Here is a 60,948-nt window from a genome sequence, read left to right as displayed (position 1 = left end):
AACGCTGCCATTTGCCATTGGAACCTATGGAAAAAGGGAAGGGGCAGGAGCTGGGCAGGGGCCTGGGGAGGCCCCTGAGCTCCTGGAGCTGCCGTGGGTTATGCTGTCTCCTGATACCTCCAGCCAGGCCCTCCTAACAGCACCCAAGCCCAGGTGCAGACACAGAGGCCCACCCCTGCCAGGTTGGGCGGCGCACTGGCCCCGGCACAGGGCCACCTTAACTGGGCAGCCCTCTGGGCGGGGCACGTCACGGATGCCATCTGCGCGACACCAGGTGGCACCCAGGCCTGAAGCAGGACCTGGTGTGCGCAGCACATAGCTCCCAGCCTGCTGCCCAGCTCCTCACGCGGGGTCTCCGCCCAGACCATGACCCAGGGCGTCTCGGAGGCTGACGGCCCCGGCTGGGGCTGGGACGGGGATGGGGATGAAGACTGGGATGGCGCTGTGCTGACCCTGCTGGCGCTGGCTGTGGTGGCCGCCACGGCGCTAGCTTTGCACTGGTTTGGCTCTGGGCAGGACCAGGAGGCAGCAGGTCCAGCATCCACAGCCCCTCGACCTTCACAGGTGGGAGGACCTGGGCCAGCCCTGCCCCCGAAATCCAAGGTCAGTGGTGGTGTCGCGGGACACAGCTCAGGGCAGGGGAAGCCATACCCTCCAGGACGTGGCCAGGGGAGTCCAGCTGCAGCAGGGGCCCAGGATCAGGAGCCCCCGCGAGGTGGAGGTCTGGCTGCTACAGCTACACCTCCACTCAAGACACCTGGTGAGGTGGCCAGCGGAGGGGCCTTGGGACAGCAGCGTGGTAATGCCACTCCAGAAGCCCCCCGAGGAAAAGGAAGGGAGGCTCGCAGGCCAGGTGCTGCCCTCCTGGGTCGGAGCAAAGCAGAGGGGACGTCTGTCCCCCTCCTGATACACTTCACCCCCCGGAGTCCTGGCGGAGAAGTGGAGGTGCAGGTAGAAGCAGGAGGCGTCCAAGCCAAGGCACCAGCTCACCAGGCCCTCGTCCACATGGTGGAACGGGACACCAGCCCCTGGCAGCAAGGTGTGGCGTCACCTGGCTCACTGGGGAGGGGCCCAGGCAGCCGCCGGTGGCAGGTGGACCGCAGCTCAGGAGAGAGAACCTGCCGCTCCCCAAGGCTGGACCCCCTGTCCCTGGGCAATGTGGTGAGTGTGTGGGATTCTGTGGGTGCAGCCAGCAGCCTCCCCGCGGGCTCCCAGGGGCTCCCTTTCCCCCAGGAGCTGCCCCCATCGTACACACTGAAGACTAGGCCCCCAATGGATGTCTCAGAGAGGGGGCGTGGGAAGAGCAGCCCCCAACCAGCCCCAGTCCTAGCTCTGGACTCAGGAGCCAAAGCTACTGAGAGCAGGGAGGCTGGGACCCTGGCCCCCAGGGAGTCTCAGAGGTCCCCAGCCTCCATGGAAGGTTGGCCCTGGGTGAGGAGGGAGGTCCTTGTCACCGGGAGCTTCAGCCAGGCCCCAGACTCCATGGGCCTATCACAAGAGGGGCCACAGGGGGGACACCCACACTTGTCCCAAGGGGAGGGGACCACAGAGGCTAGCACTGCGGGTGAGTCTGGGGCTAACGGCTCTGGAGACCACCCTGTCTTCAGTTCAGGGCCTGGAGGGACAAAGGAGCAAGGCGGCCACAGTGTTAGAGAAGGGAGAGGATCCCTGCAAGGCCGGGTGGCTGGTGGCTCTGGCAGAGGGAAGCGAGCTGCAGAGGTTCGCAGCTGCATGCCCTCCCTGAGCCCCTCCCTCACGTCCTCTCCACGCACCCCTAACCCCCTCCCACCCACAGCACGTCCCCATCCAGGTCTCTTACCTGTAGCCCCAACTCTTCTGACCTCCTCTCTGTCAGGCTCTTTGCCCCCCAGAGTTGGCCAGGGTCCTGCTGAGGATGAAAATCTCAAAGCAGTGCCATCCCCTGCCCCAGGCCCGTCCCCTGTCACAGCTGCAGCCCCTGGGCCTGCTAGTGGGTCAAGGCTTGCATCTCAGAAGCCCAGTGTGGTTCTCTGCAAGGGCAGTCAGGAGGGGCAGTTCTCAACTAGCTGGGGAAACCTTATTTCGATGGTTCTTAGGAGTCACCCCTTCCCCAGGCCAGAGAGGCCCCAAGGGAGAGTCCCAAGGGCAGCTCTGGAGAGCCCCAGAGATCCCAGCACTTCCACACCCTCTGAGAACAGAGAGTCTGGCTCTTCCCCTGAAGAGGCCGTCCCCAGCCGTGAGGACAGGCGTGGCTCGGCTGGACTGGTCACAGGGGGCCTGGCTGAGGCTGGAGCTCCGCCACAGCAGAGCAGCACCGAGACCAACGAGGCTCCCACCGCAGGCCCGCCCTCAGGCCCAAGAGGGGAGAGAATTGAGGAGAAACCTCCAGACTCGCTGCCACCTGGAGCTGCAGAACCCAGGGCCCCCTCATGGCCACCGGAGCAGACGCAGCCTGGCCCTGCACCCTCCCCAGTTACAAGGCGGGACTCACAGCCCGTCCCCCGGCCACGGAAACGCAGCTTGTGCGAAATATCCCAGAGCTCTGAGCGTGAGGCCAGCCCAGCGGCCCCAGGGCAGCGCCGAGGACAGGAGCCCGGGGAGGGGCCCAGCCCTGCAGGCAGCGGGCAGGTCCTCACTGAGAAGCAGCAGGAGGCCCGAAAACTCATGGTGTTTCTGCAGAGGCCGGGGGGCTGGGGGGTGGTGGAGGGGCCCCAGAAGCCCAGATCCTTGGCGGCAGCGGCTCTGCAGCGATGGCTGGACCTGGGTAGCTGCCTGGAGGCACTGGCCTTTGCGCAGCAGCACGGGGACCCCGGCCTGGCCCAGGAGACCTATGCCTGGATGAGTGACAATCTGCTACACGTGCTGGGAGACCCGAGCCTCTACCGGCAGCTGAGTGGGGCTGACCGGGAGCGCATCCTGAGCCTTCGGACCAGCCGGGGCCAGGCGGTGCTGGGGGTCCTCGTGCTGCCCAGCCTCTACCGGGTGAGCCGCTCGGGGCTCACAAGGGACCCTCGTGGGGTGGAGGCTCCCGCGGTGCGGCCCGCGCCCCCGCCTCCCCGCACATACCTGCACGTGTTCCACCCCCGGGAGAACGCGTGGCGGCCCCTGACCCAGGTGCCCCAGGAGGCCCCGCTCCGGGGCTGCGGTCTCTGCACCCTGCACAACTACCTGTTCCTGGCGGGGGGGATCCGTGGATCCGGTGCCGAGGCCGTCTGCTCCAACGAGGTCTTCTGCTACAACCCTCTGACCAACATCTGGAGCCAGGTGCGGCCCATGCAGCAGGCGCGTGCCCAGCTCAAACTGGTGGCGCTGGACGGGCTGCTGTACGCCATCGGGGGCGAGTGTCTGTACAGCATGGAGCGCTACGACCCGCGCACAGACGCCTGGACCTCCCGTGCGCCCCTCCCTGCAGGCACCTTCCCCGTGGCTCACGAAGCTGTGGCCTGCCGGGGGGACATTTATGTTACCGGCGGCCATCTCTTCTACCGCCTGCTCAGGTACAGCCCCGCGAAGGACGCGTGGGACGAGTGCCCCTACAGTGCCAGCCACCGGCGGTCCAGCGACATTGTGGCTCTGGGGGGCTTCCTGTACCGCTTCGACCTGCTGCGGGGCGTGGGCGCCGCGGTGATGCGCTACAACACCGTGACAAGCTCCTGGAGTCGGGCCGCCTCCCTGCCCCTGCCCGACCCCGCCCCGCTCCGCTGCGCCGTGCTGGGCAACACCATTTACTGCCTCAACCACCAGGTCACAGCCACCTTCACGGTCTCCGAGGGAACCGCCCAGTTCCAGGCCAAGGAGCTACAGCCTTTTCCCCCGGGGGCCAAAGGGGTCCTCTGCCCATTCATCCTGACGCTGCCCCCCGTGGACCCGCTGCAGACTGCTCTCTGAGTGGCTGCTGGAACACCAGGGACTTCAGCACTGCTCTCCGGGGAGACCCTGGGGCGGAGTCTGAGGGCAGGAGGGGCACAGGGAGGAGGCTGTGATCCAAAACTTTCTGCTGTTGTTCCCGGGACAACTTTCCTTTTCTGTTCTAATAAGCCTCCTGACTCCGCCTTCCACCCGCTCCCCTCCCCTAAGCCTCTCCCCTCAGAGCTCAGGCTCCCTGCACCTGGGAGCCGGTCGCTGGGTGTCCCTAGCCTGGTATCCTACCTCCCATCACACCCAAGCTGCTTCTTTCCTCTAGGACTTAATTCCCTCCTTGGTTACCCAGCGCCTCTGCTGGCTCACCCACCCTCCTCCAGACAGAGATCCTCTCTCACAGCACCACCCCACTGCCTGGGAATTACCTGCCCGTGGGACCCCTGGGCTCCGAGAGCCTGACGTGTCCCTGGGCACCAGGACTTGGCTCACTGAGGAGCCTGGCAACCCCTGAGCCGAGGAAGGAGATGGCTGAGAACACATTCTGCTTCCTAGGGTCTGTCCCTGGGGCTCCAGGCCAGGCAAGGAGCCCTCGAGGGGGTGGGAAGGGGGACCAGGGAGCAAACAAGTCCCCAGGAAAACATCCTTGCCTCTGGGACTTTCTACCTGTCCTGAGGCCTCTGGGAGCCTGGCTGGCTCTCCCCTGGAACAGCTCTGAAGCCCTCTTTTGTCTGACTGACCTCAAGGGCCTAGAACCCTTGTCTGTGAAAGCGCCCTGCTGGCTCTAGCCCCTGCCCAGACCCCAGCCCAGGCCGTGCAGGACCACTCAGCTCATACTCCTCTGCAGCCTGGTGGGGTCTCTCCTGCCGGCTCAGCCCCTCCAGAAGCCCGCCCCACTTCCCGCCAGCCCCCTTCCTAGGCGAGGCCTGGGTTTCGCCCTCGTTCTGCCCCTTATTAGCTGTGTGGATTGGAAGAGACATCTAACATTGCTTTTCTTGTCTGAAACGGGGCTGTGAGAACATAAGGACACACCCGAGAGTGCCCAGCCTGGTGCCCCAAATACACAACTGAATAACTAATGTTCCCCCTTACTCGCTTTGGAACTCACTGTAGGAAGGTAAATAAATCTGACGGAATACTGCTGCCTGTCCCACCCTCTGACCTGGTTTGTCCCCGTCTGGCTCCTTTTTTGTTTTTTTATTCTAAGTTCGGCACCACTGGCACTGAGTACGTCTACTACATCGAGAGCCTCTGCATCTCGCCCTTCTCATGTGCTGTCCACAAGGTCTGATGTGCAGCTGAGTGGGACAGAAAGGGTACTTAGGTTGTGTTTGGAAAGAAGTTTACTGAGAAACAAGCTCTGCGCACAGCCCTGCTCCGGGGTCGCTGCTACTCGGCCAAGCCCGCTCGGGGCCGCGCGGGGCGGGCGGGCCTACTGCGCTCGCTTGGTCTCGTCGAGCAGCTCCTGCCAATTCTTCTCCATCTCCTCCTTGCAGCTGAGGAAGGCGCCCTCCAGCCGCCGCATGGACTCCGCCAGCGTGGGGTTGGTGCGCATCACCACCATGTCGTAGGCCATCCACGTGGCCTGCACTGCAACAACCAGACAGGCCCTGGTCAGGCCACAGGCGGCGGCTGCAGCACTGGAGCCCCCCAGCGAGGGCTGGGCGCCTCCGCTCGTGCCCAGCATCCTGGGGACAGGACGTGCTGAGTCACCCGATTACTCGAAGGAGGGAAAGTGGGTCGGCCATGTGTTATAGGGCTCATAACAACCCTGTTAAAACTCCTCTCTACACAGAGCAGTAATGAACCTTCCCTAATCTCACACAAGTCTTAACTTCTGGATACACCAGCCCACAACACTAAAAGGTTGGAGGCCAATCTGACATGAAATGTTAGGAAAAATGAGAGTAAACACAGGTCCTTACCTATCTGCAGTTCACAGCTAGTGGTTGCCGGGTGACCCCCAAGAAGTCATAACCCCGCCCAAGCTCACATACTCAGGTAGGGCTGACCACTCCCACTCCTCCAAGGCTAGAGCCTCAGGCTCTCTCATGCTCATTGGCCTGGGATACCTGCCCACCCCCACCTTGGCACCTCTCTGCTTTTAATAAGGCCAGTCCGGGGGCTCCTCCTTCTGGGGAGGTTTGCCGAGTTCCATGTCAGGTGTCCTTTGGTGCTCACCACTGCACTGACCACCTTTCTTGCTCTTTCCCTTTGAGAGCGACTTGAGGGCCGCATCCCCTGGGCCTATAGGTGAACATGTGCTTCCTGTACAAATCCAATGGTGTGTGCAGACGCCCCACCTCCACCCCTTCCCTCTGCAGCACCCGCCCCCCACTGGTGTGATTCTCCCCTTTAGAGCTACGAAGAACAGGGTTGTCTCTCTGTGTAGTAAATACATCTCCTTAGAACTTCTCCTGCCTGGGTTAAAAAATGCTGGATACTTTGGGAAACTATGTCCTTCAGGAAATTAACCAAAGAAGAGACAGGCAGGGAATTCCCCGGCAGTCCAGTGGTTAGGACTCCGCACTTTCACTGCTGAGGGCGTGGGTTAAATTCCTGGTCAGGGAACTAAGATCCCGCAAGCAGAATGAAAAAAAAAAAAAAGAGAGATAGGCAGAATGATTAATAACAAATGCACATGTATGTCTACACACAACCGAGGTCAGCAGTGTGGCAGACTTGAAGTTTTATAGAAAGTGGCATCTGTTTGGTTAGGGAAAAATTGTTAGAAAAGATACATGCAGTACACCTCAACAGATAGAGGGCATATGATATATAGCTAGCACAGGGATTCTCGATCTTCTGGAAGTATGAGAGTCACTTGGGACACCTGTTAAAATGTAGACCACTGGCCCCTCTCAGAACTCAAAGAAGGTTCTTGTGTATCAGGTTGGGAGTGGTGCCCAGGAACCTGCATCTTGACAAGCATCCTGGGTCATTCTGGTGCAGGAAGCCTGCAGACCACCATGTGAGGCCACCTGGGCAGCAGGGGGAGCATGGACTTGAAGGCAGGGCAGAGTCTGCTTCCCAGCTCTCCACTCACTGGCTGCGTGACCTGGAGTAAGTGATTTAAACTTACTAACCTCATCTCCTCTTAAGTGAAGGACGGAAAACGTCCGGATCTCATGGCTTTGCTGTGAAGATTAAACCGATGATGTATGTGACCTGTCTCCAACATATTAGGTGCTCAAGAAAGGAGAAACTCTTACTATAAAATAAATAATTCAGATATTCAGGACAAAGAACTAGGGTGGGTAAACAAAACAAAACAAACAGCTCACAGAAATGAATCTCATATAGTCCTACATGGCAGCTGAAATTCTAGTCCTGAGTTTCCTGAGGTCAAAGCAGAGAAGGAAACATGCTCGGTTATAAGATTCAGTGACCATAAAATAAAAACAAACACATTGTTTAAGACACTTTTACCCTAAGAAAGAATTTCCTTATAGGTATATTTCATGAGAGGTGTGTAACATAGTGGAAAATGTCCTTGACAACATCCCTACTTTAAATACAAAGACATTCTTCTATGTCTACAGTTGTAGGCACCGGTAAAAGAAAGCTGGTGGCACAGTACCAAAGCACACTTCAGAAAAGGCAATTCAATGAGACACTAAAACACTATATCAAGTGCATAGCTCTCTTATGATTTGATCCAAGGGGGGAAAAAAAAAAGAAAATATAGAATATGAAGGACTCACATTCATCTGAAAATCCTTCGGAAATATATGTCGCCTGAGTTTTTCATTCATTCAATGTTTATTGTGCACCTGCTCTGTGTCGGCGTTTTGCTAAGGCAGCCCTGATGATACAGCTGTCTACTACAGGATAGACACATCCCTGCCCTCGTGAGCTTCTATACTAGTTGCAGTGGGAGGAGACAGATAATAAACATATAAGACAATTACACATTGTGAAAGGAGCTGCGAAGCAACGTGTATTGTGACAGAGAAATGGGATAGGAAGAGTCTTATTTTAGACCAGGTAGTGAGGGCAGGCCTTCTCAGAGGGCTTTTGGTAAGGCCTATGCAGTAGCAAAGCCAAGGTCCTAATCTCTGGAGGGGCCTGGACAGCAGATATTCTGAGAGGCTAGTTAGGACTCGCCCCACAAACCCTGATAACCTGCTGGGTAGGGCCAGGTCCTCACACAGAAATTTAAAAAATGGTCAAGATGTGCCCTAGATGCAGGGTTCAGTAAAGGATGAGGATGAAGTGTAGGAAAATCTGTGTAGGAGAGGGAGGACTAACGAGGGATGCAGTGAGTAGATTTGTTCTGACAGTAGAAGAGGTAGAAGCAGAGAACAGGAATGACAAGGCTAGTTGAGCCAGGTGATAAAGGGATGAAGATAAGCCTGGAGTTTACAGCCCACAGGCTAATTCACATCACTGGCAAAACAGAAGAATCAACATTTTAAAATGTAAATGGTGAAGGTCTACCTCCTCAAATCTGAGGTCCCAAATGGTTTTACAGATGAGTTCCACCGGACTTTGGAAGAACAGTTAATTCTTATCTAACATAAGTGATTCCAGAAATTAGAAAAAGAGGGAAGACTGATAAGCTGACTGTATGGACTGGTGTTAACTTTTTAAAATTTTTATTTTATTATTATTATTTTTATTTTTAAATTTTTTGGCTGCACCACGTGGCATGTGGGATCATAGTTTCCCGACCAGGGGTCGAACCCACGCCCCCTGCACTGGAAGCTCGGAGTCTTAACCACTGAACTGCTAAGGAAGTCCCCTGGTGTAACTTTTTAAGAAATCATTTTATAGAAGTATTCCATTTACACTGTAGAAAATTTGAGAATAGAGATAAGCAAAAATAAAAACATAATTTTCCCTAAGCTGGTTTATTTTAAAACCAGACAAAGATTATATAAAAAAAATTATAGGTCTGTCTCACATGAAAATAGATGTAAAATCCTAATATAATATGATCTAACCAAACCTAACAATGTGTTAAAATAATATGTTATGATCAAGTAGAGTTTGTAAAAGAAATTCAAGGACAGTTGAGTATCAGAAAATCAATCAGCATAATTAACCACATTAATAAAAGGGGGGAAATCATAGTAATATCTCAGTTAATGCAAAAAAAAGCAGTTAATAAAGTTTAATACTTATTTGTGATTTCAGAAAATCAAAACTAACAAATTAGGAATAGAAGGAGACATTTTAACCTAGTAAAGGTGATACACCAAAAACTTACAGCAAATATTATACTTAATGGAGAAACTGTGGATAAATTCCTTTGGGAATCAAACAAGGATGCCTCTAATAATGTTATGGGTATTGAAGATGTTGGTAAATGGAATTTAAACATTTAAAAGAAATAAGAGGTATAAGGTAAGAGATAAAACTATCAGTATTTGTAAATTATAAAAGTGTATATGAAAGAATAGAGGTCCAATAGTCAAGTCAATCTTAAAAAAATAACAGCTAAAAGGGGGGAATATACCCTATTAGATATCAAGACATCTTATAAAGCCCTGTTTTATTTATTTATTTATTTAGCCACACTGCGTGGCTTGGGGGATCTTAGTTCCCTGACCAGGGACTGAACCTGTGCCCTCAGCAGTGAAAGTGTGGAGTCCTAACCACTAGACCGCCAGGGAATTCTCTAAAGCCCTTTTTAAAAAAAATAGTGTAGTACAGACAAACAGACCAATGAAAGAAAATAGTAAGCTCAGAGATAGACCTAAGTGTATATGGAATTTAGTATATGATGAAAGTAACACTAAAAAATCCTTCAGAAATATATGTCTCCTGAAAAAAGGAGAAAAAAGGACAGTATACTCCAGATGGATTAAAGACATAAATATGAAAGATAAAATAGCATTTATAGATCAAAATTTAGCAGAATACCTGTGATCTAGGGACTTCTTAAAAACCATAAGGCAGGGCTTCCCTGGTGGCGCAGTGGTTGAGAGTCTGCCTGCCAATGCAGGGGACACGGGTTCGAGCCCTGGTCTGGGAAGATCCCACATGCTGCGGAGCAACTGGGCCCGTGAGCCACAACTACTGAGCCTGCGCGTCTGGAGCCTGTTCTCCGCAACAAGAGAGGCCGCGATAGTGAGAGGCCTGCGCACCGCGATGAAGAGTGGCCCCCGCTTGCCACAACTGGAGGAAGCCCTCGCACAGAAACGAAGACCCAACACAGCCAAAAATAAATAAATAAATAAAATAAAATAAATTAAAAAAAAAAAAAAAACCATAAGGCAAAATATTGGTGAATTTCTTTTTATCAAAAATTTTTTTTCAACTAAGGACAACATGGACAAAATTTTCATACAAATGATAGAAGAAATTTACAATCTTTAAACTGATAATGGGTTAATATCTAGAATATACAAGAAATTACTTCAAATCAATAAAAGAAATTCAGTAACAACAACAAGACCCTGGAAAATAACAAGTGTTGGTGCGGATGTGGAGAAATTGGAACGCTTGTACATTGCTGGTGGGGTTGTAAAATGATGCACCATTGTGTAAAACAGTTTGACATTCTTCAGAAAGCTAAATATAGAATTACCATATGACCTAGCAATTCTACTCCTAGATAGTGTCCCAAACAATAAAGAATGGGCACTCAAACAAATACTTGCATACAAATGTTCATAGTGGCACTATTCACAATAGTTAAATATCGGGACACAACCCAAATATCCATCAGTGGATGAATACATGGAATATTATTTAGCCATATAAAGGAATAAAGCACTCATAGTATGCTACAATATGGGTGAAACTTGAAAATACTATGTTCGGTGGAAGAAGCCAGAAACAAAATGTCACATATTATATGATTCTCTTATATGAAATATCCAGAATAGGTAAATCCATAGAGACTGGAAACAGATTGGCGGTTGCCAGGGGTTGGGAATAGAGGTATGGGAGTGACTGCTTAACGGGTACAAAGTGTCTTTTTTGGGTGATGAAAATGTTGCGGAACTTGACAGAGTTGATGGCTGCACAAAATTATGAATGTATTAAATGCCACTGAATGTATACTTTAAAATAGTTAATTTTATGTGAATTCACTTTGATAAAAATTTATTTAAATATAAGATGTAGATATTATAATTATCTTCATTTTTCAAAAGTGGAAATGGACAGAGAGGTTAAGCAGCTTGCCCAAGTCACACAGCTAACAAGCGGCACAGGCAGGATTCTACCCAAGTCATCAAGCACCTGTGTCCACGTTTTTAGCTGCTTATGGTACACTGCTTCTTACATTCCCTAAGAAGAAACCCAAAAGACTAACAAGCATTTGAAGAGAATCTGGAATTCATTAGAGAAGTAAAAATTAAAACAATCAGATGTCACTTTATACCTATTAGACTGGCAAAATTAGAAAGCTGGATAATATCAAGTGTCTGTGAGCTCGTGGGATCTAAGAACCCCCAGGCACTGCTGGTTGGAACAGAGTCTGACTCAGCCGTTCTGTGAGGTCATCTGGTAACCCCTAAAATGATTACACAGGTCCTTGAGCATAGATGTGTGAAGATGTTCATTGTAGCATTGTTTTTGGTGATGAAGAGTTGTAGGCAATCTAGGTGTCCATCACTGGGAAGAATGGAGAAGCAAAAAGTAGTGGCTCACCATGGAATAAATACTATATTGCAGTTAAAAGTAATAGATAACATGTACACATGGCTACTCAAATAGGTCTTCATAACAGTCTTGAGTTTAAAAAGTAAGATAAAAGCTGGAGATATAAAACAAAAAGTATGAATTTTACAGAAACACATAAAAAGGGATATACCAAAAAAAGGAATAAAAAAAAGAGCATAAACAAACAAATAAGTGAGGATTGTTATATGGGCCAGTAACGCTAACACGCTATGAACTGAGAAGTATGGTGTCAACCTTTCTGCCAGAGAACCATAAAGAGAAACAAACTAACAAATAAACCAGACTCATTAGGAAATAACAAATGGGGATCCACTATGGCAGACAGGCATGGAAGAGAACAAAGTCAATCACAGGTATAGAAAACATACTATATTCTCTTCACTGTGCCAGGCAAGTGGGTACCAAGGGAAACAAGCACATTCCAAATACGATTTCACTGTTAGCACTGAACTAGGCAAGGGAGATGCCAGGAGGCTTAAGACACAAGCTTTCTCAAAATGCATAAAAAGTCAGGGAGTTAAGACACATCATTCAATTGAAAAAATATCTATCAAGCACCTAGTATGGGTCAGCACCTGTTTAAGTTCTGGGGACAGAGCAGTGAGAAAAAATGTCAAAAAGTCTTGCTCTCATGACCATTATATACTAAATAACAAGAAACTTACATAGTACCTATAGTAAACTTATACAGTGTGTTAGAAGGTAACAGGTGCTAAGGAGAAAAATAAAGCAGTGAAGGAGGGTTGAGGATGCTAGGAAAAAAGGATCTGCAATTTCAAGAAGGGTGCTCGGGAAAGACTTCACTGAGGAAGTGACCTTTAAATTAACTTTTGATGAATAGAAGTTCTTAACATTAGTGTAGTTCAATTTCTCAATCTTTTATTCTGTATTTAGCACTTTTTGCCTTTTGTTTAGAAAATTCTACCCAACCTTCAAAGTCGCAAAGATATTCTCCCTTATTTTCTTCCCAAACTTTAAAATTTATTTTTGATACTTAAGTTCTCATCACTCTGAAGCTACTGTGTGTTTGTGTGTGTGCAGGGACCCGTTTTAAATTTTTATTCTTATTCATAACCAATTTTTCTAGCTTACTTGTTAAATAGTCCCTTCTTTCCTCCACTGATCTTCCATGTCACCTGTGCTATGTATAAAACTTTGTGTGTGTGTTATCTGTTTCTGGGCTCTCTGTTGTACTCTGTTGCTCAACTTGTCTATCCCTAAGCCAATATGACACTGTCAATTATATAGTTTTATCATAAACTTTGCTAATTGTAGGGTGAATCCCCCATCCTTGTCTTCCTCAGAAGTATCTTAGCTACTTTTGGCTCTTAAGTCTCCAATAAATGTTTTATTTATTTATTTTTAAATTAATTAATTAATTTATTTTTGGCTGCGTTGTGTCTTCGTTGCTGTGCGCGGGCTCTCTCCAGCTGCCGCAAGTGGGGGCTACTCTTCATTGCGGTGCGCAGGCTTCTCATTGCGGTGGCTTCTCTTGTCGTGGAGCACCGGCTCCAGGCGCGCAGGCCTCAGCAGTTGGGGCACATGGGCTCCAGAGCACAGGCTCAGTAGTTGTGGCACACAGGCTTAGTTGCGCCGTCACATGTGGGATCCCCCTGGACCGGGGCTTGAACCCGTGTCCCCTGCGTTGGCAGGCGGACTCCCAACCACTGCAATACCAGGGAAGCCCAAGTCTCCAATAAATGTTTTAGAATCAACCTGTCAAGTTCCATGAAAAACCCTATTAGGATTTTTATTAGAACTACTTTGAAGCCTTGGATGGAATTTGGGGAGAATGAACACATTTATTATATTTTCTTTCTACTCATGAAGGTAGCTATAGCTCCATTTATTTTGGTCTTTAATATCTGTTAGTCAAGTTTTGTAACTTTCTGCATATAAGCCTTGCATATTTCTTGTTAAACTTCTTCCAAGGTAATTCATAGATGTACGTGTTTGTGTTACTGTTATTGTTGCCATTATAAATGTTGCCTTAAAAAAATATGTTCTAATTCTTTGCTGCAGGTATATAAAAATGCAATTAACTTTTGTACATTGATTTTATATTCAGCCACCTTGCTAAGCTTTATTATTTCCAATAATATGTGTTTTATGTTCTACATAATAAATTCGGTAATTAGCTCCACGTTGGCCCCAGTAGTCCCCACCTTCTGGTAGTCACACCCTTCTGTAGTTCTCTCACATTGTACCAGAGTTGATCCATGTGACCAACAGATTATGGCAGAAGTGATGGCATGTCATTTCCAAGATTAGATGATAAAAGACTGTATCTTCTGTCTTGGGTTCTCTCTCTATTATATATATAAATATTTCTCAGATCACTTGCTCTGAGGGAAGTTATTACATGACCAGCCCTGTGGAGAGGCTACATAGAAAGCCTCCTGCCAACAGCTACGTGAGCTTGGAAGGAGACTCTCCAGCATCCAGTCAAGTATCCAGAGATTGAAGCCATGACCTAGAACTTGACTGCAAACTCATGAAAACCACATCCAGAACCACGCAACTAAGCCATTCTCAGATTCCTGACCCTAAGAAACTGTGATAATAAATGTTTCTTGTTTTAAGCTGCTAAGTTTGGGTTAATTTGTAATGCAGCAAATAGATAATACAAATTTTGGTACTGAGAGTATGGTGCTGCTGTAACAAAAACCTAAAATGTTAAGAGTAGCTTTGGAATGGGACAGTTGTTGGAAGCTAGAAAACCTGTAAAGATTTTGAGGAGAGCATTAATGAAAGTTTAAAGTGCCTCAAACTCACTGTTCATAGGATTTTGGATTTTAAGGAGGCTGCATCTGACATCATCTATAGTCCTTGGAGATGTAAATATGTTGACTCTTGTTTCTGTGGACTTTCACTAACAGTGGCTTATCATCTCATGTATTTATTGGTTAGGTCATTGCTGAGCTAGCTCCCAATGTCCTCTACACTGCTATAGAATCTTTCTAAAACACTCATCTCTTCATGTCATTCCACTGCCTTTCTTCAGTTATTCCCGTTGCCTGTAGGATGATTTCTTGGTGCGGCACACAAAATCTTTCATGATCTAACCCCAGATGATTCATTTAGATTTACTCTCTATCACTTCCACTTGTAGTGTATTCAACAGTAATTGAACCCTAAGTCCAACCAGCTTTCTTATACTTTTGTTCCTTGGCACAAACTGTTCTTTTTGTCTGAAAGCCTTCCCTACCTACCACCTGTCTATCTGGGGAACTCCTCACAATACTTCAGAGAAATGCTCCATACCTCCTCTTAAAAAATTCCACAATTTATTACACAGATTTCAGCCACTCATCCAAAATCTCATTGAAATTTTAATATCCTTTTATTATAGCAATTAGCATAGTATATTGCATTTATGTGTCTGTACATTTATTTCTCCATTAGATTATAAGCAACTTGAGCTCAGGGCTTGGCATAGGTGGTTATTTAGAAAGTGTTTGTTTGGACTTCCCTGGTGGTCCAGTGGGTAAGACTCCGTGCTCCCAGTGCAGGGGGCCAGGTTTGATCCCTGGTCGGGAAACTAGATCCCACATGCACGCCGCAACTAAGAGTCTGCATGCTGCAACTAAGACCTGGCGCAGCCTAAATAAATAAATTAATAAATATTTTTTAAAAATAGTGTTTGTTGAACGAATGAATGAATGAATGAACGGTGCTTTAACCCCTCAGTCTTTGAGCTCTGGGATTATATTTTTCCAGCTTTACTGAAGTATAATTGACAAATAAAAATTGTATATATTTAAGGTGTACAATGTGATGTTTTGATATTGTATGCATTGTGAAATGATTACCATCATCAAGCTAATTAACATTTCCATCACCTCACAGTTATGTGGGGTTTTTTTTTTGGTATGGAGAGAACACTTAAGATCTACATTTGTAGTAAATTTCAAGTATACAATATCATATTAGCTGTAGTCATGTTGCTGTACATTACATCTCCAGAATGCATCATTCTTGCATAATTTCCTGGATATATACCCAGAAGAGGAATTGCTGATCATGTGGTAGTTCTATTTTTAATGTTTTGAGAAACCTCCACACTCTTTTCCATAACGGCTACACCAGTTTATATTGGTACATTATACCGTTTGCATTGGCTCTGTGATTATATTTTTGACAGTGTGTAGAATATCTCCACCTCTATATAAAACTGGCCCTTCCAACTCAGCATATCCATAACTGAACTCACTCTTCCCCACATCCTTCTAAACCTGCTATTCTTTCTGTATTCAGAAACTCTCATCTCTTCACTTTTCTCCTTTCCTCTTTCATTCAGCTAACTTATGTTCATATTTTAGTCTTAGCTGAGAAGTAATTTACTCGAGGAGGTCTTCCTTGGCTCCTTATATCAAATTAGGTTCCACTTTTAGCTACCCATAGCACCATGTAGATTATTCAGTCTTAACACTCATAGAAATCCGTTGTAACTACTTGTTTAGTTATTTTTCCTCTTTACATGATCATCAGCTTCAGGAACAGGCACCCTACAATAGCACAGCTGGAGGACAGCACATTGTGGGAAGGGAAATAATCAGACCTTTTGGGGACTACTAGACGCTGGCTCTGAATGGACATTAATTCCTGGTGACCCAAAACATCGCTACCAGTGTAGTGATCTACCATTCAGAAGAGGGGCTTATGGAGGTCAGGTTATCAATGGCGTTCTAGCTGAGGTCTGTCTCTCAGTGGGCTTAGTGGGTTTCTGAACCCACTTTATGGTAACTTTCTCAGTTCCAGGATGCATAATTGAATATATATACTCAGCAACTGGGAGAATCCCCACATTTGTTCCCTAATCCACAGAGTGAGGGCTCTTTGGTAGGAAAGACCAAGTGGAAACCACTAGAACTGCCTCTACCTATGAAAGTAGTAAACTAAAAGCAACACTGTATTCCTGGAGGGATTGCCGAGATTATTACCACCATTAAGGACTTGAAAGATGCAGGGGGTAGCTCCCCCACAGTCCCATTCAACTTGCCTGTTTGGCCTGTACAGAAGACAAATCTTAGAGAATGACAGTGGATTACTGTAAACTCAGTCAGGTGGTGACTCCAATTGCAGCTGCTGCTCCAGATGTGGTTTTGTTGCTTGAACAAATTAACACATCCTCTGGTACCTAGTGTGCAGCTATTGATCTGAAAAATGCTGTTTTCTCTATACCTCTTAGTAAACACCACCAAAAGCAGTTTGGTTTCCACTGACAAGGCTAACAATCCATTTTCATTATCCTCATTCAGGTATATTGACTCTCCAGCTCCTTAGTTGCCTTTCCCTTCCACAGGACATCAAGCTGTTCCATTATACTGATATTATGCTGATTGGACCTGGTGAGCAAAGGAAGCCAGACACAAGTGTATACACTGTGATTCCATTATATGAAACTCTAGGCAAGTATATCAGTTGTTGCCTGGTGCTGGGGAAGGAAGAGTGGGAATTGACTGGGGGAGGGGCAAAAGGAAACGCTTTGGAGTGATAGAAATAATTTATACTTTGACAGTAGTGTTAGTTATACTGGTGTATACATTTTGCAAAACTCAGTGAACATTACACTTAAAATGTTTATTTTATTATTTATTTATACCTAAATAAAGGTGACTTAAAAACAATAAAAAAAAAAGAACACTATTTATCAGTACTTATGGGTGCAATGACATATCTAGAGATAAATGCACAGCTCCAAATGTTTTCATAACTTAAAAAGGAATAAAAATAAATGAATAAAGCATTCAACTCAAAGTTTTAATAAAACAATAATAAAATTTTAGGGAAGGCAGGATGAAAAAAGCCCAGAAATCCAATTAATTTAGAATGCAGAAAAACAAATGCATATTAAGATGCTTTCCCTGCCCATATGCCCTTCTCTGAGACTTTGTCTTCATCCACAGGTCCTACAGATGGGTTGAGCTTAAACTTCCATATTATCACCCATGTGGCCTAGCCTAGCCACTCATGAATGATGTACACTATTGCATACTTTGCAACATTTAAAAGCAATAGATTGGATGTATACATAGCATCTTGGAAAGAGCTGACACATATAATTCTGAATGAAAAAAAAATAGTATGAAAAATATATAATCATTTATAGAAATTTAACATAAATTTACCATTTATAGAAATTTCAAATAAATGTATAAAACAGCAATATACATTTCACAAGAACATACACACACAAAAAATACACATTAGAATTGTTGCCTACAGGTGGAGAGAGGAAAGGGAATGGAGCATGGGGACCGAAGGGGATAAATAAAAAAATTAAACTAGTAGTGCCCTGCATGGACCAATGATCATAATGTATCACAAACTGAGGAGTAGGATAAAATCACTTCTCTACATCTGAGGTTGAAAATAAAGAGACAAGAAAATTGTTATACAACAGCATAATCAGGGAATAGGGGGACAGTCTTGAGGCACCGACACAAAGTAAAATGGAAAATAACAAAGAAATAAAATGGATTACAGAGATGATGATGAAGATAAGACAAAAAGAGACAGACAATATGGATAACTGGAATTTCTGAAGAAATAAACCAAATAAATAGAACTAAAAGTATCCAAAGATACAATAAATGAAAAAGATCTTATAAAAATACTCAAATCGGGCTTCCCTACTGGCTCAGTGGTTAAGAATCCGCTTGCCAATGCAGGGGACACTGGTTCGAGCCCTGGTCCGGGAAGATCCCACATGCAGCGGAGCAACTAAGCCCGTGCGCCACAACTACTGAGCCCGCGAGCCTAGAGCCCGTGCTCCACAACAAGAGAAGCCACCGCAATGAGAAACCTGCGCACCACAACGAAGAGTAGCCCCGCTCACCGCAACTAGAGAAAGCCCGCGCGCAGCAACGAAGACCCAATGCAGCCAAAAATAAATAAATAAAATAAATAAATAAAAAATACTCAAATCTACAGCTCTAGAGATCTAACATGTCCTAGGAAATATGTTAGAGGGTATTAATACCAATCTTATGCTGGTGAAGTACAGAACTCCAAGAATAAAGAAAGAATCTTACAGGCAGAAAAGTCACTTTTAAGAGGCAGAGTGTTTCACATATCTTCACAGTGCCACTAAATGCTGAAAGCATATTTTTAAGTTATAAAGAAAATAATTATATACCTAACCAAGTTACCATCCAGTTATAAACATAGATATATTCTTAAGCATTTATGAATTCAAGGAATACAATGTCCAAAGCTATAGTTACTAGGTTTAACTCTTTGAATTATTTGAATACAGAATGTGTGAGTCTCAACAACCTTAGGAATTATGATTACAGAATAGAGTGTAAACGTTGTAAATGTTATTGTTAATGTAAACATTATTTGTACTTGATAATATACAAATACAGGTAATAGTATAACGAAGGACAGTTGTGCCTCAGTTTCTTTATTTGTAAATAGGAATAATAACAATCCCTATATCTCAAAAATTGTTGTGAGGATTAAATGAACAAATTCATATAGTGCTTAGTATAGGATCTAGCAATTAATAAGTAAGGCATAAATATTACTGATTAGTGTTATTAGATCCTGAATAAAGATAAAAGATACAACTGAAGAAATAACACTAATTTCCTTAATGTTTCCCCACAAACTTTCTTAATTTTAGTATAGTTTTTATGGTGAAGAAATACTTATTTTAAGTAAAGAATTTCTTCAGTTTCACTTCAATTTAAATTCTTAAGTAAAATTAAAGGTAGTACTCTTTATTTTAAAAGTAGCTTATATAGTATGATTCCATTTTCATTAAAGTGTATCTGTCAAAACAAGATTCCTCTATGCATCCCGTATTGGTCCATTATTCTGTTTTTGCACAGAGAGAGACTTGGAATCATGTTTGCTAGTGTTAACAGTAGTTAATTCAGAGTGGCTGGATTTTGCTGATTTTAAACTTTTCTTGTAATTTTCTATTTTAATTGAATTTACTTTGGATTTTAAAAACAATGTACATGCAACATTTCTTTTAAAAATCATTGTTTATTTAATAATTATCAACTTATGAATTATTAATAATATTTATTAAATAATAAACATGATTATTCATTATAATCATCTAATAATAGTTATTTTAAAATGCTAATAATGCTGTATAAAGCAGTAATCTAATAAATTAGAAAATACTGATGAAATGGATGAAGTAGGAGGATAAATTAAATACACAAACTACACAATCTTAAAGCATTAACCAAAGAAGAAATTGAAAAAGTTATCAGAAGTTATCTCTAGTAGTTTCACCATTAACTATTCAATAAAGAGTTGTTTCCAAATACTATATGTATAATTTCAGAATACAGAAAAAGATAGAAGACTCTAGAGGCTGAGTAGAACTGGCTGTTACTACAGTTTGACCAAGTGCCTTTGAACAAGTTATTTATTTATTTATTTATTTATTTTGGCTGTGTTGCACAGCCTGCGGGATCTTAGTTCCTTGACCAGGGATTGAACCCGGGCCCCGGCAGTGAAAGCGCTGAATCCTAACCACTGGACCGCCAGGGAATTCCCTGAACAAGTTATTTAAACTCTGTAAGCTCTGATTTCCTCCTCATATGTAAAGTGGAAATAATAATAGTTGTCTCTCCCCCATAAACTTGTTAGGAAGAATAAATGAGATAATGTGTGTAAAGCATATGGGACAAAGACCAATACATGGTAAACAATAAACATAAGCTATGAATAATAAAATTACTACTATTATTATTATTAGAATAATACAAAATATCCAACAATCTACTGCCTTCCTGTACACTAGTATTAATTATTTAGTAAATAAAATAGAAAAATACACCATTTATAATAGGAACAGAAACACAGAAGTAAATGTATTGAAATATTTGGAGAGTGCCCCCTTTGACGGCATATATACTAAAATTGGAATGATACGGAAAAGATTAGCACGGCCCCTGTGCAAGGATGACATGCAAATTTGTGAAGTATTTCACATTTTTATGTAATGAACAGCATGATGACTATAGTTAACCAGACTGCATTGTATATTTGAAAGTTACTAAGGGAATAGTATCTTTAAAGTTTTCATCATAAGGGAAAAAATAACTTGTAACCATGTGAGGTGGTGGATATTAACTAAATTTATTATGGTAATCATTTTGCAATATATACATATACCAAGTCATTATGTTATACAATCTAAACTTATACAATATTATGTATCAATTATATCTCAGTAAAACTGGAAAAAATAAAATAAAATTGAAGGCAAAAATATCTGGAGAAAAATATTGCAAAACCCTTTGAGACATGTTAAAGAACACTGGAATAATTGGAGAGAAATACCACATTCCTACCTGAGAATGTTTAATGTTAAAAATATATCATTCTTTCTATATTAACGTATAGGTTTAACACAATTCCAAATAAAATATTAAATGAATCTATTATTTATCTGGAGAATAAACATGTGAGAAAAGGTAAAAAAAGAAAAAAGGAAAGAAAAAAGAATAATGAAGGGGAACTCACTGATTAATAATAATCAAACCAGTGTGATAAGCCATAAAACCTAACATATAACAGGTTAGCTATCTCTGCTCTACTATATATAAAAACTTCATGAGTAATAAAGAAATCACTTCTAAACTAATAGGATAGTATGGGATGGATTTGGGGATGGGGGAAACCAAGTTAGAATCTCTCCTTCTACCTGAGAAATTTTACATTCTCAAGGCTCACCCCCATAAGGCACTCTACAGCCAAATTAGTACTGTATCCTAGGTCATGAGTTGACTTAAGTTCAAGAGAACAGAAAGAGAAACTTTAAGCCTTGGAGTCAAGATGATTTGGCTTTTTAATATTGCTTAAATTATGCATATATACTTAATAGTTTAAAATAAACATATATATTTATATAAATACATATAAGTATGCACACTTACATTTATTTGCTGGTTGGTGCTTTTGATAGTTGATGACTGCTTGTTTGGTGATTTTCCTTGCCCTGTGTGGTCACTGGAAAAATTGGGCAAGTGCCTTCCCAGGGGCAACAGAGGCCAAGAACTTACGTGTTGGGCTTCACTTTAAATATAACCTAAAGGGTAAGGGTGTGAGATTCATCATGGCCCAAAACCATGCTACTTCTGTCAACAATATTTGTCCTAACTTGACCTAGGGACACTATGACAAAATAGTTTTGCTGCTTACACCTCAGGTAGAAAAATATTTTATTGTTCTCAACCATTGGATTTGAGTCCATGGGCCCAAGAATGTATTGTTTACTTAAGAAATTACAAAAGGTAAATTTTACAAAACATTTTAATACTATTTAACCTGTGGTTGCTTATATGTTGATAAAAACATATCTTTACCAGCTGATAAATTGCTAAAGAAAAATTCTGAAAGATGTATATTGCCCCCCAAATTAGACAACTGTGCAGAACATTTATATAAAAATAGAATAATAAAAAGAGGAAAATATGTGCAACTAAAATGAAGGAAAGAATAAGCTAAAGGGGAAATAATGGACCTTCCATCAATTCAAGGAATGTGATGTGGAAAAGCACCAAGGGGAGGGGATGTGGAATCATGCACAACAGAAGCCTCATTCATGCCAAGTAGATGCAGGCTACATTTGTTTTATTTCTGTGAGAAAGGAAGTACACAAGCCTTCCAGGATGTGCAGATGCTTAAATACAATAGTTGAATCTATCAAACAATTTCAGGTTTACTTAGAAAACTTAAAAGACAAATTTTTTAAATTGTCAAAGCTAAGTCTTTTATGTGACTTGTTTCCATATAAACACCTGTCAACCTTGTCTCTAAGGTGAGAGAGCATTTTTTCACAACACTATTACCTTAGTAATGTCATCTTAGCAATATTAACTTTTATTATTACTTAATAAATTACTTAACTATTACCTTAATTACTGTTGGAATTATTTGCCAAAAAGAGAGACTTTAGTGAATCTAAATAAAAATGCAGTACACAGCCTGGTTCCTTTGGCACACCAGATAGTTTAGAATTAAACGTTTGAAAAAACAAACAGGGCTTCCCTGGTGGCGCAGTGGTTAAGAATCCGCCTGCCAAGGCAGGGGACACGGGTTCAAGCCCTGGTCCGGGAAGATCCCACATACCGCGGAGCAATGAAGCATGTGCGCCACAACTACTGAGTCTGTGTGCCATAACTACTGAAGCCCGCGTGCCTAGAGCCCGTGCTCCGCAGCAAGAGAAGCCACCGCGATGAGAAGCCCGCGCACTGCAACAAAGAGTAGCCCCCGCTCGCCACAACTAGAAAAAGCCTGCGTGCAGCAAAGAAGACCCAACGTAGCCAAAAATAAATAAATAAATTTATAAAAAAAAAAAAAAGAACAAACAAACACAAAGTAGAAGAAAATATAAATGACTATTTCACTGATCTTGGATTAGGGAAAGATTTTCTAGGCATCACAGCAATGGGAATAAATCAGAAAGGAAAATATCGATACATTTTTACTACATATGACTTCTGTTTACCAAAGCTTCATATACAAAATTAAAGGAAAATAACAAACTGGGAAAAATATTTACTACAATTTTTAACAAGTCTTAATACATAAAGAGCTCTTACAAATCAATAAGAGATGCTATCACAGAAATCTGTTATTCTCTTATTGTTCTCAGTGCCCAGCCTGAGGTAAGGCTAGCTCCTTTTTAGCCTTTAGTTCTGCAAAACATTCCTAATTGGCCTTCCTGCCTCTAGTCTTCCCTCTCCAAACCATCTCTCACACTGCTACCAGAGGTATCTTTTCAAAAGGCAAGTGTCTTCCATGAAATCCCAAATGTCTCCCTATCACCTAAACAAGAAAGGTAAACCTCTTTAGCTTGGCACTGAAGACCCTTCTTCTCACCTTTTCAGCCTCTTCTTTCTTTGGCCTGCCTCCTTGTGAATCTCATGCACTAATATGACTTCTTGACTATGCCAGTCTTTCCCTCACGTGCACACAGCCTTGGTTATCTCCTCCTACCCACAGGCCCTACCCTATCTGTCCAATCCCTGCTCCTTCCCTAGTGCTCTGCTCTGTTCAAAGCCTCACTTGCTTCCCCAGGCAGTCAGCCTCTCCTTCTTCTCTGCTCCCTCCCTGGTACTTGGTATACACCATTATTAGCATTTCCCAGGTTATAATTTTAACATAAAGTTAAAATGTGCTTTAATTTTAATTTATATATTTAAATTATAATTAGTCATCTTGATGTCTGTTTCTGGCCCCTGCCCACTTCTTCTTATGAAGGAGCATCTCTATTCAACTTTGTATTCTAGAAAAGCACATAGTAGGTGCTTAGTAAATGCTGTTAAATAAGAGACTATTTAATTAGTTGAAGGAATTAAATAATTTATAGTGGAAAATGAATTATAGGAGCTTTTAGCAAGGTATATATAAGACTTTCAAGTACATGGGCACAAAATTGCAAACATTTCTAAGCAGAAATTTTCTGAAGACTGTTGTAATAAATGGAGATTATTTATAAACTAATAATGTCCTTAAAAATAATTTGTTTTCGTTTGAGTAGAGTATGCAGGCTTTCTAAAATCTGTTTTACATTATGATTTTCTCTAGCAAAACGCAGGCTCACGCAATTATAAGAATTACACATTTCTGAACTAGTAAAGAACAAATTAAAGAATTATAATGGTATCACTACCACTGCTAGTTACCGCTTAGTGGAAACATGTTGAATAAAATAACAGACAAACATTTTTTTTCCAAAAATGGAGAAATTTGTTGAACTCTACTGCTGCTTCATTACACTGGCTGTACCTCCCATTTCAGCACCTCACCAGTCTTAGCACTATTACTCTGAACTCTTCTTATTTAAATGATTCACAGAAAGTATGTTCCAACTTTGTTCACAGGTGTTATATTAACATCATTTGTCATTTGCTGAGTATTTGAGCTTGGGTATATGGTACTGTGTGCTCAGTTACAAAAGAAGAAGTCACTATTTCTGCCCTCAAAAAGATAACAGCCCATTTGCAGAAATAAGATGCAAACGCACATAAAATAATCAGAAAACGAGTCAAGGCAATATTCAGTGGTTAGTGTAAAATCTTGTGGTACAGTAGTTATATGGTGTAGAAGCTGAAAAGTAGTCAGGGAAGACCTGGTTGAGAAGGCACTTGATTTGAGCTTAGAAGTGTAGGAAGGATTTGAGTTCTTGGAAAGAAGGGTGAAGGTACCCTGCCTGGGAAAACATCCTACCTGAGATTTTTTCCATCTCTTCCAATAGCTTTTCCAAGTCTTTATTCAGGTCTGACAGCATTTTCAGCATGTTGTCATAGTTTCTTTCACCAGGGTCAGAATCAGCCATCTAGGCAGTGCACAGAAAGAAGATGCAGTGAGACAGACCAGTGTTTCAATTCTAGCTCCACTACTCACAGTTGGGTAGCCCAAGCCAGAAAACTTAGGTCATCTTTAACTCCTTCTCTTATCTTCCTGACCTAAGGGGTCACTGAAACTCACCAATTTTATTTGTTTATGGAATAAACATTAAATCATCTATGGGTCAGGAAGGGTCAGTGCTTGAGAGCCACCAGTGAACTGAATCCTGCCCTTGTGGAGATCATAGCCTGGCCCAGCTTTTTAAAGTCTCTCCTATCAGTGCCTTCCTCCCTCTCTCCAAGGTTGCTGCTTTAATTGAGGTCCATTCCATTGTCCACCATTGATTACAGATTTACTGGGCATCTACTATGTGCCAGACATCTGCTATGGCTCTGGGGACATTGCAGTGTATCTGAGGATCCAAATAGACTGGATGCTGTCATGGAGCTCCCATTCCAGGGAGAGAGACTGATAATAGCCAAGTTAACAGTTTCATAAAGATACCTTCAGTTTGTGGTCACTGCTACAAAGAAAATAAAAAGGATGGTGTAATAAAGATTTTTCATGGGGAGAAATGCTTTGGCTTGTAAAGTCCAAGAAGTCCTTTCTAATGAAGTGACATTTGAACTGCCATTTGAATGACAAAAAGGAGTTGTCATGTGAAGATCTAGGGGAAGAGTTCTAGACAGAGGGAATGGCTCAAGAAAAAGTGAGAGTGTCCTTGGTGTGTTTTAAGGAATAGAGAATGGGGTTGAGGAGAAGAGTGGTAGGACATGAGGTCAACTAAGTAGGCAAGAACTTTGGTTTTATTTTGAGAGTGTGGAAAAGCCACTGGAGGCTGAGAGAGCAGGGGATTATGTGATTATGTTTTAAGGTGACAGCAGACTTCAGCTGCTGTTTGGAAAATGGACTGCTGCAGAAGGTTGAGAGGAGGAAAGAGTGGGAAGACCAATTAGGCAGGAGAGCACTGAAGCGGTCTAGAGATGACAGTGGCTTGGACTTCGGTGATAATATGAATAGTGAGAAGTGAAGTGTTCTGGTTATATTTTGGAAGATAAGCCAACAGAACTGGGTAGAGGACTTCTGTCAAGGTTTGCAGGGGAAAGTGATGGGAAGAGAGAAAGTGAAATGACTTCTAATTTTGGTGAGAACAACTTAGTGGATGGTGGCGTTATTAACTGAAACAGGGAAGAGTAGGAGAGGAGCAGATTAGAAGGTAAACCAGGTGCTTTTCTTTTTTTTTTTTTTTTTAGGCCGTGCCGCATGGCATGTGGGATCTTAGTTCCCAGACTAGGGATCAAACCCGTGCCCACTGCAGTGGAAGCTCGGAGTCTTAACCACTAGACCGCCAGGGAATTCCCAGGTGCTCTATTTTGAACATGTTACTACTATGAGATGCCTATTAGGCCTCCAATTGGAGATACAAATAGGCAGTTGAATACATGGGCCTGGAGTTCAGGAGATAGGTTGAAGCTAAAAATATAAAGTTTGGAACTAGTGGTACAGGCTCTCTTCATCTTTCACTTGGACTATTGTCATAGACTCCTAACTGGTCTCCCTGCTTGTAGCTTCCTCTTGTCCAATCTATTTTCCAGTTCACTCCCAGAGTGACCTTTCCTAACGTACAAAACTAACCATGACACACTGTTTGAAATCCTTCAATAGCTCCTATTTCTTTCAGGATAAAATACAACCTCTTTACTATAGATATAAGATCCTTCATAATCTAGCTCCTGACTGCCCCTGTTCTCATCTAGTTCCAAGATGTGACCAAATAGCTGAAAGCCTTAAGAGATCCAAAATGTAATGAGATATTATTAAATATAATAATAATCTCTTGTAAATAGAGATTATTATTTACAAGAGATGTAATGAAAAGTTATCCATGAAAATAACACAAAACTCTGGAAAGTTAAAATCTCTACAGTTTTCTTACAAAAGAGCTAAGGAAGTATAAAATGGAGTAAAATAATTCTATCATGTGGGTGGTTACAAAAATCTACGTGAAGGCAAAGAAGTAGGTAATTACATACTTCATACCTAAGTTGTGTGGACTGCTTGCTCAATTCATTAAGTTATGAAGTTCCACTTATATTATTTTATCCATACATTCAACACTTATTTATTGAGTACTATTTTAGATCTGAAGATACAGCAGTGAACAAAACATTAAAATCCTTGGACAAGATTAATGAGTGAAATATATATAAGGAGGGGATAAGTACTAAAGAAAAAAAGTCAACCGGAGGTGGAGGGTGGGAGAGAGTATGTACAGGGTAGTGGCTGTACTTCAGATAAGTGTGCAGGGAAGGCCTTGCTGAAGTGATTTTGACTAGAGAGCTGGAGGAAGTGAGAGAATGGTGAGCCATACAGTATGTTGGGGAAGTGCATCCCAGGCAAAGGAAATAGTAAGAACAAAGGCCCTGAGCTAGGAGTCTGCTGGATGAGCTGGAGGAAGAGCAATAAGGGTGGTATAGTTGGTGTAGAGAGAGTGAAGTGAAGAGTAGTAGAAAATAAGGTCAAAACTTGGTGGGTGAAATTGAGGTGGGCCTTAGAGACCACTGAAAAGACTTTGGCTTTCTCTTTGAGTGAGATGGGAGCCTGGAGGGTGATAATCTGATTTACATGTTAATAAATCACTAGATTGAAAATAGTGTATATGGACATGGGTGGAGGCAGGGAGACTAGTTAGGAGGAGGTCACTGGAATAATGCAGGTGAGAGATAATAACAGCTCAGATCAGCATAGGACTGATGCAAGTAGGGTGAAGGAGGACCGTTCAGGGTATATTTTGAGGGCAGGGCTGACAAGATTTGCTGATGAGTCAATGTGAAGTCAGGGACAATGCTAGGGTATTTGACTGGGCAACCAGAAATGGTGGTACAATTAACTGAGACGGAGGAAGACTGGAAGAAGATAGCTTGCATGGGAAAGAAATAACTCAGTTTTGAACATATTAAGATGCTTATGAGGCATCCAAGTGGGAATGTTGAGTAGGCAGCTGACTAAATGAATTCAGGGGAGAAGGTAGGCTAGAGATAGAAATTTGGGAGTCATCAGCATACAGGCGATATTTAAAGACATGAGAATGGGAGAGATCAAGGGAGAAAACACAGATGGAGAAGAGGCCCAACATCAAGACTGGGGAGATGCAAAGGAACCAGCCAAAGAGACTGAGGAAGAGGGGCCAGAGAGGTAGAAGGAGAACCAGGAGGGTCATGTTTTGGAAGTCAAGTGCAGACTGTTACAGAGTCAGTCACTGAACCCCAGCCAATGTCCTCTGATCATTATGAAGTCTCAGCAAGCTGAGACGACAACTCTAAAAAGCACAAGACACTGGGAACTATATTCAATATTTTGTAATAACCGATAAGGAAAAGAATCTGAAAAACAATGTAAATATACAGACATAAAACTGAATCACTGTGCTGTACACCTGAAACTAACACGACATTGTAAATCAACTATACCTCAATTTAAAAATAAATAAATAAAATAAAAATAAAAAGTACAAGAGAAGGAAACTCTAAAAATCATATGGGTGAATAACTTATAATTCTGGGAAGATAGGGAATTAAGATAGGAAATATTAAGAGCATAAAAACTAGAATTACAGGTTTCCCCACCATTCAAAAGTAGAGTGTTTGTATAAAACCTTTCATAAGCCAAAATGGCATAAGGCAAAGAAGCAATTACCTTACAACACATCTTGCTAATGAACGCACAAAATAAACCAAAATAAAGCACAGATGCTCACAGACAAAGATCAAAGCTGTGGCAGCCTGATGCTGAGATGCAGAGTGTAGTTCCCCGGGAATGAGCTTGGCGGTGCTACTCAGTGCTGGGGTGCACACTGCCTCTATACGGCTCGCTGCAAAACAAATGCTGGACGCTATTTTCATTTTTTTTTTTAATAAAAGCAAAAATCCTCTTCATATTTCTTTTGGTTAGTGAAACAGGTACTAATGTAGGTTTTTCATAAAAGTGGAGTGGTGTAAAGTGAACTTTCACAAAGCAGGGGATACCTGTACTATGACTATCTGGTATTGAGAATTTTTTTTTTTTTTTTTACAAATTTATTTATTTATTTGGCTGCGTTAGGTCTTCGTTGCTGCACGCGGGCTTTCTCTAGTTGCGGCGAGCAGGGGCTACTCTTCATTGCTATGCGCGGGCTTCTCATTGCGGTGGCTTCTCTTGTTGCGGAGCATGGGCTCTAGAGCGCAGGCTTCAGTAGTTGCGGCTCGCGGGCTCTAGAGCGCAGGCTCAGTAGTTGTGGCGCACAGGCTTAGTTGCTCTGTGGCATGTGGGATCTTCCCGGACGAGGGCTCGAACCCGTGTCCCCTGCATTGGCAGGTGGATTCTTAACCACTGCGCTACCAGGGAAGTCCTGACTATCTGGTATTATATGCATTTGAATGTTTAAGAGAATTTGGTCTACCGGAGTAGCAGCTCAGCTTTGTCATTGGAGTTTAAAATGTGAAATTGATTATGGGTTGTAATTTTAAGTCACAGTCTTAATAAGTTTATAGGAGTTCTAGGACATTTAAGAGAACTTGAGGTTTACAATATTTATACGTTTTACTTATGATTTTTATAAGAATTATATGGGGACTTCCCTGGTGGTGCAGTGGTTAAGAATCCGTCTGCCAACGCAGGGGACACAGGTTCGATCCCTCGTCTGGGAAGATCCCACATGCCGCGGAGCAACTAAGCCCGTGAGCCACAACTACTGAGCCTGCGCTCTAGAGCCGGGGAGCCACAACTCCTGAAGCCCGCGTGCTGCAACTACTGAAGCCCGCACGCCTAGAGCCCGTGCTCCGCAAGAGAAGCCCCCACTCGCCGCAACTAGAGAAAGTCCACGAGCAGCAATGAAGACCCAACGCAGCCAAAAAAACTTTTTTTTTAAATTAAAAAAAGAATTATATAAGAAGGTAGGAAGGTTTGTTATTAAGACAACTGAGGTACTTGTACTTAAAGAAGTAGAATACATTAAGTTTATAATTAAAAGTTTAAGTTTGTAAATGGAACAAAAACATTGTTACTATTAAAAATATGCTAGACCTAGAATAAGATTAAAAGTTTAGAATAAGATAATCCTATTTAGGGACTTCCCTGGTGGCGCAGTGGTTAAGACTCCGCACTCCCAGTATAGGGGGCCCGGGTTCCATCCCTGGTCAGGGAACTAGATCCCACATGCATGCCGCAACTAAGGAGCCGGCGAGCTGCAACTAAGAAGCCCACCTGCCACGGCTAAGACCTGCCACAACCAAATAAATAAATAAAATAAATATTAAAAAAAAAAAGAACTAATGGATCACTAGACAAAATAGATAGGGCATACAGACTTAGACGAGGAGGGTAGAAAAAAACAGGAGATAGTGAGAAGGTGGTACAGAGTAAAAGTTTTTTGTTTTTTAAGTTAACAAAGGCAGAGACTTGCCTGTCTTTGGTCTGTGTGGAAAGGATTAGCTGTACAGAAAAGGCTGCAGAATCAGGAGAAAGGGTTGCCGATGGTGCAGGGGCTGGTCTCAGACAGGAGCACGGTCACCTTACCCTACGAAGGGAAGGGAAGGTAAAGAGGTACGGGTGGCGTCAGGTAGGTGAAGGTGCAGGTAAGTCCCTGTTCAAGCCTGAGGTCTCCAGCTTGCCTACGAAGGGCAATGAAAAGGTCTTTTCCTAAGAACCGACGTTCGGCAGAGGTGCAGCCGGGAAGCAGTGGCAGTATGGCCGAGGCCACACGGCTGCACGGCATTCTCAGGACCCTGGGGTGGCACAGGGAACATGGACGGAGTGCAACTGGCCTGGGAACTGAAACGTGCCCGCGGCGGAGGCACAACGAAGGCGCGTGTAAGATGAGCGGTGGGCACAAAGCGGAGGCCTAGAGGGACGTGGAGTTGAGGGGCGGGTCGGCTGGGGGATGGCGCACGAGACACCCAGCAGGATGGAGGCCGTGGCAAGGCACCCTTGGACCTCAGAGGAGGGGTGGGCCTGGAAAGCAGATCCAGGGAAGGGGTGTGAGCTGGGGCGCAGGAGGAAGACCACGGCGTTAAGGTCCATGGCATTCTTTCCTGGCGAGGCTGCCGAGGCTGACCGCAGGGTTAGGACGGAGAGCAGGCCTGGGCCAGCGCCAGAGCCACGGGAATGAGGGTAACGGCTGACTGTGGGGTGAGGTGGGCAAGGGAAAGCGGGGGTGGGAGGGTCGCCTTAGGGTGTGAGGTCTGCGGTGCTGGCGACGGAGGAATTCAGAGGCACGAGAAATGCAAGGGCCTGGGGCCCCCTCTCTGCTCTGAGGGCCTCGCTCGCCCAGTACGAAGAGCTGTCGTGGAGACCGGGGTCCTTCCTGGGGTGAGAAATGTGAGAGGCTGAGAGGGGCACCCGGACCGGAGAGTCTGCGAGGCGTGCGCGTGGTGTGAGCGGCACGGGAATAGAGTGTGTGTGTGACGCTTGGGGCGGTGGTCCTGCAGTTGAGCGGTGTGAGGGTCTGGGACCACGCCTGGGGCGCAGATGCGAGGGAACTCGACGTGTGTGATGGGAGTCCAGGTGGGGCGTGAGGCTGACAGGTTCAGGTGTATGGAGTTCAGGAAGTGCGGTGGGAGGGGTCTGGAGGACGTGCGGGTGAGGGGCCGGGGGTGGGCCGGGGGTGCGGCGTGAGGAGAACGGCGTGACGAGACCGGGTCGAGGGCCGGGTGGGTGACGAAGCGGTAGGCGCCCCACCGGTCTGGCGTGAGGCGGTGGGCACCGCCTCGGGACGCCGTGACTCGGGGGTCGGGGCGCCAAGGGAGGGTCCGAGACCCCCAGGCGGGCTGGCCTCGCTCACCTCCAGCTCGCCCGCGCTCAGGTTCCCGCTCGGCTGCCCTCCTCCTCCGCAGCCTGAGGCTCGAGGCGGCTCCTCAGAATGACGCCCCTCCCCTTTCCGTTACCAGACCCGCCCCCGGAGCTGGCCTCTGGCCCTCATTGGCTGGTCTCCTGGAGCGGAAGGGGCGGTGCTGCGTACACCTGACTACGCCCGCCTCAGGCTGGTCCCAAGTCCCGGCCTTGAGGTCTCATTGGCTGGTCGCCTGGAGCGGAAAGGGCGGTGTTGTCCCGGCTGGTCCCACGTGGTCCCGCACTTGGGTCTCTCCGTCTCAGGTGGGCCGAGTGCTTGGATTGAAGAGTGGCTGAGGTTGAGGGATGGTAGAGCTGAGATGAGGGGGGACGCCCCCGTCCTTATGGGAGTGTTCTCCCCCTTGCACCTGGAGCGTAAATCCGTGCACGGCGGTGGTGGTGGGGGGAGGGGCGTCTGCTTGACCACTGTGTCTCCAGTATACTGGACAGCAAGTGCTACTAACCATTGTTGAGTGAGTAGCTGAATGCTGAAGTATTTTGTCTCGCAGCTACCGTGGGTGGCCGACATTGTTGCAGCTGTCTCACAGAAGAGGACGCTGAGGCCCAAGGAGATGAGGCAGGGGCCCAGGTCCATGCACCTGGTAGGTGCGGGCCTTGGTTACAGCCGAGGTCTGCCAGGCGCTCTGGCCTCCAGGCAGTAAAGCACAGATCACCAAGCAAGGCCAGGTGAGCGTGCTGCTCAACCCTTAGAGAGGCTGCACATAAAACTCTGGTCAAGAGGAGGCTAAAGAGATCACTCTGGCCTCTATAGGTCAGTCCAGGGAGCTCGGTCTTTATTTGGAGGGCGATGGGCACCTTAGAAGGTTGGTAAGCAGAGGAGGGGCATGGCGAAGCAGTCTCTCTTGCCGGAGGGAGAGTAGAAATGGGGCTGTTGCTGGGTTTTGGGTGAATGATGGTGGAGGTGGGGACAGGGAGCCAGTGGTCGTGGCGGAGGGAAGTACATGGAGTCAGAAGCCATTTAGAAGGTCGCTTTGACAAAGCTTCGTAATGTGGGAAGGGAGGGAGAAAGAAGGAATGGCTGAGTCGCTGGAGGGTGACACCGCCGGCTGAGACGGGGAAGAGTGGCAGAGAAGCCAGTTTGGGAGGTTGTTAACTTCGGTTTTGAATACCTTGAACTCTTTGAGATTCCTGACAAACCTGGGACCCACTGCATTTTCTCTCAGGGATTCCGATCCTTAGCAAACTGATCGCAGAGTAGGAAACACAGCTGGAGCTGAGCCAGACAGTTCTGGGCATAGAGCGCGGACTCGTCTCTCTCTTGAGGAGTCAGTTGTCTGGGCCACGTCCCCTCTCCAAGCCGCCAGGCTCCTTCCCCTTCTGAATCTGGTTCTCCAGCCGTTGCTTCCTACCTGTGAGCCACCTGCACACTTCCAATCATTCCACCATTTGCTTTGACTTTCTAGAGCTGATTTCTGTTATAGCACCCCAGAAAAACATGAATCAGGAATAATTCTGAGGGGTAATGAAGGCAGCTTCAGGGAAGAGTAGGAGTTTACCAGGCTGAGAAACAAAGGCACAGGATTCCAGGCAGGAGGTTCGGCAAAGGCAAGGGTGTGGATGTGCCTGCCTCCTTTAGGAATGGAGAGTGAAGCCGGGGCTCAGGGTTCTTGTGGGGGAGCGAAAGAGACTCAGAGAAGGTCAGTTGGTCTGGAATGTGAGGGCCCAGCAGGTGGAGGTGGGCGTCTGAAACACCCTGCAGAGCCCAGGCCAAGAAGGATGGGCCCTCAGGGAGTCCAGAGACATCTGTCTGGTCTGCCCATACCCTTGTGCATCCGAAACTGGCTAACTGTTCATCAAATGTTTCCTTTATGTCTTGGGCACACAGCTAGACTACATTTCCCAGCCTCCCTTGCAGTATGAGTCCTGGCTGGTGGGATGTGGGTAGAAATGCTCTGTATCACTACCAGGCTGAGTCCATAAAAGCCCCCCATGAGTGAGCCCTCTCTCTCCTCCATGTACTTGCGGGATGTTGATGTCCAAGGCAAATTGGGAGCTACCTGAGGAAGGTAGGACCTCTAACAGCCAAGTCTTTGAATAATGGTATGGAGCAGAGTCTTCCTTTCAGCCAAGTGAACAAGAATTAAACTTCTATTGGGTTAAGCCATTGCGATTTCAAGCTTTATCTGTTATGGCTACTAGCCTTAACTAATGCAGATCTGCACACCTCTGGGGTACTAATGCAGATTGGCATTTGGTGGGTGGTCACCAGAAGTTTATACCCTGGTTTGGCACTGTTTTCTTCTCTTATTTCAACCAAGAACAAATCAGATAAAAGAATTTTGACTGAATTTTAACATTAATTAAAAGCCAGCTTGTTGGAATCTCTGCTCACTGTTCTCCCAGGCCTGGGCGAGCTGATGTCTCCCAGAAGCCTACCAGATCCCAGACAGTTCCCCAGGGTAGGTCACGCAGGCACCAGAGAGGCAAAGGTCTGTGACGATACTTTTGGAAGCCCAGGAAAGCTCTGATACGGAATGTACCATTTTGTGAGCACAGATTTATTTTTATAAGCTTCTCACAGAGACTCAAAAGAGGTTAGAAGCCTCTGTCCTGGGAATCTTCTCACGTTCTCAGTGTTCTAACAACCTTCAAAGCTATTATCAGGAACCTAAATCTCCTTTCTTTCAATTTATATTTTCAAGAGTCTATGAGACATTTTCACAAATATTTCTTATAGGTATGTTAAACTCAACATGTAAAAATCTTATGTAATCACCCAGTCACCCAACTAGAAAGCGTGAATTATCTTTGACGGCTCCCTAGCATCCTGAATCTCCATCCCTTAGTTTAAGTCCCGTCATTTCTCCCAACTCTGCCACCACCATGAGCAGTACCCTCTGCTAGGCCTTCTTGCTTCTATGCTGACTGCACCCTACTTTGTTCTAATATCATTCTGGTTAGCCAGAGTGATCCCATTAAAAATTTACAACAGGTTATGTCACCCTCTACTCCAGCCCCGGCGGCTTCCCCCGTCATTTGGAGAACCCAGAGCCTAGCCTCCGAGGCCCTCGCGGCGCCACCCCACCTCTCCCCTCCTGCTGCTCCCGACTCCACGCCAGCCACAGGCCCTCGGGTACTGTTCCTGCACCACGGCAGCTCCTCCCACCCCGAAGCATTGGCTGTTGCTGCCCCCTTGGCCAGGAATACCCCGCCCTCAGGTACGTACATGGATTGCACCCTCATCTCCTGCTGGTCTGAGTCAAATGGCCCCACTCAGAAAGGCCTGCCTCTGCCACCCTGTCTGAAATTGCCATCCACTCCTCCATTGCTCCCTCCCCTTACTTTTCTTCTTAGCACTTACTGCCCTCTGACTTACTATGTCATTTGCTCATTCTTCTTGGTTATTGCCTGTCTCCCTCGCTAGACTCTAAGCCGCACAGGGAAGGATTGTTTTTGCCAGTTTTGTTCACTGCTGTATCCCAGAGCTTAGCACACTGTAGCACTTAGTAAGTATTTGCTAAATGGATTATTCAAGAGCCTGGATTCCCTGCCACAGGCTCCATGCCCTGATCCATGCTTGCCTCACTGAGTAGTGAATTCCCCGTGTGCAGGGGGTGCCTTGTTCACCACTGAATCCTCAGCACAGAGCCAAGTAGACAGTGGTTGCTCAATAAACACTGGTTAATAAGAGAAGGCCTGGGAGTGTATCTAGTTCACGTCCGGTTCTCAGCGCCTAGCAGAGTAATGAGATGTAGACTCGTTTCGGCATGCAGCAATAGTAATTGAGTACCTGCTTAGACTTTCCATAGTAACTTTTTGTTTACTCGTAGTATTATTTTCATCAAAAAGCCGACCCAAGGGAAGGGGCATCTGTTGCTCCAGATTATCCTGTGCGCCCTCTCACAGACATGACCACCTGGCACCCAGACCTCAGGCCTGGGACTGCAGCTCCTCCCTATGCCGAGGGCCTCTACAGAGCTGTGCTCCAGCCCAAGGGGGTGCAGAGGACGTGTCCCTACACAGAGGGCCCCACTCTCCAGAAGACAAACAGAAATGGCCCCAGGGAACAGGTGGAGGTTCTGAAGCAAGAATTTATTCCAACTGCGTATGTGGGTGTGGACAGCAGAGACCCACCTTTCAAAGCAGGTCAGAACCTCTTACAAATAGTCTCCAGCCCTAGACCTTCCCTTGCCACATCCCTGGCCTAAGGCTGGAGCAGGGGAAGGGCCTCCTAGTTCCCCCACCAAAAAACACAGGTACTTAAGGGCTAAAATAGAATTATACAGCCTTATTTTTATTAACATCTAGCAAGGGAAAAAAAAAAAAAAAAAAAGAAGATTCCCTTCCTGCTCCAGCCCTACCTCCACCACTTGAGCCCTCAGGAAGCAGCGCCTGCCCAGGGAGCACCTGCTCCCAGAGGTGCCCTTGGAGCCTGGGCACCTGTGCACGGCCGCTGCTGTGCCTGCAAGCGGACCACAGGCCCCTCCTCCACAACGTGGGGGCAGAAGGACAGCTGGCGTTTCTCCAGCCCTCAGCTGTCAGCCTTGGGAACTTGGAAAAGATCAGCGATGTCCAGCAGAGCTTGGCGGATGTGGTTCCCAAAGCGCTGGGCGTTCTGTGGGAGTCAAGAGCTCAGACCAACCTCCAGGTGAGCCCCCGCCCCTCTGTCCCCACAGGGAAGGATTCTTCCCCAGCCAGACATGCCCTGGGGGGCGACCCGTCCTCAGGCTGAGTGGGAGCAGGAGACACTCACTGTCTCTGAGCTTGAGAACTTGCTGGAGACGTGGAAGAAGATGGTGTTCTCACCCGCGATCATGTAGGAAACCCCGTAGCCGTCATTAGCTACCTGAGGGCAGCACAAGGGGTGAAGAAGAAGAGGTGAACTGAACCTTGAGGATCTGGAAGCCAAGCTGATGTTATCCTTGCTCTGCCCACAAGATTCACAGGAAGGGCCCATCCCCAGGAAACAGTATGAAAACAGAAGAGAAGACCCCACCTCAGGTTCCCTCTGGAGGCCCCCCTCACGTTGGCAGGGGGTCTCTAGCTCCCCGACAAACTAGCCCACGTGAGTGTCTCAGTGGGAGATTGGACTCTCCATAAGCCCACTTCAGAGGGTACAGAAGCCCCGGGCAGGGTCACTCCAGCAGTGGGTGTCAACACGGGTGGGGTCCCAGCCACCTTTCTTGCTGGGGTCGACAGGTACTGATCCTGTTTGCAGGCAGGGCAGGTCCAGGGCTGTGTCCCTGCCTCTGGTCTGACCTCCTCGAGGCCCTGCACTCTCCCCTGACAGCCCGGCCCCTGGCCCTTCCCACCTGTCCACCATCAAGGGCACTTACAGGGCCAAAGCCACCGCCAGCGCCCAGGTGATTGGGGTACTGGTTTGGGTCAAACATGCGGATCTGGAACTGAGCAGTCTGGCTGGTGGAGAGGCGCCAGGGTTCTGAGAGCACCTGCAACAGGGAGGCCCAGCAGTCAGGGGCCACGCACACCCGCGGACAGGTGCATGAGCCTGGCACTGTCCTGGCTAAGGATGCAGAAGGGACAGGACGCAGGACCTTCCTGACTGCTGTCCACGGTCCCCTAGGCTGTTCTCACCATCACAGCCTCTGCCCAAAACCCTCCATCAGGGGACCTGCCTGTCCGTCCCCTGGCTCCGCCCCCCACCCCTCCTGCTGCCCCTCCCACACCCCACACCCCTGCCTCAGTGTCAGCGTCCGGGCACTGGAGCTTCCCTCCACCTGGACGCCCCAATTCCCCGGAGCCTCTGCCCTTCTCTCACGAGCGCTGCCACCACCTGACACGTCGTGCTCGTCTGTCCCTCCCCCCTCGCGCCAACAGCAACTCTACGAGGGGGAGGCTGCTGCTTGGCGCCAGTCCACAGGCCTGGGTGGCTGTGGGGCGGGAACACCGGCCCCAGCCGTCCAGACAGAAGACAGGCCGAGACCCACCGGCAGAGGGCCTGAGCACAGAGGACACACCCACCGACACTGACCTCGGCCAGGAAAGGGGACTTGACCCCCAGGTACTTGGAGACCACGTAAAGGCAGAAGAGGTGCCTGTCAATCCCAGCCCCCGTCATGGCCAGGCGGTACATATTCTGGTGCTTCTCAGCAGCTTTCCGGAACAGATCTTGGAGGTCTGCTTTCTGGGGGCAGACATGGAGCAGTGAAGAGTAGCCCTGACCCTCGAGCAGGCAGGAGGCCGAGCGGGCAGGTCAGCACGAGGCCGTGGGGGGCTCACCAGGTGGCGCCCCTGCGCCATGGCCCGAACGAAGGCTGTGGACTCGCAGGTGCAGGAGCGAACGGTCTCCGTCCGTCCCTCCCGGAACATCCTGGTCATCGAGGCTTCGTAGGTCAGGCAGAGCCTGCCTCTGTCCTAGGGAACACAGAGGGGTGACTCTTGCAGCTGTGCCCTGGTGCCACCCCCGCCTGCTCGGCGGCCTGGGGCTCCTACCCGGAAGTGTGCCAGCTGCAGGGCGATCTGCACGAAGGCGTCAGGGCTGGTCCGGCACTTCTTGATGAGGCCTTTGCCAAAGGGCAAGAACTGGAAGCAGTACAATTCCACGTCGTCAGCCAGCGCCTTGGCCACCTGGTAGGAGCTCTCGATGACTGCCTGGCACTGCCGAGACACGGAGGGGTCAGCTGGGGCAGAGCTCTCCAGGAGGACTCCAGGGTCACGTCCAGGAGGCCTGAGGGTGAGCAGCGGACGAAGGCAAGGCTGGGCAGGCCTCAGGATGCTTGACGTCCTCAGGAGGAGGAGACGCAAAGGACAAGCCAGGGGCGTCAGCACAGATGCCTGGCTGGGCTTTGTCGGGGAGGAAGGCACTGACAGGTTGCTCCCCGGACACGAGCTCACACCTCATGACTTTCTCCAGCCCCAAGATGGTCCTGGGATCTCTGTTCTCCCTGTAGCCAGTCTGGACCATGAGACACTCTGGACCCTTCCCCTGAGGGTGGGGCTGGGGCAGAGGGGAGGGCCACAGGGCATCTCAGACACTTGTCACTCTTGCACACCCACCCCTGCCCCTTCTCGGCCCGCACACCTGCTCAGGAATGTCCCACTGCAGCCGCTGAGGGGGGGCCAGCACAGGGTTGGGTTTGCCCAGACAGTGCCCAGTCTCTGTGTAGCCCAGGTCGAAGCTGTCGGTGCCCAGGACAAACTGCAGGGGCAAGGGCAGGCTGAGAGGCCATCCTTGCCTGGCTGCCCCCGTGCCCGCCCCACCCCGCCCCGCCCCTGCCCTGCGGGACCTCTCCCAGGGCCTGCTACCTCCCAGAGGTGCCCTATGATAGGGGCGTCTGCCCACGCGTGTTCTGTGTTGAGGCCCAGCTGGCCATTCTTGAAAGCGATGAGAGTGAAGGACTTGTCGAACCACCTGCAGCGGGAGGAGATGGGGCAGCGGTGGGGGGGCAGGGGGAGGAGCCCGGGGATGGGCAGGGTGGGCCGTGCAGTGGAGCTGGGGGTGCGGTACCTGTTGTAGCAGCTGCCGTGCAGCAGGGCCTTGCCGTAGAGGCTGAGGCTGGCCTCGTCTTCGGGGTCATAGCGGTGAGACTCCTCATCCAGAGCCACGAAGAAAGCAGCGCGCTCGATGGCATCCAGGGCAGCCTTGTTCTTGCCGGAGCCGAAGAAGGCCTGGCGTACCTGAGCCCACTCCGCTCTGAGGGCGCGAGGGCAGAGTGAGCGGGGGGGCCCCTGTGGGCGTGAGGGCACCTCCCAGGATCTGTGTCCCCCCCTCCACACACCCCCATCTAGCCACCAGCAGGTAGAGATCACAGCAGCTACCCTCCTGCCGTTACCACCAGCGCCCCTCACGGCCGCAGGTCCTGGTTTACGCAGAGGACGCTGGGGCCCACGCTCCTCCCTTGGTGAGGGCTCTGGCCGAGTTCCAGGGTGGCACACAGGACCCAACTCCTCTCCTCACGGCGCCTGAACCTGGGCCCGAATACCTTCCCCCTGCGGTGAGGGCCGCCAGTTTCTCCTCCCCAGGCTGGGGTGGGGAGGGGTCATCCAGGATCCTCTGGAACTGCATCTCCAGGTCCCGAGGCTTGAGCAGGCGGGAGCCCTCATAGAGCCACAACTTGAAGAAGCGGCCCTTGTGGTAGACGGCTACGTGCCTGCTGTCTGTGAGGTGCTGCAGCACATCTGGGGCAGAGGCCATGGGTGGGCTCAGGCGGGAAGGTAGGGAGCTCCTCCCTCCCCCCATGCCACTCAGGATGGCCCCCCAGCCTCACACCGGGTGACCACATGGACCCTCCGCCTGGCCTCCCTGCCCCTTCCCTGGGCGGAATCTGCTGGCACCAAGCCAGGCCCCATGCCCTGAGCTTCCCTGTCTGTCATTTAATGCCAACCACAGTCCCATGAGGCATTTCACAGAAGAGGAAACCAAAGCTCTAGGAAATCCCACAGACTGTCCTGGCATCAGAAATGCGGGTGCTGCTTGGCGGCCCTGGGGGCCCTGGGCGAGCCCGCCCCTCCTCCCCTACAGGCTCCTTGAGCGGGGAGCTCCACTAGGCCTCCTGTTGCTCTTTGCGCGGGAGACTGCCTAACTGTGAGCCCCTGCAGGGGAGGGGCTCTGACCTGGGTCTCCCAGGGTCCCAGTACTAGCACTGTGCCTGTAAACAGCAGGTGTCTAGCATTGGCCACAAACTGACTATTTTTCGCAGTTACGTGACCCTGAGACACTGGGGACGCTTGGTGACCAGCAGGCAGTAGGGCATCTGGCCATGGTGGGCCCACAGCTGGGAGGGAGCGGCCTCCGTCCTGTGGCCCCAGCGCGGGCGCCCGGCCGCGGCCTAGTACCTGTGTCCTTCCCCGGGATCCGAGTGGTGTTGAACATCCTCTCCATCTGGTAGGAGCACATGGGCACGATGCCCAGCACCATCACCTAGGAGGAAGGCCCAGCACGGCTCAGACGCAGGCCTCCTCTCCTGGTCACGCCCTCACCCCCAACACAACTCACAGGCTTGATCTCTTCACGGTCCAGTTTATGGCGATACTTGATCATGGCGTGGACAATGTTTCCCAGGCGGGCTGCCTGCACGTCTGCGTTCTTGACGAGCACTAAGTCCTACAGGGCGAGAGCAGAGCCTGCAAGGAGGCTGCGACAGGTGTGCACAGTGGCATCTCTCTGTCTGGGGTGTCTTGCCCCCTATCCCCAGTCCATCCTGCACACCCTCTGAGAACCGAGTACAGGAGGTGAAATGCATAACTGATCAGATAACCCCCTGCCCTGGCTTCGACCTGAGCTGCTTTTCCAAACCCATGGTATTTGTTGATGTTTTGTTTATTTTTCTTTGAGGAAGGGGTTCTGGCATTACAAAACAGCTTCAAACCTCTGGTCTGGACAAGTTGCATATAGGTTTCTGGAAAAACAGCTTTGTGGAGGAGGGGAATGCCAGCATGCTACTTGAAACGTGCTTTGGAAGTGAGAGAGCAAAGAGGTGCACAGGGCAGTGGCTGGGCAGCCTCTCCCAGCTGGCTGTGCACAGTCTTGTACTAGGAGCAGGAAAAGGGCCGGTCACGTGGGATAGGGACCGACAGTGACCCCCTGAGCTCTATGAGAAGCAGCTCTGGATCTGCTTAAGACACGCTTAAGGAAGTTCCCTGGTAATGGCGTCAGGACGGCTGGGAAGCTGTGGCTGGAAAGCCAGCGAGGGAACAAGGAAGGAAGTGAGAGAGCCTGAGCTGGGCAAGACACTGAGCCTGAGGAACTCTGGGAGTGACAGTATCAGGCTATGGGGTCTACCGGGCTCTCCACATCCTCAGTATCCCCGTTGCCTGTGAGCTGCTTCCTGCCTATGCTTCCAGGATATGGCCCCCCCGCATCTTCCCTCTCCTTCAGGCCTCACTTCAGAACCCCCACTTGCCTACAGACACCACCACTAGGGCTCTGAACTGTCCTCCAGGTTCCCTGCCCTGAGGCCAGAGCCGGGGACAGAGCTGAGCACGCAGGGGCCCGTGTGGCTCTAGCCCTTACCATGACATAATAGTTGCTGTTCACCATGAGGGGCGTCCTGCCTTTAAGGTAGACGTACTCTTCCCACCAGTCGCTCACCTGTGGGTGGGTGGGAGGTTGGAGCTGGGGCGGAGGAGGGTGGGGTGTGAGCAGCCAGGACACAGGGTGGGTGAGGGTAAGCCCAGGAGGTAGAACTCACATAATTGGTTGCCCACCATGACTTGAGTACCAGGTACTTCTGCAGCCTGGGGGCAGTCTTCTCCTGGAATTCCTTGGCCAGAGTCTCCATTCGGTAATATTCCTTGTCATCCAGTAAGTGTTTCACGGATTCTAGGTACTGTCCAGCCAAGTTATTGCCCGTGTGAGGGCCAGTCAGCAAGAGCTGCCTCTGTCCTGACCTTCTTCCAAGCCCAGCCCCATTGCTCCCTCTCAAGCCGACTCTTTGTAGGGGACAGTCCCTTATGTTTGGATAAGTCCTCTGAGTCCGGCCTGCCCTGCCCACTGGGATGTCTGACCCAGGCCCTCACCCGATGAATTGTGGCTGACACGCTGGGCACGGGCAACTTGGGCAGAGATGTCTGGAAGCTGTAGAGCATGGGCCGCCGGCCGGACAGAAGGCGGACACACATCTGGGGGTACAGAGTGGAGAATGTTGAGGGGGAAGCCGGGGGAAAGAATGGAAACTAGTAAACACTGGAGGGGCTGCCCCAGACCCTCAGAACCGGGACAAACCCCGCCAGGCACCAGTGACCCGCCTGACTGTCCCCTCCAGCTCAGAACCCAAAGTGAGGCCCTGGGGTCTCACACCCGATGCCTGGACCCCTCCACCAGCTTCTGCTCACAGCCCAGACTTTGGTGAAGTGGCTGGTCTGGCCGTGCATCTCAAACATCCAACCGTGGTAGGAAAGCAGCAGTTTCAGGGTTTGGCGGAAGAAGAGGATGCCCATCATCCAGACCCCCGTGGAGAAGATGGCCACGCTGAGAAGTGTCCGGGTCTGTGGGGTCCGGTAGGGGCCACATCTATCAGAGAAGGGGAGAGGACTGCAGGGGGGTCCGCTCGAGACCAACCTCAGGGAGATTCTGACCCTGCAGTCCTGATGTATGCGAGCCATCTTGGGGGAGACACCAAAGGAGGAAAAACTCCCTGGACACACTCACATCTGAGCCTCTGAGTGCATCACACGCGAAGTTACAGAAGTAGGGACTGAGATGGTGGTCGCCCCCGGGGAGGGCTGCCCCTATTACCTCCAATGGCTGTTGTCCTGTAACTGCCCAGCTCAGGAACCTTGGCCTTGGAGCCCACCCAGCCCTTTCTCATGGCCCCACTTCTCACCCCTCAGGAAGCCATCTCTGGATAAAACAGATAAGCCCCATGGAGATGTCCACGTTGCAGTAGGAGGAACCCAGTGTTGTCATGACAACGACCAGCCAGCTGGTGGGGCTGCCAGGGTACACACCCCTGAGGATGCCATTCTGTGGGCAGAAACAGGCACGCTCACAGAGCAAGGACTGGGGTAAGCAGGCGCCTATGAAGTCTTTGCCTGTTTTCACTTCTCCTTCACGTCTGGTGGTCCCCGCCTCCACACTCCCACACCTGCAGCACCTGATTACTGTGTCCCACTGACACTTCCTGCACACCCATCTCCTCTCCACGCCTTGAGCACCCCTCTGGTTTCTGCACTGCTGGAGCCTGTCACTCCGTAGAGCTGCCAGCTGAGGTGGGGGTGGAGGACCTTGACAAAGAGCAGCAGCTGACACCTAGCCTCTGCCTCCCTGGAAGGCTCGATTCTGCACCTGCTGGAAGAGACCAGAACCACCTGTGCCCACCTTGATGCGAATCAGGCGTCTCTTCCAGGAGTTGATGCCAGACAGGTAGATGTGTTTCAGGGCCTCCCGACTGAGCCGGAAGTCGACCCCCTCTGGCGTCACCGTGAACTGGAAGGCCACAGCCTGGTGCGCTTCCGCCATCCTGTGGGTTGCTGGGCACCTGAGAGTTGCTGGGCACCTGGGAGGTGGCAGGAGGGTGTGCGGGCAGCTCTGCCGCCCGCGCCGAGGCCCCGCCCCCGGCCACTGGCCTCGCCCCCAGCCCGCCCCCCTCCCCATCCGCCCTGGTCGGCCACCCGCAGCGCCGAGGCCCCACCCCTGGCCCCCCAGCCTCGCCAACCGCCGCAGAACCTTCGCGCAATGGTGCGGGGATCGGAAGGGGGTCAGGGCCTTGAAAACGTCAGGAATCCCAGTGAAGGGCAGCCTCGGGGTGGGGTCTGGAGGGACCCCGGAAGCGGAGTCGGTCTGGTCTGGAGTGAGGCGGGCTCTGCGTACCCCCAGCACTGCCACGTGGGGCCCTGGCACCCGCCTCTACCCCCGCCCCCGCCCCCCTCGCCGGCTCAGAGCCCTGGGCCAGGCCGGCAGCCCAGAGCCACCCCCAAACTCCACTCACGGCTCGGGTGTGCTCCTGTCCGCTTGTGGGGACACTCTGGCCCGTGTCCCCACGTCCTTCAGGCCTGGCCACCTAAGTCCCGCCCTCACCGAGAACCTGACACCCACTCCCAAATTTGGGTTGAGAGAACAGTTGGGGGGGCAGCAACCAGAATCTCCCCGGCTCCGTGGCAGGAATCAGGAGTTGGGGGGGAGCCGGGTTTCTGCAAGCTGAAGATGGCTCAAAGGTCTGAGAGCCTGGGGCGCCCAACGGGTCTCACGTGAGGATGGTGGCATTAGAGCTAAAAATAGCCAAATGTAGGGAAAAGGTCACCAGTGTGTCAGCTGTGCCTCCTGTTCCCTGATCTCCAGTGCTCAGGGTTGGGCAGCCCCACCCCCGGGCCCTGTTTGTACCCCGTAACTCCCCACTGCCCGACCCATGTCCTCTGAGTATTTATCACTTCTAAGCTGGAGCTGGGGTGGGGGAGAGCAGAATGGACCCCTAACCACTCTCAAGCCCAGATCACCCAACAGCCACGCTTTTCAGGAGGGGAAACTGAGGCTCCTAGCAGTGGTCCCTTTGTCAACCTGTGTGCAATCCTTGGTCGGTACTTTCCGCCGCACCCAAGCAGGGTTAGGACGGTGTGAAGGAAGAAGCTAGTTTATTGTCTTAAGGTACACATCCCAGGGCTTCTGCCCACTTGCCTGCGGTGGGGACCTGCTCAAACTCGGGATGGGTGGGTGGGGGAGGTCAGCCTCCTTAACCCCAGTCTCACTCGGGCTCAGCCCAGTCCCCAGGGCCTCCCCTTTGTCCCTCCCTCCAAGGTCCTGCCCTGGAGGCTCCCAGAGAAATCCAAGGAGTTGGGAGGTGGAGAGTCAGGATGAGGGGTGGAAGCTGGTCAGCTGCCCCTTCTGCTGGAAGTAGAACTGGAACCGAGACTGGGCGTACTCCTAGGGAAGGAACCCCACACACTGGTGAGAAGGCTTGGGACCAGCACCCCACAACCCCCAGTCTGCCCACAAATGGCCTAGAGGGTCTGAGGCCTCTGCTACTCCCCGCCCCCACACCTAACTCACCCAACCTGGTTACTTACCAAGTAACCAAATTCTATAGTGGACATGGATGCCTGGAGGATGGACCAGAGACCCCAAAAGAAATGAGATGCCAGAGCATACCTGAGGGGAGCAGGAAAAGGGGGGTTCAGAGCACATTTGGCACTGCCTGAACCCCCTCCCCCAGGCTGGTCAAGCCCCAAAGCTCTAACTTCTCCCCTATCGTCCTAACCCCGACCCTGTCCTGACTCTTCCCACTCTCAGACTGTTCTTCCCCGTCAGCCTCAGGCCTCATGTTCGTTTCCTGCCCCCACTCTGCACTGACACCTAACCTGCAGCCCAGTGAGTCTACCTGCCACATTGCCCCTTGCCTCTGCACCCTGCTCTACCCCTGCCCCACACATCTTTCCTCACCGATTAGCCTCTGCCAGCAAATCTGCTTCCAGTTTCCTCTGCTCCTCTCGGGAGATGGTCTCACCTTTCTTTACCTCCGCCAGGTAGTGGCGAATAAAATGGAGCTGAGATCAAAAGACAAGAGTCAGGAAGTGGGGAGACTGGGGAGCGCTTCCCAGTTAACACCCTTGCTCGCCTTTCCTTCCAGACTTCAACCTCCTTCTCCCTTCTAAGCCAGGTCCTGCTCCCCAGCTTCTGGCCCACATACCTGCTGTCCCCGGGTGGGGTAGTTTGCAGGCTGCGCTTTGTAGAAAGGCCACTCCTCATGAGTGTAATCGTAAACCCACTCACAAAAATGGTTCCCAATGTCAAAGCCCCTGAGGGAATAAGGTGGACACTCAATCCCCAAATACGCTGGGCAGCTGGGATGCAGAGAAGAAGGCCTGGTCTGCTTTTCCAGGGCACTGTGGGAACAGACCCATGGGAGGCCATCCTCTTATCCTCACCTGTAGTTATAACTGCTGTACTCGAAGTCGACCAGCATGAGGCCGTCAGCGTTTTCTGGCTCTGAGAGCAGTAAGATGTTCCCTGGAGGAATGTGGTGAGGCTCTGGTCACTCCAGGGTCCTCTGGCCCCCCTCAGCTGAGGCTGGGAGACTCAGATGCCTTCTCCTACCTTCCTGGATGTCGTTGTGGCAAAAGACCACTGGTGATGGGGTAGAGTCTAGCAACTTCCTGCAGGGGAACAGGGGCATGGGTCCTGAGCAGGAGTGACGAAAGGAGGGTCAGAGGCACCCGCGTGGGCTAGGCCTTGACCCCAGCCTTCAGCCAATCCTGGGCAGGACCCCACTAGGTGCCTGGCCCATCTCCTGTGCTCTTCTGTCCCCACCCCCACCCCCGCCCATCCTGTCTGCCCTCACCTGAGGCTGCCCATCTCGTCCTGCAAGCTGTACATCTCCAGCAGGTTCATCTGGGGGAGGCCAGTGGGGGGTAGGTCCTGGATCCGCTTTAAATACCTGAAGCCCAAAGGATAGGATATACTCACTCTGCTACCCCTCCCCTCTACCCCAGGCCAGGCTGTCCTACCCGTTCGGTCACCGAATGACTTGTCTGGCAATCATCTGGACGCCTGTTGCGTGAGAAACCATGCTAGACAGTGGGACACTTGATCCACTCAACTGGAGAGCTGGACAGAGCACTAGATGCATTCAGTCACAGCCCAGCGTAGTAACTACCAACATGAGGGTTCAGCCTATGTGCAGGAGCCCTGAGGAGGCCCCCGACTCACTGCTCCATGGTCCCAAATAGCCAGCGGGGCTCCTTAGTGAAAGGCATTTCCATGCCATGGAACTGGGCCATCTTCGTGGCGATGACTGCGGACAAGACGGGCTCTCGAAGCTCATGCGTCTTCAGTGGCCGGCTCTGCACCCAGGAACCTATCAGGGTGGTGAAGGGGCTGGGGCAGGAGGGGGGAAGGGTGGGGCAATGGAGGTGGGGGAAGTCAGGGCTTGGGGAAAATTCCCTACCTGGGGTGAGGGATGTGAAGGCAGACATTGGGAAGGGGAATAGGGGCTGGGGAAGGAGATGCTTCGGGGAGGTCGGGGCCGGGCTCGTACTGGGATGTACTGTTCCAGCCGGCCCTCTGGAAAGACTCCGTAGAGCTGGGGCCCCAGTGACCGCTCTGCAAGGATGGCGAACATCACACTTTCAAGGACCAAGGAGTCCACTCCCTGAAGGAAAACAGACAGCGAAGGGAACATGGTCACAAGGGGCCAGAGGCAAAGTGGCGCTGACACACGCGAGGGTCTTCTTGCTCCTCCCACCACATCTGGGACTTCTTGTTCTACTGCCCGGGGGCTCCAGAGCGCAGGCGTTAGTATCATAGTGGACAAAATACTTAGCTCCTAAGGCTCAGTGTCCTCAACTGCTTAGTGGGGACCATACCTCCTGCCACACTCGGGTGACAGGTCCTAAGGCCACTGCGGCCTTCACTCCCTCCTCACCTGCAGGATGGCCCCGTACAGCCGCAGCAGCACCTCCCGGGGCTCCTCGCCAACGCTGGGCAGGTGGTCAGGCAGCGAGCAGCGGAAGAGCAGGTTACTGAGGCCTCCGCTGCAGACCCACAGCAGGGCGCGCTCAGCCCGCCACCCGCTCCACCGGCCCGGCGTCCAGCCCCCGCGCCCCGCGCTCCCCCGTCGCTCCCGGCCCTGCCCCGCCCCCGGCCCAGGAACGCTGAGTGTCCCGAGGGCCCGAGCCTGAGCCTGACCCCGGCCCGCGCACAGGAGGGGCTGACCCCTGACCTCCCACCTCACGGGGTCAACCCTCAGCTCCTCCGGCCGTACTCGGCGCCAGGCCCCGCCCAAGTACTCCCGGCACCACTGGTAGGCTCGGCGCTCGGCGTCTCGCGACCGCGCCGAGCTGCGCCTCCGGTTCGGGGCCGCGTCGGGGCACATAGCCTGCCGCAAGCTGTCCTTGGCCAGGCGGCCTCCAACAGCCCCGCCTCCGGCCACATCTGTCCCCTCGGCCGCCATGGCTGGGGCCTGGCCCGGCCAACGCCCCGCGCGCACAGACCCTTCGGGCGCGCTCGGCTCCTTCCGGCTGCGCTCGGCTCCGCTTCCGGCCAGCCTGCGCTGCTCCGGTCGTACTCGGGTCTCCTTGGCTCTATTCGGCTCTTTGCGGCGCCGCTCGGCCGTCTCGGAGACCCTCGTCCGGGTGCTAGTTCCGAAGGCTGTGCCCCGCCCCTGCTCAGAGCGAAGACCAATGGCCTCTCTCTCTTGGCGGGGCCGCTCGAAAGACAGTGCTGTTTGGACCGTAACCCGGAAGCAGGAAATGGCGCGGGCCAATCAGAAGCGTCCTGAGCGGTCGGGCCCACGGCGCAGTGGCGTGTCACGTGAGCGAACCACGTGGGCGGGTGGCGCGTACTGGGCTGAGAAGCCGGTCCGGCGCGTAAGGGCGGTGTCACCGGGAAAGTGCCCGTGGGGCGAGGTGGGCCTTCGTCAGGGTCTGGGAGCGGACAGGGCAGCGCGGGCAGCGGCGGCGGCAGACCCTCACTGGACAGATTTGGCCCCCGGGGCAGTTGGGCAAGGAAGAGGGCCGTTGAATGAGTGTGGCGAGTCCTGAGTGTGGGGGAAAGGGAGAGAGTGTGGGGCACCTGGTAGGTGCCGAATAAACATTTGTGGATGCGTAACCTTAAAGCCCTCCGCACCGCTGAGACTCCCTTGTCAGTTGAAGCCCGCCGCTATTGTTACCCTGCTTGAAACCACTGTCTTCATGTCCTGCTCCACTGCCCCTCTTGCCTCCAGACCTAACATCAAGCCCAGGAGGAGAGGCTCACACCTTGCAGCAGGCACCTGGGGCTGCACCACGTCTCCTTACCCCACCGCAGCAGTTTGAAATGCCTCCTTGCATTTCTTGTGCCCCATGCTGGAGTGGCGACCAGGAAGACTTGATCCACGGGGATCTGTGGCACTGTTGGACCATGGTGTTCTTTGGGGTGAAATAGATGGACAGCTGACCTGAGTGGTGTTTGGTTTGAATAACGAGAAAGAAATCAAGAATTGGTGATCAGAAAGCGAATGTCAGTTACTGCAATGGGAAGTCATGATCCCTCGCTCTGTATTGAAATCTGAGACCTGGAGTCCACTGGTTGAAAGGGAGGCTTGGTCTCTTACAGAAAGGATCCTACAGTGCCACCATAAGTACATAAAAAAATGTTCCTCTAACCCTTCCCCAAAGGGACCCAGCGCCTCCTAACAAAGTAACACATTTACTTTGGAAAAGAGACTATCCAGACCTTTCAAGGGCTGTTAGATAACAAGATCTGAGGTGACACGTGTGCCAGGGTACATGAAGCATCATGAGTCACTGGTTTGAGTAGAGGCTGTGGAAGTCAGATGATAAACAGAGTCCTGACCCAAGTCTTGAGGTCACTTCTCTGGTCTCAGTACATACCTGGGGTAATTATACCTAGCAGTGGGGCGAGCCTGTACATTGATCCCTGACCTGTGGAATAAGAGTCATGGTAGGAAGAGCGAAGTGGAAGCCTCTGGAACTCCCCACCCTCTCCAATGCTGCATTCCGTGTGGGACTGCAGAGATTGCTTACTCTCAAAGACATAAATCCCTACTACATCCCCTCCAATTCACCTGAATGGCCCCTGCAAAATCCAGATGGATTCAAGTAAATGATGGTGGACTACCACAAACTTAGCCAATCAGTATCCCTAATCACAGCAGCTGTGTCAGGTGAGGTATCTGTACTGGAACTGATTAATGCACCTCTGGCACCTGATAATGCAATTGATGTGGTGAACATTCCTTTCAATTTCCAGTAGTAAAGAGTAAGTTTCCAAAAGCAGTTCACTTTTATATGGGAAGGACAGCCAAGCATATACATTATCTTACTTCAAGTCTGTTTTAAGTCATGCTTTCTGTCACAGTGTAATCGTTGAGACCTTGATCATCTGGACATTCTCCATAAAACTGATGAAATTATGCTAACTGGACACGGTGAGGAAGGAAGTGACAAGTGCTCTGTCCCTGGTAAGACAATGCATGTCAGAGGATGAGAGATAAACCCTCAGAAGTTCTGGAGTCTGTCATCAGTGAAGTTTCCAGGGGTGCAGTGTTGTAGGGCAAACCAGGCCATCACCTCTGAGATAAGGGCAAGTTACTGCATCTTGCATCCGTAACATGAAAAAGGAGGCCTACCACTCCATGCACCTCTGGATTTTGGAGTCAGCATGTACCACACTTGGGAATACTGTTCTGACCCATTTATCGGTGGCTTGGAAGACTGCTGGTTTTGAATGGGTCCCAGAGCAAAGGAGGGCTCTGGTGAAGATCCACACTGGAGGATGGGATCCCCTGGCTCTTAACAGAACCAATGGGTTATGGCTTGTCTGTGGCAGGTAGGGACCCTGTGAGGCACCTTTGGTAGGCTCCAACAGGAGGTTTGGAGTGCTCGCCCCTAGGGTTCTGAAGCAAGACCATGCCAGCCACAGTGAAGGACTGCTCACCAATTGAAAGCAGCGTCTGGCACACTATGGGGCCCAAGTAGAGACTGGGCGCCTGATTATGGGGCATCAAATGATCATGTGACCAAATCTGCCTGTCCTAAACTAGATACTGGCAAATCCGCCAGGCTCAGTAGCAATTCACTGCCCAATGAAAAAGGTTTGGACCCCAGTCTGTCCAGAGAGTACTGGTCATTTATAGGAAGAGGTGGCTGTGGCCCGCACATCTCCCACCTTGTTGTACCAGTGCTTCTTAGCAGGCAGGGAGAAAACTTTAGGTCTGGTTCACAGATGGGTCAGCTTGATGTGTTGATGTGAGCTGAAAATGTAGTACTGCTGCACTACCATCCCATTTCAGGTGGCTCTGAAGGACAGTAATGAAGAGAATTCTTCCAGAGACCAGAGCTTTGAGCAGTACACTTGGATATTCACTTTGTAAGGAGGGAAGGGAGTGGACAGAATAGTGGCCTAAGGAAGGTGTGCACATAAACTTCTGGGTTGAGACAGATGTCTTGCTCATTGGTCAGGGACCTGGAAAGAGCAATAGGGGAATACTGGAGACAAGGAGGTCTGGGAAAGAAGATGGACCTATAGCACTGGCCACAAGTGTGTGTATCTTTGTGCCTCATGTTAATACCCACTGCAGAGGGGTCACTGGGTAACAAATTGGATGGATAGATGTCAGCCAGCTTCTGTCCTTGGCTAGACTTGTGCTTGTAAGGTGAGGCCGTGAATGGAGTTGCCATGGTGGCAAGCTATGCCCACCAACACAGGCTCTTTCTTATCAAGGCTTATCTAATTATTACTGCCTATGAATTTCTGACCTGTTAGCAGTCTTAGTGCTGAGCTCCTGATATGGTACCATCCCTGGATGACTCAGTGACAGGTTTGTTACAGCAGATCCTTTCCACCCAGGAGAGAGATTGATTCATCTTTACTGGAATTGATACCTGTTCTGGATATGAGTTTGCCTTCCCTATCCACAAGGTCTTAGAGTAGCATTACTATCTAGCAGCTTAGAGAATGCTCGATTTACCAACACGGGATCATGTATAACATTACCTTGGACCAAGAAACTCATTTTACGGTGAAAAAGGTACAGCAATGTATAGATTGCTGTGGGCTGTACCACTTCTGTGATACCCTGTATTACCTACGAGCAGCCTAGAGCTCTGCTGGATTAGACCCCCTGGTTCCCAGGTAGGGAACACTTCCACAAGGGAGCGTCCACTGATTCCAGGGAAGGATGCCTCCACTGAACCAGAATCTGCGAACTCCACCAGGTCACTTTGAGCTCCTTGTGCTGGTGAACGTGCAGGCAAAGAAGGAGGGGATAATAGATCCCGATTGTTAGAGGTAGATAGGGTTGCTGCTACTTAATGTGGCGATCAGGAGCTGGTCTGGCACGGAGGACTCGCCTGGTTCTGGCTGGTTGCTTCCATGCCAAGTGATAAGAGCAGCCACAGCCTGCCAAGGGCTCAGACCCCGCAGGGATGGAGGTCTCGTAACCTGACCGGGAGAGCCATGTGGACCAGCTGAAATGCTGGCTGACAGTGAGGGAAACCTAGAATGGGCAGAGGAGAAGGGACATGACCAATATTAGTTACAGCCTCAGGAGCAGGTGTGGCAGTGGGGACTGTATTTGTTCTACTAACACACTTATATTAAGGCTTTTGTAAAGGTTGTGACCTTCGAGACCTCACCTCGAAGAATCATGGCAGCGTGGACTTAATGTGGTGCCTGCGTAGACTGTGGGATACAAGAGCTGGTGTCTTGAATGATGCCCTCAGCACACCTTTAATTGCAGTGGGCTTACAGAGCTGCATCTCTGGCGCCTGCTGTGTGTCTTTGAACTTCCTGCCCCAGGCCTTCCCCGACACCACAGGAGCCTCCTTGGCCTGCTGACCAGCAGAGCCTAGGTCTCTGGGGGGCACCCTCAGGGCCTGGAGACAGGAGTCAGTGGAGGAATGCTCGGACAATCCTAAGAGGTATTCCGTACACTTCTCAGGAGGTCCTGCTGAAGTGAACGCGTTGTTACCCAGAGCGGTAACCTAAGGAGCACACGCCTATGTTTCGATTCCGCCTTTCCTGTCCCACTCTTTTCCTCCTTCATTTCTGTTTCATGGAATCACTTCCTGAACAAACCACTTATACCCAAGTCTCTGGGTTTGGAATCACTGTCACTGTGCTGAAATGATGGTGTCGCCAGGGCTGCACTTCCTCGGAGGTTCTAAGGGAGAATCCGTTCTTTGTCTTTTCTGGTGGCTGCACGCATTCCTGAGAATGTGGCTGCATCACTCCGATCTCTGCTCCATGGTCAACGCTGCTCCCACCTCTTCTGTCTGTGTACTCTCCCTCTAGATCTCTCTCTCTCTCTCTTGTTTTTAAAAATAAATTTATTTATTTATGGCTGCGTTAGGTCTTCATTGCTGCGTGTGGGCTTTCTCTAGTTGCGATGAGCGGGGGCTACTCTTTGTTGCGGTGCGAGGGTTTCTCATTGCGGTGGCTTCTCTTGTGGAGCACGGGCTCTAGGCATGCGGGCTTCAGTAGTTGTGGCATGTGGGCTCAGTAGTTGTGGCTTGTGGGCTCTAGAGCGCAAGCTCAGTAGTTGTGGCACACGGGCTTAGTTACTCTGCGGCATGTGGGATCTTCCCAGACCAGGGATCAAACCCGTGTCCCCTGCATTGGCAGGCGGATTCTTAACCACTGCGCCACCAGGGAAGCCCTCCCTCTAGCTCTCTTATAAACACACTGTGATCATATTCAGGGCCAATCTGGATAATCCAGGATAATCTCCTGATCTCAAAATCCTTAATTAAATCAAATCTGCAAAGATCCTTTTTCCAAATAAGGTAACATTTACAGGTTCCAAGCATTAGGATGTGACTCTCTCTTGGGGGATCATTTTCCTGTCCTGCCACAGTCACTACTTCTTTCCCTCACAGCTGTTGTCTCGTCATTCCATTTTGTCCTAGACCTTGAATATTGGAGATGAAAAGTTCTGAGTCCAGACTAATTTTTCTCCCTTGGACAGGATTTGATTTTTCTGACTGAACACTTGAAGAAGCATGGTATATGCATGAGGGAATGATTTATTTATTCATTTAAAATGATGATAAGCCCTCAACATGTTAACATAAATAATATCTTACAAAAATAACTATTTTATAAAATAAAACTTTGATGAGAATAGTGGCATTGTTTTTTACATTTTTGCAAGTTTCCTTACTGTCTGCTTAGCTGGCGATGGCTGGTTCTTGTACGTGCTTCTGCAGTCAGTCTCTTCCATGTGTTGTTTTGGTTGAAACATGAAGAAAACCCAGCCTGACTTAGATTTGTAGTTGGAAGCAAACAATAGCTTTTTCAGATAATTGTGGATCTTCGCTGATACTACACCAAGAGTTGACAAGAGGTAGTTTCTTAGAGGTTAGTTGCAATTTGGAATTTGAAACCATGTCAATGAACTTTTTTTTCTTTTTAGAAAAAATTTTTTAATAAATTTATTATTTATTTATCTTTTTATTTTTGGCTGCATTGGGTCTTCATTGCTGCACACGGGCTTTCTCTAGTTGCAGCAAGTGGGTGCTACTCTTCGTTGCAGTGCGTGGGCTTCTCACTGCGGTAGCTTCTCTTGTTGTGGAGCACGGGCTCTAGGCACATGGGCTTCAGTAGTTGTGGTGCATGGGCTCAGCAGTTGTGGCACACGGGCTTAGTTGCTCTGCGGTATGTGGGATCTTCCCAGACCAGGGCTCGAACCCGTGTCCCCTGCATTGGCAGGTGGATTCTTTTTTTTTAATTAATTAATTAATTAATTAATTATTTTTGGCTGTATTGGGTCTTCGTTTCTGTGCGAGGGCTTTCTCTAGTTGTGGCAAGCGGGGGCCACTCTTCATCACAGTGCGCGGGCCTCTCACTATCGCGGCCTCTCTTGTTGCGGAGCACAGGCTCCAGTCGCACAGGCTCAGTAGTTGTGGCTCACAGGCCTAGTTGCTCCGCGGCATGTGGGATCTTCCCAGACCAGGGCTCAAACCCGTGTCCCCTGCATTGGCAGGCAGATTCTCAACCACTGCGCCACCAGGGAAGCCCCAGCAGGTGGATTCTTAACCACTGCGCCACCAGGGATGTCCCCTTTTTCGTCTTCTGCTACATTAAAATCCGTTGCTCTGTCTTGCATGCAGAATGGGTCTTTTAGTTATGCATAATTTTAAAACATCATGCATTCATTTGTCGTTTGGAAAATACTGGTTCCCTGAGTTATATAGATCTTCCAAATTTTGACAGATTTTATTATATAATATTTTAAAAATCACACTTGTTAATGTCACCACCAATGTCATCAGAAAAATATTTAAATATTCAGAAACTTTAAGCTCATGATGATAGATACAGGTTTTCTAAAAATCTAATTTTTGCTTAAAAGCACAAATTTTATCATTGGCAACAAATACTATCAGTTGTTTTCCATGAAGTGACACACTCACTTTATTCATTTTTAAGAAAGTGTTTGCCAAACACCCAAGTCAGAATAACCATAGTTTGTCAATTTTCTTTCAAGTAAAAATAGTGTTTCGTGGAAGGATGTCTGCAACATGGCAAATTGAGACCTTCCCTTTGTCTCTCCCCTTCAATCTACAACGAGTAAAACATTCACAATGCTAAAAGGGTGCCTCTGCCCCATACACTAGGGTGCTGGAGAATTCCACACTTCCGTACATCTGAAGGTGGCTGGACTGGAGCCCATAGAGGAGGTGGAACTGGGGGAACCGCGGGGGGGGGGGCGGGGTGCCTGCAGTCCTGGATTCCCACCTGCAGCCCCAGAGAACTTGGCACTAGCAGGGGAGGTGACGCACGTGACTCCATCGCCCCAGCCACCGTGGCAGCCGTAGGCAACTGGCAGTGGTGGCCATGAGGCCTGGGATCCCATCCCTTCGGCTGCAGAGGGGCCCATGACTCCCCCCACCCTGCAGTGACAGAGCCTGTGCACATGACATGACAGGGGTACCTGTGCAACACTGGCTACCCCCACCCAAACCCTCCCCCAGCAGTGGCAGAACCTGCGACCCAGGGGATCCCAGGCAAAATGGAGGAGCCCACTCTCCTGGTGCCCCAGGGACCAACGCTAGCAACACAGGCAGCAGCAAGAGACCAATGACTCCAGAGGTACAAGAAGTGATCATGAGGGCACAGGGCGACGCCCCTGCCAGAGGCAGTGGAGGGTGGAAAGTGCTGACTCTCAAATATAATAAGAGGCAGCTCAGAATCAAGCAGAAAGCTGTTTGCTACCTCACATGCCCTGGCAGAGGAACAATTTATGAAGCACCACGAAGAACCGTGGTGACACTGCAACACAAAAAGAAAATGACAATTCTCCAGAAACCAAACTTAAAATCATGGAATACTGTGATCTAACTGATAGAGAATTCAAAATAACTGTCATGAAGAAAATCAATGAGCTGCAAGAAAACTCATAAAGGCAGTTAAATGCGCTCAGGAAGAAAATTAATGAACAGAAGGAATACTTTACCAAAGAGATTGAAACTCTAAAAAAAAACCAAACAGAAATTCTGGAGCTGAAGAACTCAATAAATGAGATGAAGGATGCATTAGAAAGAATTGGAAATAGAGCAGACCATATGGAAGAGAGAAATAGCATGAGCAAAAACAGAAATCTAGAAATGATACAAATATAAGAGGCAAGAGAAATGAAATAGTTTTAAAATGATGAAATTCTTTTTTTTGAGGCAAGGAATACAACTTTATTCGGAAAGCCAGCAGACCGAGAAGATGGCAGACTAGTGTCTCAAAATAACCATCTTACTGGGGTCTGGACGCCAGTTTCTTTTACAGAATCAGAGAGGAAAGTAAAGTAACAAGGGCAAACATCTGGAATGGCCAGCCTTGGACGTGTTAATTTCTTCTTTCTTGCAGCCATTCACAGGTGGGTAGGGTTCCCTGAGGCAGGCCATTATGTATGATTATAATAACAAAAGCAGTGAAAAGCAAAGGCTAAAGTCAAAGAAATGGATCCAACATGGAGTCAAAATTGGCTCTTCCGGGGCTTCCCGGGTGGCGCAGTGGTTGAGAATCCGCCTGCCAATGCAGGGGACACGGGTTCGAGCCCTGGTCTGGGAAGATCCCACATGCCGCCGAGCAACTGGGCCCGTGAGCCACAACTACTGAGCCTGCGCGTCTGGAGCCTGTGCTCCACAACAAGAGAGGCCGCGATAGTGAGAGGCCCGCGCACCGCGATGAAGAGTGGCCCCCGCTTGCCGCCAGTAGAGAAAGCCCTCGCACAGAAACGAAGACCCAACACAGCCATAAATAAATAAATAAATAAATAAAATTAAAAATAAAATAAAATAAAAATTAAAGTGAACTAAAATTAAATAAATTTAAAAAAAAAATTGGCTCTTCCCTGTTATGGATATACAAGTCCATGAAGTTAAGAGAACACCTAATTACCTCAATGCAAAAAGACCTTCTCCAAGACACATTATATTAAAATTGTCAAAAGTCAATAACAAAGAATTTTGAAGGTAGCTGGGGAAAAAAGGATGTTAACCAACATAGAACCCCCATTAATTTATCAGCAGATTTCTCAGAAGAAACTCTACAGGCCAGGAGGGAGTGGAATGATATTCTCAAAGTACTGAAAGATATAAACTGTCACCCAAGAATACTTTATCCTGCAAAGTTATCATTCAAATATGAAGGGAAATAAAGGCTTTCCGAGACAAACAAAAGCTGAGGAAGTTCATTAATACTAGACCTAATGGTTAAACAACAAGTTTCCACTGTATAGCTCAGGGAACTATATTCAATATCCTGTAATAAACCATAGTGGAAAAGAATATGAAAAAGAGTGTACTGATATATATGTATAACTGAGTCACTTTGCTCTACAGCAGAAATTAACACAACATTGTATTCGACTATACTTCAATTAAAAAAAAAAAAAAAAAACCCCACTAGGTCTGCCTTACAAGAAATGTTGAAAGGAGCTCTTTTACCAGAAACGAAAAGGCTAAAGTACACAAAACTTCAAGTAAGGTGATAAATAGACAGAATCAGAAAATTGCAACTCTTTATCAGAATAGGTTTTTAAACACTTTATTATAGCATAAATGTTAAAGGGGGGAAAAGAAGAAAAAATACTATGGCTACTTCAATTTGGTAACAAACTCACAACATAAAAAGAGATAATTTGAGACAACAAAAACACAAAAGGGGAAGAGGAAAACGACAGAACCCATGTAGGTAAATGAAGATAAGATGCTATCAGCAGAAAAAAAGACCATTTTATCTCAGAAACATTTTATGCAAACCTCATGATAACGACAAAACATAAATCTAGAGCAGAGACATGAAACAAAAAAGAGGAAACTGAGAAAAACGTAAGAGAAAACCACCAAACCAAAATGGCAGACAGAAACACAGGAAAAAAGAAACAATGGAGATGTAGAGCAACCAGAAAACAAGAAATAAAATGGCAATACTAAGTTCTCATCTATCAATAATCACCCTAAATATAAATGGGTTGATGTCACCAATCAAAACACACAGAGTGGATTAAAAAATAAGACCCAACTAAAGCTTCCTCCAGGAGGCTCACCTCAGCTCTGAAGACACACACAGGCTCACAGTGAAGGAATGGAAGGTGATGCTCCAAGCAAATGGCAGCCAGAAGAAAGGGGGTGCAGCCATATCCACCTCAGGCAAAATAGACTTCAAGCCAAAAAGGGTAATAAGACACAAAAATGGATAGTATATGATGATGAAGAAGGCAACTCATCAAGAAGACATAACATTATTAATATGTATGCACCTAACATGGGAGCACCACAATATTTAAAACAAACATTAACAGACCTAAAGGGAGAAATTGACAGTAACACAATGATGGTAGGAGATTTTAACACCCACTTACATCAACGGATAGTTCACCCATACAGAAAGTCAACAAGTATACAGTGGCCTTGAATGAAACATTGGACCAGATGGATTTGATAGATTTGTACAGAACATTCCATCCAAATGCAGCAGAAAACACATTCTTCTCAAGTGCACATGGAACTTTCTCAAGAATAGACCGTATGTTGAGACACAAAACAAGTCTCAATAAATTTAAGAAGATTGGAATCATATCAAGCAATTTTCCAATCCAATGGTATGAAACTAGAAATCAACTACAAGAAGAAAGCTGGGAAGATCACGAATATGTGGAGACTGACCAACGTGCTACTGAACAACATTGGGTCAATGAAAAAAATCAAAGCAGACATAAAAAAATACCTGAAGACAAATGAAAATAAAAATACAACATATCAAAATCTATAGGTAGTATAGTCATTTTCATAATATTGATTCTTCCAATCCAAGAACATGGTATATCTCTCCATCAGTTTGTGTCATCTTTGATTTCTTTCATCAGTGTTTTATAGTTTTCTGAGTACAGGTCTTTTGCCTGCTCAGGTAGGTTTATTCCTAGGTATTTTATTATTTTTGTTGCAATGGTAAATGGGATTATTTCCTTAATTTCTCTTTCTGATCTTTCATTGTTAGTGTATAGGGATGCATGGTAGTGTATATATGTCAATCCTAATCTCCCAGTTGGTCCCACCCTCCCCTTCCCTCACTGTGTCCACATGCTTGCTCTCTATGTCTGTGTCTCTATTCCTTCCCTGGAAATAGATTCATCTGTACCATTTTTCTAGATTCCACATATATGCATTAATATATGATATTTGTTTTTCTCTTTCTGACTTACTTCACTTTATATGACAGAATCTAGGTCCATCCACATCTCTACAAATGATCCAATTTCATTCCTTTTTATGGCTGAGTAATATTCCATTGTATATAGGTACCACATCTTCTTTATACATTCATCTGTCATTGGACATTTAGGTTCTTTCCATGTCCCAGCTATTGTAAATAGTGCTGCAATGAACACTGAGGTACATGTGTCATTTCGAATTATGGTTTTCTCAGGGTATATGCCCAGTAGTGGGATTGCTGGGTCATATAGTAGTTCTATTTTTAGTGTTTTAAGGAACCTCCATACTATTCTCCACAGTGGTTGTATCAATTTACATTCCCACCAACAGTGCAAGAGGGTTCCCTTTTCTCCACACCCTCTCCAGCATTTGTTGTTTGAAGATTTTTTGATGATGCCCATTCTAACCAGTGTGAGGTGATACCTCATTGTAGTTTTGATTTGCATTTCTCTAATAATTAGTGATGTTGAGCATCTTTTCATGTGCCTGTTGGCCATCTGTATGTCTTCTTTGGAGAAATGTCTATTTAGGTCTTCTGCCCATTTTTTGATTGGGTTATTTGTTTTTCTGTTATTGAGCTGCATGAGCTGTTTGTATATTTTGGAGATTAATCCCTTGCCTGTTGCTTCATTTGTACATATATTCTCCCATTCTGAGGGTTGTCTTTTCATCTTGTTTATGGTTTCCTTTGCTGTGCAAAAGTTTTTAAGTTTAACTAGGTCCCATTTGTTTACCTTTATTTTTATTTTCATTACTCTAGGAGCTGGGTCGAAAAAGATCTTGTTGTGGTTTATGTCAAAGAATGTTTTTCCTAGGTTTTCCTCTAAGAGTTTTATAATGTCTGTTCTTACATTTAGGTCTTTAATCCATTTGGGGTTTATTTTTGTGTATGGTGTTAGGGAGTGTTCTAATTTCATTCCTTTACATGTAGCTGTCCAGTTTTCCCAGCACCGCTTATTGAAGAGGCTGTCTTTTCTCCATTGTGTATCCTTTCCTCCTTTGTCACAGATTAGGTGACCATAGGTGCGTGGGTTTATCTCTGGGCTTTCTAGCCTGTACCATTGATCTATATTTCTGTTTTTGTGCCAGTACCATACTGTCTTGATTACTGTAGCTTTGTAGTATAGTCTGAAGTTGGGGAACCTGATTCCTCCAGCTCTGTTTTTCTTTCTCAAGATTGCTTTGGCTATTCAGGGTCTTTGACATATAAACACTACCATGTGTAAAATAGATAGCTAGTGGGAACCTGCTGTATAGCACAGGGAGCTCAACTCAGTGCTCTGTGATGACCTAGACGGGTGGGATGGGGGGTGGGAGGGAGGTCCAAGAGGGAGGGGATATATGTATATATATAGCTGATTCACTTCATTGTAGAGCAGAAACTGACACATTGTAAAGCAATTATACTCCAATAAAAATTTTTTTTAAAAAAATCTATGGGGTGGGACTTCCCTTGTGGTCCAGTGGTAAAGAATCTGTCTTCCAATGCAGGGGACACGTGTTGATCCCTGGTCGGGGAACTAAGATCCCACGTGCAGCAGGGCAACTAAGTCCATGCGCTGCAACTACTGAGCCCAGGTTCCTCAACTAGAAAGCCCATGTGCTGCAAACTACAGAGCCCACACGCTCTGGAGCCTGTGTGCCACAACTAGCGAGAAGAAACCCGCATGCCACAACTAGAGAGAAGCCTGAGTGCCGCAACGAAGAGCCCACGCG

At 48.4% G+C, this 60,948-nt stretch overlaps 5 protein-coding genes and 1 non-coding gene across 9 annotated transcripts; 3 read left to right on the top strand and 3 right to left on the bottom strand.

The window, feature by feature from the left end:
• Positions 1-366: 366 nt before the first annotated feature.
• KLHDC7B (kelch domain containing 7B) lies at positions 367-3,867 on the top strand. The gene has a single exon (XM_007189266.3). It carries the CDS (start codon positions 367-369, stop codon positions 3,865-3,867), a length of 3,501 nt encoding a protein of 1,166 aa, XP_007189328.3.
• Positions 3,728-31,714, bottom strand: SYCE3 (synaptonemal complex central element protein 3). 2 transcript variants are annotated; one of them, XM_007189267.2, is made up of 4 exons: positions 31,622-31,714; positions 30,245-30,358; positions 24,685-24,793; positions 3,728-5,427 (listed from the first exon to the last, which is right to left on the bottom strand). In XM_007189267.2, exons 3-4 carry the CDS (start codon positions 24,791-24,793, stop codon positions 5,270-5,272), a joined length of 267 nt encoding a protein of 88 aa, XP_007189329.1. In that variant the 5' UTR covers positions 30,245-30,358; positions 31,622-31,714; the 3' UTR covers positions 3,728-5,269. The 2 variants fall into 2 exon arrangements, with proteins under 2 accessions (XP_007189329.1, XP_007189330.1); XM_007189268.2 differs by lacking the exon at positions 30,245-30,358.
• On the top strand, positions 20,338-20,444 carry LOC114238725 (U6 spliceosomal RNA). Its single transcript, XR_003624019.2, has one exon. It is a non-coding gene; the product is annotated as a U6 spliceosomal RNA (small nuclear RNA).
• Positions 31,309-35,931, top strand: LOC130709206 (uncharacterized). The gene is made up of 5 exons (XM_057556515.1): positions 31,309-31,419; positions 31,728-31,932; positions 32,178-32,355; positions 34,644-34,847; positions 35,536-35,931. The coding sequence occupies exons 1-5, from the start codon at positions 31,309-31,311 to the stop codon at positions 35,807-35,809; spliced, it is 972 nt and encodes a 323-aa protein (XP_057412498.1). The 3' UTR covers positions 35,810-35,931.
• A 27-nt stretch (positions 35,932-35,958) lies between these two features.
• Positions 35,959-43,549, bottom strand: CPT1B (carnitine palmitoyltransferase 1B). 2 transcript variants are annotated; one of them, XM_028168263.2, is made up of 18 exons: positions 43,409-43,549; positions 42,915-43,054; positions 42,424-42,601; positions 42,109-42,210; positions 41,781-41,918; positions 41,603-41,704; positions 40,586-40,693; positions 40,426-40,510; positions 39,573-39,768; positions 39,098-39,283; positions 38,896-39,001; positions 38,672-38,788; positions 38,083-38,247; positions 37,870-38,004; positions 37,622-37,774; positions 36,966-37,079; positions 36,383-36,475; positions 35,959-36,244 (listed from the first exon to the last, which is right to left on the bottom strand). In XM_028168263.2, the coding sequence occupies exons 1-18, from the start codon at positions 43,547-43,549 to the stop codon at positions 36,161-36,163; spliced, it is 2,343 nt and encodes a 780-aa protein (XP_028024064.2). In that variant the 3' UTR covers positions 35,959-36,160. The 2 variants fall into 2 exon arrangements, with proteins under 2 accessions (XP_028024064.2, XP_007189331.2); XM_007189269.3 differs by having other exon boundaries at positions 41,603-41,680.
• On the bottom strand, positions 43,452-48,006 carry CHKB (choline kinase beta). Of its 2 annotated transcripts, none has more exons than XM_007189271.2 (12): positions 47,749-48,006; positions 47,445-47,553; positions 46,968-47,171; positions 46,730-46,863; positions 46,362-46,457; positions 46,118-46,176; positions 45,949-46,030; positions 45,711-45,819; positions 45,464-45,567; positions 45,091-45,172; positions 44,019-44,947; positions 43,452-43,586 (listed from the first exon to the last, which is right to left on the bottom strand). In XM_007189271.2, exons 1-11 carry the CDS (start codon positions 47,970-47,972, stop codon positions 44,873-44,875), a joined length of 1,278 nt encoding a protein of 425 aa, XP_007189333.2. In that variant the 5' UTR covers positions 47,973-48,006; the 3' UTR covers positions 43,452-43,586; positions 44,019-44,872. The 2 variants fall into 2 exon arrangements, with proteins under 2 accessions (XP_007189333.2, XP_007189334.2); XM_007189272.2 differs by having other exon boundaries at positions 47,058-47,171.
• Positions 48,007-60,948: the final 12,942 nt, after the last annotated feature.

This window comes from Balaenoptera acutorostrata, chromosome 11 (assembly GCF_949987535.1).
Source record: "Balaenoptera acutorostrata chromosome 11, mBalAcu1.1, whole genome shotgun sequence".
Classification (NCBI taxonomy): Eukaryota; Metazoa; Chordata; class Mammalia; order Artiodactyla; family Balaenopteridae; genus Balaenoptera; species Balaenoptera acutorostrata.
Note: the sequence above shows the minus strand (reverse complement) of the source record. Positions and strands in the feature narration are given on the sequence as shown.

What these genes read in the sequence shown, in the direction of transcription:
- KLHDC7B (XM_007189266.3), top strand. Translation starts at nt 367, where the DNA reads ATGACCCAGGGCGTCTCGGAGGCTGACGGCCCCGGCTGGGGCTGGGAC.
- SYCE3 (XM_007189267.2), bottom strand. Translation starts at nt 24,793, where the DNA reads ATGGCTGATTCTGACCCTGGTGAAAGAAACTATGACAACATGCTGAAA. An exon ending in AGAGATGGAAAAAATCTCAG is followed by an intron (nt 5,428 to 24,684) that starts GTAGGATGTTTT and finishes TGGTTGTTGCAG; the next exon opens with TGCAGGCCACGTGGATGGCC.
- LOC130709206 (XM_057556515.1), top strand. Translation starts at nt 31,309, where the DNA reads ATGCGAGGGAACTCGACGTGTGTGATGGGAGTCCAGGTGGGGCGTGAG. An exon ending in GGGGTCTGGAGGACGTGCGG is followed by an intron (nt 31,420 to 31,727) that starts GTGAGGGGCCGG and finishes TTCCGTTACCAG; the next exon opens with ACCCGCCCCCGGAGCTGGCC. An exon ending in CTTGGGTCTCTCCGTCTCAG is followed by an intron (nt 31,933 to 32,177) that starts GTGGGCCGAGTG and finishes TTTGTCTCGCAG; the next exon opens with CTACCGTGGGTGGCCGACAT.
- CPT1B (XM_028168263.2), bottom strand. Translation starts at nt 43,549, where the DNA reads ATGGCGGAAGCGCACCAGGCTGTGGCCTTCCAGTTCACGGTGACGCCA. An exon ending in GACGCCTGATTCGCATCAAG is followed by an intron (nt 43,055 to 43,408) that starts GTGGGCACAGGT and finishes TTCTGCCCACAG; the next exon opens with AATGGCATCCTCAGGGGTGT. An exon ending in CATGGTGGGCAACCAATTAT is followed by an intron (nt 41,705 to 41,780) that starts GTGAGTTCTACC and finishes CCTCCGCCCCAG; the next exon opens with CTCCAACCTCCCACCCACCC.
- CHKB (XM_007189271.2), bottom strand. Translation starts at nt 47,972, where the DNA reads ATGGCGGCCGAGGGGACAGATGTGGCCGGAGGCGGGGCTGTTGGAGGC. An exon ending in GACGAGATGGGCAGCCTCAG is followed by an intron (nt 46,177 to 46,361) that starts GTGAGGGCAGAC and finishes GTTCCCCTGCAG; the next exon opens with GAAGTTGCTAGACTCTACCC. An exon ending in CCACAACGACATCCAGGAAG is followed by an intron (nt 46,031 to 46,117) that starts GTAGGAGAAGGC and finishes ACATTCCTCCAG; the next exon opens with GGAACATCTTACTGCTCTCA.